Source organism: Manihot esculenta, chromosome 1 (genome assembly GCF_001659605.2).
Source record: "Manihot esculenta cultivar AM560-2 chromosome 1, M.esculenta_v8, whole genome shotgun sequence".
NCBI lineage: Eukaryota > Viridiplantae > Streptophyta > Magnoliopsida > Malpighiales > Euphorbiaceae > Manihot > Manihot esculenta.
The window spans coordinates 19,700,359-19,772,447 of record NC_035161.2 but is presented as its reverse complement, the minus strand read 5'-3'; the positions used below and the strand labels follow the sequence as shown (position 1 = coordinate 19,772,447).

General features: G+C 41.6%; 1 protein-coding gene across 2 annotated transcripts; it reads left to right on the top strand.

Annotated features, from left to right (window-relative positions):
- Nucleotides 1-50,404: 50,404 nt before the first annotated feature.
- Nucleotides 50,405-54,082, top strand: LOC110626550 (metal-nicotianamine transporter YSL1). Of its 2 annotated transcripts, none has more exons than XM_021772533.2 (8): nt 50,405-51,009; nt 51,086-51,453; nt 51,579-51,751; nt 52,077-52,171; nt 52,263-52,397; nt 52,496-52,688; nt 52,789-52,903; nt 52,977-54,082. In XM_021772533.2, the coding sequence occupies exons 2-8, from the start codon at nt 51,090-51,092 to the stop codon at nt 53,900-53,902; spliced, it is 2,001 nt and encodes a 666-aa protein (XP_021628225.1). In that variant the 5' UTR covers nt 50,405-51,009; nt 51,086-51,089; the 3' UTR covers nt 53,903-54,082. The 2 variants fall into 2 exon arrangements, with proteins under 2 accessions (XP_021628225.1, XP_021628217.1); XM_021772525.2 differs by having other exon boundaries at nt 50,406-51,009; nt 51,083-51,453.
- The last annotated feature ends 18,007 nt before the right edge of the window (nt 54,083-72,089 follow it).

Sequence of the window (72,089 nt, the reverse complement as noted above, 5' to 3'; positions counted from 1 at the left end):
GAGAGGCAGAGCAAGTTTCTGCCTTGCTGATGAACCCAGCTTCGGCCGTCGAAGAATGGTTCGGCCGCCGAAGGTGCTGAGGAGGTGGCTTCGGCTGCCCAAGCTTTGCCCCCGAGCTTTAGGACTTTCGGCTCTGGAGGGGAGTTTCGGCCGCCGAAGGTTAGAGACTTTCGTCTCTGGAGTGCCTTTCAGCCCCCGAAACTTGCCCCCGAAAGGGTTCGGCTGCCGAAAGTTGAGCTTCGGCCGCCGAAGGTGCATGAGTTTCGGCTTTGGAGAGGACTTTCGGCCGCCGAACCTGCCGCTAAAAGTGTTCTGTCCAGGCTTCCTTTGCATGCTTTGCATGATTGTTTGAGTGAGTTTAAGGGGATTTTTGGGGAGTTTAATTGAGTTGTTCTTGAGTTAGTGTGGTCCCTCATTTGAGTTTATCTGTGCCTACACAGACCAGAGGAACCAGAGAGAGCAGCAATGAGTACTGCTCTAGAGTGTACAGAGCCTGCAGAGTCATTCCAAAGAGCCAGAGGTGAGTGGAACTAAACTTAATTCTTTTAATTGAGAAATGGAATGTTTTTAGCATATTTCATGCATCATGGTTATGCAGTAGGTTGATTGCATTAGAATCCACGAATATGTTGCATTGCATAGTTATTTGTTGATGTGGGTGAATGTTGAATGATCCAATAGTCACTGAGATAAGTCCAGGAGCCTTTGACTATGCCCTGGCAGGTATAGAAGTCTAGGAGCCTTTGACTACGCCCTGGCAGGTATAGTAAAGTCCAGGAGCCTTTGACTATGCCCTGGCAATGGTAAGTACAGGTGTTATATACACATATACATATATGAGACAGGAAATCCAGGTGCCTTTGACTCCGCCCTGGTATGAGATACTGGGACTATTTGGTGACAGGTTTACCCTTGATGTGGATTGTTTGTGTTATGATGCATTCCATAAGATCATGTTTTAATAATATGTTTTACTGTTCTACTCACTGGGCGATAGAGCTCATCCCACTCCCTTAACCCCAGTCTTGCAGGTTCGGTGTACAGTGTACAGGGGAGATCAGCAGAGTACAGAAAGAGTAAAGAGATTTGTAATAGCTTAGAGTGGACATGTAATATTAAAGAGATGTACTAGTTGTGTATACAGTTAAAGTTGTGCTTGACTTAGTTATTTTGTGTTGTAAATCTTTTGTTATGTACATGTACAGAGTATGTGAAAAACCAGGCTTAACAGGTATGAGTTAACCCATCTAGAGCCAGCTCTAGTCAGGGGTACAGAGTACAGAGTACAGAGTACAGAGTACAAAGTACAGAGATAGTGCATGCACAGGTTAAGCCTTGGTTCAGAACAGAGTTTTTATTTTCACAGAAAATATATGATTATGTATGAGATTTACAGGTACACAGAGAGTATAGCAGGCTTGCTACGGGTTCTGGCGGCCTTAAGCCGATCTGAATCCTAACGCCGGTGACGGTCCATTTTGGGGTCGTTACAGGAATACAGTGACATGTGCCCTTTAATGATAACGTTATGCCGAGGCTCGACTTTGTTAAGGGAGACCGAGCCTTGATGAAGAATCGGGTGTAATGGTGTCCGGGTCTTCCTTTCCTCTGGTGGGACCGGTTACTAGCTTTATCAACTAAAGTTTCACCTAATCTTCAACTAGAACTTTTCTCATATTGAATTTCTTTACTTTAATTATTTGCTTTACTTTGTTGCTTTCAGTATTAGTTTAATTCATCAATTTCAAAACTCTCCTTTTATTTTACTTTCAGGTTGTTTACTTGGTCTTGATAAGGAAAATAGGTAAGTGTCAATTCCCTGTGGATTCGATCCTTTTGCCACTATCTACAGTTGTAAAATTGTTGATAACCAAAAAGGTTATTTTTGACCGGTTTCGACAACCGCACAATAAAAAATTGGCGCCGTTGCCGAGGAAATGATTTAACTAATTTATTTTTCTTTCATGACTAGGGCTAGACGCAAGGAAACTCTGCCCTACGATCCATAAATTAAGCATACAATCAAGCGACTAGGGAAGCAAGCAACCCGACTTTAGGAGCAAGCCACCACCGAATCTGCCCCTAAGGAACCTGCAATCGCAGATTCAGAGTGCAACACTTCTGAACTTGACCAAACAGTCGCAGAGATGGCTGAAAATAATGTACAACTTGCTGCACATGTTGAACCTGCTGTTCAAGATGAATTCATACCAGAAAATCTAGCAATGAGACCACCAATGCCAAGAGAAAGAACATTGAGAGAGTTGGCAGCCCCTATAGGCGACCAAGCACCTCTCTGCATCACCTATCTGCTACTGACCGTCCCTTTTGAGCTCAAAACAGGTTTGATACATCTACTATCTCAATTTAGAGGTTTGGAGAATGAAAATCCACATAAGTACTTGAAAAAATTTCACATAGTGTGTTCATCCATGAGGCCGCAAGGCATATTTGAAGAGCATGTAAAACTGAGAGCATTCCCATTCTCACTTGACGATTATGCCAAAGATTGGTTATTTTACCTACCACCCGGTTCAATCACTTCTTGGGATGGTATGGTTAGAGCTTTTCTGAATAAATATTTCCTAACTTCTAAAGCCATAGGCATAAGAAGAGAGATAAGTGGTATTAAGCAAAAAGAAACTGAAGATTTATATGATTATTGGGAAAGATTTAAGAGATTGTGCACAAGCTGTCCTTAACATGACATTTTAGATAAATCACTCATAGAATTCTTCTATGGAGGTTTGCTACCATCCGAAAGGAAATTCATTGATGTAGCATGTGGAGGTTCAATTGAAGATAGAATACCTCAAGCAATCAGAGAGTTGATTTCAACACTTGCGGCAGCATCTAGACAATATGAAGATGAAAAGTAGCTGTCAAGAGGAGTCAATGAGGTAAGTACATCTGCTCTCACTTCTCAAATTTCTGAACTAACCTCTGCTGTGAAAAGTCTTATGATCATAGGTCAAGCTCAACAAGCTCAACAGTTTCAGCAAATTAGACCATATGGGATATGTGCACATGTAGGACACCCAACTGATCAATGTCCTATACTTCATGAGGATGACCAGCAAGTAAATGCAATTGGAGGATTCAATGGCTAGCTTAGACATGATCCCTACTCTAACACCTACAATCCAGATTGGAGGGACCATCCGAACTTCAGCTATGCTAAGGCTAACAAATACTAAAACTATCAAAGAAATCCAGCTCAAGCAACACCTCCAAGTTCCAATATGCACCTTGAGGAGATGATGAAGTCATTGGCCAATTCTGTCCAAAGCCTCCAACAACAAATGGGTCAAATAGCCACCTCAGTGAGCAAGCTTGAATCTCAAGGGAAGTTATCATCCCAAACAGAGGTCAATCCCAAGCAAAATGTAAGTGCTATCATGTTAAGAAGTGGTAAAGAACTTCAGGATGTCAAGGCTGATGATGGAAGTTCACAAGTGCAAAGACAAGCTACTGAAGAAAAATAACTAGAACACTGTTTGTCCAAACAGACTAGGGAAACAGAACCAGTACACCAGCAGAATACAAACCATCAAGTAAGCTTCAAGATTCTACCTCCCTTTCCAAAAAGGTTTGAAAAATCACAAAAAGAAAAAGAAGAAAGAGAGACCCTTGAAACATTTAGGAAAGTGGAGATCAATATACCATTGCTTGACGTTGTGAAATAAATTCCAAGGTACGCAAAATTCTTGAAAGAGTTGTGCACTAACCGAAGAAAGCTTGCTGAGAAAGAAAAGGTAAGTGTGGGAGAAGTTGTGACAGCTGTCATAAAGAGAAAACTCCCAGCCAAGTGCAAAGATAGAGGAATGTTTACTGTCTCTTGCAAAATTGGCAATGTGGGAATCAAAAAGGCCATGTGTGACTTAGGTGCATCAATTAATGTTATGCCTCTTTCTATTTATAATTTTTTGAATGCAGGTGCACTTAAAGACACTAGAGTGGCCATTCAATTGGCTGATAGATCTGTAGTATATCCAAAAAGAGTTCTAAAAGATGTTATAGTGCAAGTAAATCAACTTGTCTTTCCAGCAGATTTCTATGTGATTGATATGGAGGAAGACAATAACAACACTACTTCAGACATCCTACTTAGATGACCTTTCTTGAGCACAGCCAAAACTGAGATAGATGTGCATGATGGCACATTGACCATAGAATTTGAAGGGAAAGTAATAAAATTTAATGTTTATGATGCTATGAAATATCCCCATGACATGTCCCCTATTTATGGTTTAGATATCATTGATTGTTTGAGCCAAGAAGTTTTTGATATGAATCAAGATGATATGCTAAATAATGACTTTTGCAGGGAGGCTAGCCAAAAAGATGAAGGAAGCCAAAAGGAGCCAAAGCTGAAAGCAACAGTCTGCTGCATTCAGCAGATGGGCTACGACTAAACGCAGATAGGCCATGCACAAAAGGAGCAAGCTGAATCCAGTTCAGCCAGACATCCAACGCAGACAGACACCTGTTCACCCAGATAGCAGATTACAGGTCAAAAAATTTCAGAATCAGATCTGAAGCCTCTTCCTGGCCACTTGAAATATATGTACTTAGGAGCTGAAAAGACACTTCCAGTGATAGTGTCAAATCAATTAAGCCAACATGAAGAAGAAAGCCTCCTAAAAGTACTGAAGAAACACAAGGGAGCCATAGGATGGGCCATAGATGACATAAAAGGCATCTCCCCCACCACATGCATGTATAGAATACACATGGAGGAGGAATGCAAGCCTGTCCGAGATGCCCAAAGAAGACTGAATCCTCCTATGATGAAAGTAGTGAAAAAGGAGATAGTCAAGCTTCTGGACGCAGGAATCATCTACCCTATCTCTGACAGTAAATGGGTAAGTTCTGTACATGTAGTCCCAAAGAAAACTGGGATCACCATTGTATCAAACGCTGAATGAGAACTTTTTCCAACTATAGTTCAGAATAGGTGGAGAGTATGCATGGACTATAGGAAGGTAAATGCAACAACAAGGAAAGATCACTTTCCCTTACCTTTTATTGATCAGATGCTAGAAAGGCTTGCAAGTAAGTCCCACTATTGCTGTCTAGATGATTTTTCAGGATTTTATCAAATACCAGTGGCTCTAGAAGACCAAGAGAAGACCACCTTCACTTACCCTTTTGGTACCTTTGCATTTAGAAGAATGCCATTTGCACTATGCAATGCTCCTGCTACCTTCCAACGCTGTATGATGAGCATATTTTCATATTATATGGAGAAAATCATTGAAGTCTTCATGGATGACTTCACAGTGTACGGTAACTCCTTCGAAGAATGCCTTGCCAATCTGGAAAAGATCCTACAAAGATGCCTTGTGACTTGCTGTTTCGAAGCCAGTCAAAAATAACCTTTTCAGTTATCAATAATATTACTACTGCAGATAGTGGTAAAAGGATCGAATCCACAGGGAATTGAAAACTTAACTATCTTCCTTGTCAAGACCAACAGAATTAACTGAAAGCGAAGAAACTGAAAGCAAAATAAAAATAAAGTGCAAGTAAAGTAAAAAGGGGGGTTTTGAGATTGATTGAATTGATCTAAACGTGAAAGCAATAAAAGAAAGCGAATAATAAAAATAAGAGATTTCAATAATGAGAAAGATCTAGTTGAAGAATTGAATCTGTAATACCCGGCTAGACTCCGGTATCGGAATTCCTACCGTCCGGTGGAATCTCGAATGTCGGAAACCTCTAGAAGGGCAAAGTCATATTTTTATAAAATGTTTTAATGTATTTTAAGGTTTTAAGTAAGAAAGAAATTGAGTTTTAAATGAAAAAGACCATGGAGGAAAATCCAGGTTCGGCCGCCGAACTTACATGAGTTTTGGAGGCACTTTAGGCTTCCGAAGGTGGCTTGGCCAGCCCCTATAAGAAGCCCCATGGCCGAAAATGGGCGAGTTTCTTCCCCATTTTCGGCCAGAGGTGAGTCCATGCCCTCCCGTGGTTGATTTTGATGATTTTTCCTCAAATCTTTCAAGTGTTAACAAGCGTTTACTTGATTTTTGAAGATTTGTGAGCTTAGAACAAGTTTTTGGAGTTTGGAGGCCCAAGGAGCTAGATCTCTCCCACCTCCGAGTTGGATCGCCTCTCATCTCGATCTTCAAGAGGTAAGAGTAGATCCTCACCTCTTTTCATGTTTTGACTAAGTTTCTTGAAGGTTCATGGGGTAGAAATGCATGATTAGGTTAGTTGTTTAGAGTTAAGGCTTATGTGCTTTTATGGTTAATGTATGTTGTATAAGTATGTTTGATGTGTTTGTGTTGGGGTTTAGGTTAGTTTGAGACCCCTATGAGTTTATGTATGTGTGTATGCATGTTTTGGAAGTGTTGGATTTGAATTGAAAGGTTTGGGAGGCAAATGTGCATGATGAGGCTAAGTTCTGCCATTTGGAAGAACTCAGGTTCGGCAGCCGAAGGACTTTCGGCCGCCGAACCTGCCTGTGGAGGCAAGCTTTCGGCTGCCGAAGCCTGCCCCCGAAAGTTGGACTTTCGGCTCTGGAAGGAACCTTCGGCCGCCGAAGGTGCATGACTTTCAGCTCTGGAGGGACTTTCGGCCGCCGAACCTGCCGCCGAAAGTGCCCTGTTCAGCCTTCCTTTGCATGATTTCTATGATTGTTTTAAGGTGTTTTAGGGGGTTTTTTGGGGATTAGTTTAGAGTCATGTTAGTATATGTTTGGTCCCTCATTTGAGTCCACCTGTGTAGGTTCGGACCCGAGGAACCGAGGACCCCAGCAGTGAGATAGCTGCTTCAGTATCTTGTCAGAGCTAGCCTGAGGTGAGTAGAATGGACCTTTATTTCCAAAGCAAATAAATAAAATTGAGTATGTTCATGCATCACGAATGCCATATGATATATTAGGTTGTTTGCATTAGAATTCACGAATATGTTGCATTGCATAATATGGTGATGATGTGGATGAATGTTGGATGACCCTTTAGCCCTCACTATGATGAGATATGATATGATGTGATATGGAAGTCCAGGTGTGGCCTGCACTACGCCCCTGGCACAATGTAAGAGAAAGTCCGGATGTGGCCTGCACTACGCCCTCGGCACGAGTGGATATGTATGATATGATATGTGTAAGAGAAAGACCAGGTGTGGCCTGCACTACGCCCCTGGCATGATTGGATTATTTAGAGGGCTATTGGTGACAAGTTCATCCTTAATGTGATTTGTTTGTGATGTGATGCATTTCATAAAAGCATGAATGTTAAATTTAATGTTTTACTATTCTGCTCACTAGGCTCTAGTAGCTCACTCCATTCCCTTAATCCCCCAGGTTTGCAGGTACGAGGCAGTCCGGGAAGTCAGCTAGAGTAGGAAGTTTTATGTATGTAATAGCTAGTAAGTGGACATGAGAAAGAATATGATGTAATGAATAGTATTGAATAGTCATGTAATGTAATGATGTTTATTGAGGTTTAGAGTTGTACTTGATCCTAGCACGTATGATTAATCCCTTTGCGTATACATGATCTATGTAATGTGTTAATGATATTTATGTAAACCAAGCTTAATGTATGATATGTTACTCCATTGGAGCATTTGATGAGAGCTCCAGTATGGGGTTTAATGTTTATGATTATGAGTTGTGCACGCACAGGTTAAGCTTGGTGAATGAAAGAAAGAAAGTTTAAAGTTTTTATGTAAATGTTGATCATGTATGGGATTAAACAGGTATACAGGATGTATTTTAGGCTTGCTACGGGTCCCGGCGGCCTTAAGTCGATCTGGATCCTAGCGCCGGTAGCGGTCCGATTTCCGAGTCGTTACAGAATCCACTTCAGTTGTTGAGATTGATCATTGACACTTAGTTTCCCTTGATAGATTCAATAGATTAGTTATGGAGATGGAAGACGCTTCTCACCACCATGTCTCTTTTTAATCATAAACCAATTAGGGAATTTCCTCTAATTAATCACTAATCAACAAGTTGCCAAGGAACGTCTTTGGGCCTTAGGCATCAAAACAACTGTCAATTGCATTAAGAAATAGAGAGATCTAATCCTAGCTATCCAAATGCATGGTGACATTGCTAGATTATGCAACTTCCTTAGTTTTTATACCAAGTGTTCTTGTGTTTGAACAATCCAAGCAATTACGGACTCAAAAATATTCAAACTAACAATATATTACCTTGCAATCAAGAATCAAGTGGCGACATTGATCATGATAACAAAGCAATAATGGAATCAAGCATGAAATTGCATAAATATTGAATAACCAAAAGATAAACAACTTATGTTCAGATCTCACAATCCATAAAACAACCAAAGTATCACCTAACCTTCAACTAGAACAAAAGGTTTCAGCCACTCATGGCTGAAACAAAACAAGAAAATAAAGAAAGGAAGAAGAAGAGATGGTACCACTTGCAATCCCGTATGTGTGTCCAAGGGAGAGTAGAAAAAGTATGGGGAGACTCCTTATGTGTCTTTTTATAGTTGAAAGTGTTGCCCTAGGTCCTTACTTGCTGCCCAAGTTGAATTCTTGGCTGCCCAAGTGCTGCCCATGCCGCCCATATCTTGCACATTAATGAGGTGGAGCCTCCTTTTGAATTTTGAATTTTGAATGTGCAAGACTTAAGGTGGCATGTGTGACTTCTTTGGCTTCTTTGACAAGCTGAATTTGAATTTTAAATTTGAATGTGCATCTTCTAAAGATTTGGCTTCTTCAATAAGGAAAATGATTTTTGAAGATCTTGAATTTCAAACTGCTCTACAGACTGCACTTTTCTTATTTGCCACTTTCCTTATTTAGCACTTTCCTTAATGAGCTGAATCTTGATTTTGAATTTTGAATTCTCTTAAGGATTTGAAATTTGAATTTCAAATTACTTTCCTTATTTGGCTCTTTTCAAGTTGCACTTGGCATGCTTGCTCTCCTTTGCTCCATTTTAGGCAGTTTTAGGGGCATTTTCACCAAATTATCTCTTTACACCATTTTCTGCAAAATAAGATTAAAATCACAAAATTAGGCAAAAAAAGTATAAATTAACATCAATAACCTCATGATAAAATGGTCTAAATTATGCTCTACCAAATACCCCCACACCTAGCCTTTTGCTTGTCCTCAAGCAAATAAACATAGTCAAACAAGCTCTCTTTGCTACTTGATCCTTTATTTCCACTTAAGTTCTTACTCTAGATACTTACTTTGAATCATTGCAGTGAAGAATGTATGTATCAAGGTTACTCACCTTCTTTCCTTGTCTCCCTTTACCTACCATGGCTAGTATTTGTTTTCCTCAAGAGAGAGATTACACATGCACATATTATTTATTCAATTAAGACTCTTTCTAGCTTTCAGAGTGATTTGCCCTTACTTTGAAGTACTATATTCAGCCCTTTTACACTTAAATCTTGCTTGAAAAAGTCACCAACCTTTTGATGTGAAAGTATATATTTTCAGTTGGTCACCTGTCCAAGTGGCTACTAGCTCTGTTCATAGTTTTTCAACCATTGGAACAATTTAATTTGTGCGTTTGAAGCCTTTGCCATTGCTGAATTTTCTTTCTCAAAGAATTGGACAAATCAACACCAATTGCTAAAATAAGGCATGTTCAGTTATTCACACATCTTTCAATTCATTCTCTCTAATAAGTAATATATATTTTTCACCATGGCAAGCTCAAAGATTCAATTCAAAAGGAAATTCCCAAACATGAATACAACTCACTGCAATTGATTCAACTTAAGTTTAAAGAGTCATCACATCAATGGGGTCATGTAAAGGAAGCTCATCAAACATAGTCTATGAGTTTGAGTAAAGCAAATCAAAAAGAAAAACTGTGGCTACATGTGTGTGTTATTGAAAGCAAAAATAACAAAAATGAAAAAAAAAATCAAACTGTGGCTATTCAAACTAAAACTTAAAGCAAAAATGACTAAAAATGAAAGTTCAGAGATATGCACCCCCACACCTAATTCATGCATTGTCCTTAATGTATGGAAAAATTAAAGTTCAAAGGAAACTGAGTACTCCCCTGGTATAGTTTGTGTGGTGCGCCCTTGTTTAAGGTCACGGGCTGGACCTTCTCCACTTGATCAAGGCTCAAGTAATTGGGGGAGGAAAAAGGGTCCCAACTGCATTAAGTAAAAAGTGTAGCATGCCTTTTGTTTTGGTCATTAGCCATCCTATTTCTTTCATGTACTCATGAAGTAACATGATTAGCTTCTCCTTTTTTAGGTAAGGTGTGCCTCTCGCCCTTATATTTGCATTTTTGAGATAATTAGGCAGCACTTTGAACTCCAATTTATGTTTCTCCATGGGTAGCTGCAATTTGGTACTAAATTTGGACAAAACAAATTCTACCTTATCCGGAGGTTTGGGCAGGCATTGATCCGCATGCTCCTTTGGTTTGGGCGCTTGGAATTCCATTTGTTCCATATGCGCATGGGCTATTTGCGTTGGCTGGCCGGCTGAACTGGACTCGACTTCCTTCTTCTGTGCAAGACTTGTCTGTGTTGGAAGGCTGGAGGGACTGTTCTGCGATTGGAGCTGCAGAGGTGCGCCTTGTCCATGATCCTTCTGTGACTGATCTTGCAACCCAAGCTGAAAGGATGCAACTGGAGTTCCCTCTTTCTGCGCAAGATTGAAGTCCATCTGTTGGATGCAGCAGACGGTTTGTTTCAGTTTTGGCTCTTTTTGGCTTTCTTCGTCTTTTTGTCTAGCCTCCCTGCAAAAATCATTATTTAGCATATCAACTTGATTCATATAAAAAACATCTATAATCAATGATATCTAAACTATCAACAGGTTCTGTTTGACCAGTTTGTTTGGACAAACAATTTTCTGGTTGTGTTTCTTCATCAGCTTGTTATTGTACTTGTGAGCTTTCATCATCAGCCTTGACATCTTAAAGCTCTTCCTCTCTTCTTAACATGGTTGCATTTAATGAGGTGGCCATTTTTCCTATCTGCTGTTGGAGGCTTTGCACAGAAACTGCCAATGTCTCTATCATCTTCTCAAGGTGCTGGTTGGAACTTGGAGGTGATGGTTGGACTTGATTTCCTTGATAATTTTGGTAGTTGTTAGCTCCAGCATAGCCGTAGTTTGGATGGTCTCCCCAACTTGGATTGTATGTGTTAAGGTAGGGATCATGTCTTGACTGTCCATAGAATCCTCCAAATCCATGTACTTGTTGGTCATTGAATCCTCCAAATGCATGCACTTATTGGTCATCCTCATAATGCATAGGACATTGATTAGTTGGATGTCCTACATATGCGCAAATCCTACATGGTCTGATTTCCTGAAACAGTTGAGCTTGTTGAGCTCGACCTATGACATAACTGTTCACAATAGAGGTTAGTTCAGAAAGTTGGGCAGTGAGAATAGATGTACTTACCTCGGCCATGAATCAGTTTCTGGAGTTCATATCCGGTCATGAAAGAAAAATAAACAAGTTAAATCAATTCCCCGGCAACAGCGCCAATTTTTGACTCGCGGTTGTCGAAGCCGGTCAAAAATAACCTTTTCAGTTATCAATAATATTACTACTACAGATAGTGGTGAAAGGATCGAATCCACAGGAAATTGAAAATTTACCTATCTTCCTTGTCAAGACCAACATAATTAATTGAAAGCGAAGAAACTGAAAGCAAAATAAAAATAAAGTGCAAGTAAAGTAAAAAGGGGGGTTTTGAGATTGATTGAATTGATCTAAATGTGAAAGCAATAAAAGAAAGCGAATAATAAAAATAAGAGATTTCAATAATGAGAAAGATCTAGTTGAAGAATTGGATCCACTTCAGTTGTTGGGATTTATCATTGACACTTAGTTTCCCTTGATAGATTCAATAGATTAGTTATGGAGATGGAAAACGCTTCTCACCACCATGTCTCTCCTTAATCATAAACCAATTAGGGAACGTCCTCTAATTAATCACTAATCAACAAGTTGCCAAGGAATGTCCTTGGGCCTTAGGCATCAAAACAACTGTCAATTGCATTAAGAAATAGAGAGATCTAATCCTAGCTATCCAAACGCATGGTGACATTGCTAGATTATGCAACTTCCTTAGTTTTTACATCAAGTATTCTTGTGTTTGAATAATGCAAGCAATTACGAAACTCAAAATTATTCAAACTAACAATATATTACCTTGCAATCAAGAATCAAGTGGCCACATTGATTATGATAACAAACCAATAATGGAATCAAGCATGAAATTGCACAAATATTGAATAACCAAAAGATAAACAACTTATGTTCAGATCTCACAATCCATAAAACAACCAAAGTATCACCTAACCTTTAACTAGAACAAAAGGTTTCAGCTACTTATGGCTGAAACAAAACAAGAAAATAAAGAAAGGAAGAAGAAGAGATGGTGCCACTTGCAATCCCGTATGTGTGTCCAAGGGAGAGTAGAAAAAGTATGGGGAGGCTCCTTATGTGTTTTTTTATATTTGAAAGTGTTGCCCTAGGTCCTTACTTACTGTCCAAGTTGAATTCTTGGCTGCCCATGCCACCCATATCTTGCACATTAATGAGGTGGAGCCTCCTTTTGAATTTTGAATTTTGAATGTGCAAGACTTGAGGTGGCATGTGTGACTTCTTTGGCTTCTTTGACAAGCTGAATTTGAATTTCAAATTTAAATGTGCATCTTCTAAAGATTTGGCTTCTTCAATAAGGAAAAGAATTCTTGAAGATCTTGAATTTCAAACTGCTCTGCAGACTGCACTTTTCTTATTTGCCACTTTTCTTATTTAGCACTTTCCTTAATGAGCTGAATCTTGCTTTTGAATTTTGAATTCTCTTAAGGATTTGAAATTTGAATTTCAAATTACTTTCCTTATTTGGCTCTTTTTAAGTTGCACTTGGCATCTTGCTCTCCTTTGCTCCATTTTAGGCAGTTTTAGGGGCATTTTCACCAAAATGTCTCTTTACACTATTTTCTGCAAAATAAGATTAAAATCACAAAATTAGGCAGAAAAATTGTAAATTAACATCAATAACCTCATGATAAAATAGTCTAAATTATGCTCTATCACCTTGAATAAAATCTTGTACTTAACTATGAGAAATGCCACTTCATGGTTAACCAAGGTTTGATCTTAGGCCATGTTATTTCAACCAAAGGAATTGAAGTGGAGAAAGCCAAGGTGGATACCATAAAAAATCTGCCTTATCCCACAAACGTTAGAGAAATCCGCTCTTTCCTTGGCCATGCAGGATTCTACATAAGATTCATAAAAGATTTCTCTAAAATCACACAGCCATTATGCAGATTGCTCCAACAAGATATAACATTTGATTTTGATGCAGGTTGCAAGACAACATTTGATCTGATAAAGGAATTACTTGTGACTGCCCTAATCATTCAGGCACCTGACTGGAACTTGCCCTTTGAAATTATGTGCGATGCAAGCAACCATGCTGTGGGGGCAGTCTTGGGACAACGTGTAAGGAACTCACCTCACGTGATTCACTATACATCTCGCACATTGGACGCTGCCCAAAGCAACTATTCAACAATAGAAAAGGAGCTTTTGGCTGTTGTATTTGCTTTAGAGAAATTTAAACCATACCTCATGGGACTAAAGTCATAATTTACTCAGATTTGGCTGTTGTATTTGCTTTAGAGAAATTTAAACCATACCTCATGGGACTAAAGTCATAATTTACTCAGACGATGCAACCTTGTGATACTTGATCAAGAAAAAGGAGGCAAAACAGAGACTCATTCTGTGGATTCTGCTATTACAAGAGTTCGATATGGAGATATGAGACAAGAAAGGGAAGGAGAATCTAGTGGCTGATCACCTAAGCCGACTTCCTACTAGTTCCGCACCATGTCCAATCAATGAAGACTTTCTAGATGAACATCTGTTCGTCTCTCAGCTTGCTTAGTGGATCACACCACACAAACCACACTAGGGGAGTACTCAGTTTCCTTTGAACTTTAATATTTCCAATACATTGAGGATAATGTATGAATTAGGTGTAGGGGTGCACATATCTTTAAATTTTTATTTTAAGTCCATTTTAGCTTTAATTTTTAGTTAGCACACATTAGGTGAATTTTTTTCATTTTTGTTATTTTTGCCTTTAATTCACATACATGTAGCCACAGTTTTTTTTCTTTTTTCTGTTTTGGTATGCTTTACTCAAATACATAGGCTATGTTGAATGAGTTTTCTTTCCATGACCCCATTGATGTGATGACTCTTTAAACCTAAGTTGAATCAATTGCAGTGAGTTGTATTCATTGTTGGAAATTACCTTTTGAATTGAATCTTTGAGCTTGCCATGGTGAAAAATATATGACATTACTCATTAGAGAGAATAATAAATTGAAAGATGTGTGAATAATGAAATATGACTTATTTTAGCAATTGATGTTGATTTGCCCAATTCATTGAGAAAGAAAAATTCAACAATGGCAAAGACTTCAAAAGCACAAATTAAAAACTGTTCCAATGGTCAAAAGACTATGAACAGAGCTAGTAGCCACTTGGATAGGTGACCAACTGAGTAACTGGGGTTGGGTATCACAAATATGTACCTTCACGTCAAAAGGTTGGTGACTTTTTCCAGCAAGAATTAAGTGCAAAAGGCTGAATAAAGTGCTTCAAGTAAAGGCAAATCACCCCGAGAGCTAGGAAAAGTCTTAACTGAACAAGAATATGTGCATGTATAATTTCTCTCTTGAGGAAAACAAATACTAGCCATGGTAGGTAAAGGGAGACAAGGAAAGAAGGAAAGTAACCTTGGTGCATACACTCTTCATTGCAATGCTTCAAAGTAGGGGCCTAGAGTAGGAGCCTAAGTGGAAATAAAGGATCAAGTAGCAAATAGAGCTTATTTGATTAAGTTTATTTGCTTGAGGATAAGCAAAAGGCTAGGTGTGGGGGTATTTGATCAATCCAAATTTAGACCATTTTATCATGTTGTTATTAATGTTAATTTACACTTTTTCTGCCTAATTCTATGGTTTTGATCTTATTTTGTAGAAAATGGTGTAAAGAGGTAATTTGATGAAAATGCTCTTAAAACTGCCTAAAAGAGGATAAAGGAGAACAAGCATGTTTGCACAAGCCAAGTTGCAGCTGAAGGATGGAGAAAGGCATGCGATTAATAAAAAAACAAGCAGTGGATATAGCATCAGCCAAAAAATATTTAGGTACTTTCATTTGGAATAAGAGGGCTCTGGCTACATCAAGAAGATGTTGATTTTTTCTTTCGGCAACTCCATTTTATGAAGGAGTGTCAACACAAGAGGACTGATGGAGAATCCCTTTTTGTAACAAATAAGATTGAAATTCCCCAGAGAGATACTCTTTAGCATTATCACTTTGCAATATACGAATGGGAACATTGAATTGGGTTTGGATTTCAGCATAAAATGCATAAAAGATAGAAAATAATTCTGAACGACTCTTCATTAAAAATAACCAAGTAGTACGAGAGAAGTCATCAACAAAAGTAACAAAGTACTTAAAGCCAGACTTAGATACAGTAGGACAAGGACCCCAAACATCTGAATGTACTAACTCAAAGGGGGACGAAGCCCGTTTATTAACTCGAGATACTGAAGGCAAACGATGATGTTTGGCAAATTGACAAGACTCACAATCTAAAACAGACAAAGACTGAAACTGTGGATATAACTTCTTCAAAGCTGAGAGAGAAGGATGCCCCAAACGACAATGAACATCAAAAGGTGTTAAACGCGTGGAACATGCAAGTGATCTAGGTGGTTGCGGATCCAAGACGTAGAGACCCTCTGACTCACGCCCTCTACCAATAATCTGCTTCGTCGAAAGATCCTAAAAAATACAGTGATCAGGAAAGAATGAGACACAACAATTCAATGCATGAGTGAGTTTACTAACAGAAAGCAAATTAAATGCGAATTTAGGGAGACATAACATAGAGGATACAGAAAGAGAAGGGGTTAAGTTGACATGATCAGAACCCATGAAAAAAGATTTAGTACCATCAGTAAGAGTAACATAAGAAGTCGATGCATGAGACTCAAGATTGGACAAAAGGGTAGAATTACTTGACATATGATCGGTAGCACCAGAATCAATAACCCATTTGGATGATGAAGACACAAGACATGCAGTAGAGTTACCTGACTCGACAATTGCAGTGATAGAGGAGGAATTAGAGGATTTCAGAGATGCCTGGTATTGGGTGAATTGTGCATACTCATGTTCAGATATCAAAATCTCCTGATCTGAAGGGGCCTCAACTGCCATATGTGCCATTTGTGTGCGCTGATTCTTATTCTGTAGTTTTTGACATGTCTTCTTAGTATGTCCTGGTTCGCGGCAATAATAACAAATAATTCCTCCTGAGTCAGAAGTAGAACCTGTTTCCCCAAAACGCTGAGATCTTTTACCAGCATTAAAACCTCCCCTTTGCACACCTCTATTATTCTGTCTGCCACTGTCATTGCGGCTAACAAAGGCACTAGTGGGGTGTGAAGGAATTGGAGATTCTGTATGCAATACCCTAGTGAACACTTCATGTAACGATGATATTTCAGAGTCAGAAAGAATCTGAGATTTAGCTGTCTCAAATTCTGGAGGGAGACCTGCAAGAAAACTCATAACAGCCATTTGCTCTCGTTGAGCTTGTTTTCATAAACTCTTTTAAAATCCATAAAATAGGATGTCAAAGTTCTATCATTTTTCTGGGCTCGGTAAAACACCTTACACACATCATAAATACGGGAAATATTCCCTTTGCCAGAATTCAAAAATTCCAAATATTCCATTAGTTCTTTAACAAATTCACAGTGATTAATAAGACTAATCACCTCACTATTGTAATACCCGGCAGATTCAGACATCGGAATTTCTACCGTCCGGTGGAATTCGAGGATGTCAGAGGTTTCTAAAAGGGTAAGAGAAAGGTTTTCTAAAATATGTTCACGTATTTTAAAGGTTTCGAAAGGTTTCGAGTGAAAATGATTGAGTTTTGAAGAGAAAAGGCCAAGGAGGCAGAATGCAGGTTCGGCCCCCGAAAGTTAAAGTTCGGCCGCCGAAAGTCCCCTAGTTTCGGCCCCCGAAGGCAATGTTGGGCCGCCGAACGTTGCATGGTTTCGCATGCAGGTTTGGCCGCCGAACCTGAGGCGGTTGCTCATCTATAAGGGCACCGAGTGGCAGAAAAAGGGGGAGACTTCTTCTCTCCTTCTGGCCTAGGTAAGTTCTTGATCTCCTTGAAGTGTTTTCATGGTTTTTTCTTCAACTCTTTCAAGGTTTTAATGAGTTTTACCCTTGTTTTGAAAAGCGATGAGCTTTAACCAAGGTTTTGGAGTTTGATGCTTGTGAAGCTTCGTTTCTCCATATCTTTGCGTTTGAATCATACTAGCCTTTGTTCTTCAAAAGGTAAGTGTTGATCCATGGTTTTTATGATGTTTTATATGAGGGAAAAGGGAGCTAGGCATGAGTTTGCATGAGATGGGCATATAGGGTTGATGAATCCTTTATGTTTGCTGTGTGCCTTGTGCCTTGTGAGCTTGTTTTGTTGGAGTTTAAGTTGTTTTAAGCTCCTTTATGCTTGTTAAAGTGTTTATGCATGTTTTAGCGGGGTTAAATGCATGTATTGAGGGTTGAGCAGGTGATAGAGGGACTGGCAGGCGTCCTTGTGCACGAAACTGAATTCTGGATGAACTCAGGTTCGGCCGCCGAAAGTCCAAGTTAGGCCGCCGAACATGCCTGACTTTCGTCTCTGGAGGAGACATTCGGCCGCCGAAGGTGTTGCCGAAGGTGCCCTGTCCAGCCTTCCTTTGCTTGTTTTGCATGCATGTTTTGAGGTGTTTTAGAGGGGTTTTGGGAAGGTGTATAAGAGATGTTTATCAGTTGTATAGAGTATGTTTGGTACCTCATTTAAGTCCTCCATTGTAGGATTGGACCCGAGAAAACGAGGTGTTTAGCAGTCTTCAGAGTTAGAGTTGGTCCAGAGCTAGTTAGCCCAAAGTTAGCCAAGCAGAGGCTACAGGTGAGTGGAACTAAACTAAATAATTTATCTTGAAAAATGACACAATTCTAGCATGATTCATGCATCATAAAATGCCATGTTATGTATTAGGTTGTGCTGCATTAGCATTCACGAATATGACGCATTGCATAAGATGATATTTGTGCGGATGAATGTTGGATGATCCTTAGCACTTGATAGAGCACAGAGTACAGATATAGAGTTATGGCATGAGGTAGCCATACCAGGTCGCCCCTGGATAGTCCAGGTCGCTCCTGGTACTATGAGATAGACAGTTTGACCTGACTCAGATAGAGAAGTCCAGGTGAGGCCTAATCGCCCCTGGCACAGTTGGCCTTGTGATAGAGCCAGGGAAGAGAAGTCCAGGTGAGGCCTAATCGCCCCTGGCAAGTTGGACATAATGTTATATGTATACACTGAAGGGCTATTGGTGACAAGTTCATCCTTTTGATGATATGTTGTGATGTGATGCATTTTATTAATGAACTGTTTTGCCTGTTCCGTCTCACTGGGCTGTAGTAGCTCATCCCACTCCCTTAACCCCAGTTTTGCAGGTTCTGAGATAGCTATGGGAAGTCAAAGTCAGCAAGAGTACAGAGAACAGTGATGCATGAATGTATGTTTGTAATAGCATAGTGGACATGATGTAATTAAAAGATTAGTTGTCATGTAATGTATCGATATGTACTATCAGTTACTGGATAGACTTGTGCTTTCCCTAGTGTCACTGTTATAGTGTGATGTATGATTCATCCCTTGTACACACTCCTGTTTTACGTTTCTTGCTGAGAAATGTGTGAGTTAGGCTTAATGTATGGCTTCGATGAGATACCAGTGGGATGTGTTACAGATTGTGTTAATCCCTGGACCATAGCAGATAGTAGTCCCTGGTATAGGCCCTGAGGGCCATTTCAGATTGACATATCTGAGTAGCAGCAGTTAAGCCTACAGAGTTTTACAGGATTGTTGAGTCGTTTTGTATCATGTATGGGATTTATCAGGTACACAGAGAGTATAGTTGGCTGACTACGGGTCCCGGCGGCCTTAAGCCGATCTGGATCCTAGTGCCAGTGATGGTTCGGACCGTTACTAAGGGGTACCGGTTTTCGGGTCGTTACAGATTGGTATCAGAGCATAGGGCCTCTAGAGTACGATGTGCTGAGTCAGTATACTCAGGGATCAGAGCTATCTCACATCGGAAAGAGGTTAAGATGTCAGACGTGTAGCTCTTCGAGTACGGTGTGTTGAGCGAAGATGCTCAAGGATCAGATTCCCACATCGGAAAGAGGTGTTGTCTTATATAGGAGGGAAAGCACAATAGGTACAATCATGTCCACTAGGGTTGGATGTGGAGTCCTGTCTTGCATGATGATGTGAAATGCCATGATGAGCTGCATGTGCATTATTGGTCTACTTGATATGTGTTAAGGAGTCATGTGTTTTCACATGGATTATTTGATGATATGTTTGTGTGATGTTGTGCTTTTCCGCGGTAGGATGAGAGGAACTCGTCGATCTGCTAGATTGACTGGAGCTCCGTCGGAGGATGAGGACATGGATGCTCATCTCCCAGGTCTGCAAAAGGCAACATCAGATAGTTTAAGCAGAGAAGGTACATCAAGGGACCCTAGAAGGTCTAGTGATGAGAGTAGAAGGGGAGTTGTGCAGAGTGGTATGTCAGGGTTTAGGAGAGTCCTAGAGGAGGATGTGCAGAGCAGAGATGGTAGCTTTGGCAGGAGCAGGTTAGGAGGAGATATGGGTGAGTCTCAAGGAGGCACTCAGGCCTCGAGATTTGTTCCACCTCAGTATCCGCCCTACCAGTGGAGGGCAGAGTACCCGATGAGAGGTACATCAGAGTTTCCTAGTTATCCCCCATATCCCACCTTTATGCCCTATCCTTCCTTTTCTCCGCCATATCCACTGCCACATCCACAGTATACCATGTTTCCACCCTTCTTTGGTTATCCAAGTTTAGCAAACCCTACCTCAGGGAATGTGGCACCTCCTCCACCACCAATAGAACCAGTAGCCCCAGTTGTCCAAATACCTAAGCCTAGTTCACCTGGAGGAAGTAGGGGACAGATGACAGACTATTTGCGGTTAGATGTTCCCAAGTTTGAGACTGGTGATGACCCCTTTGAGTATCTCAGAATGGTCAAGATGATAACTGATGAGTTGGGAGCCAGTGAGCGTAGAGCCATTCAGATGGCAGGGGTCACATTGAAATGTGAAAAGGCAAGGGAATGGTTCAACCAGTATGTGAACCCGAGGGTAGAAAGCTTATCCTGGGAGCAGTTTGCAACAGAGTTTGCCGAAGGGGCTTTTCCAGATAGCACAAGGAAGAGGTTCCATGATATAGTAGATATGGCACAGAAGAGAGAAGCTAGTGCCAAACTTGCAGGGACAAGTGATGTGAATCTCTCCCCTCTGCACGAGGCTGGTATAGAAAGGAAAAAGGGAGGTAGAGGCCTCAGACGATCAAAGAAGAACAAGTTCTGGAAGCAGATCAAGTCTGGTCTGGGAATAGGTGAGGGATCGAGCTCTGGTTTGAACAACTCCAAATGTCCGAGGTGCGGTAGGCCGCACAAGGGAGTCTGTTTAGTGGGGACAACAACATGTTTCAGGTGCGGACAGGAGGGGCACATAGCACGTGAGTGTTCCACCGCGACTTTGATAACACAGTCCCAGCAGACAGCCTCAGACAGAGTGACTCAGCCAGGAGCTTTAGCCTTGGCGTTGGGCAGAGGCAGAGGGAGCGAGATCACTCCTTCTTCCATAGGTTCCCCAGGTGAAGGTCCATCAGTACCAGCACGGATCTTCGCTTTGACGCAACAGGAGGCTGACACATCGGACATGGCGGTAACAGGTACTTTTCACTTCCATATGTTTTGATGTGGGGATTAGACTGTCCTCTTTAGGTCAATAGACCCAAGTGTGATCCATCAGCGGCAGAGGTAGTCTGCCAGTTGAGTTCAGTGCTAGTTCAGTGTTAGTTGTGAGTAGGTGCCGTCCAACTGACCTAGTGGTTTTAGAGTGATTGCTTGACATCATTCTAGGGGTGGATGGGCTAGCTACTCAGAGTCTTGCTTGAGATAGCAGAGACAGAGTCGTCAGGCTTAGAGATCAGGGTGGCTCACAAGTGGTATGTTGAGGGGACAGTGTAGAGATGCCTGAAATGTAATATCAGCCCTCTAAGCTCGTAAACTAGTTAAGAGAGGTTATCAGAGGTTTCGTGCTTCTGTCAGAAAGTATAGCAGTTCGTCAGATTAGGAGGGGAACCAGGTTGAGTGCCCGCAGCCAGAGAAAAGTTTTAGATGTTGTTCCAAACAAGCCGTCAGGTTTACCACCTGCTAAGAGACTAGAATGGGATATAGGACTGATGTCTAAACCCAGAACCATTCTTCGTCTTCTCTACAGGATGACACCAGTAGAGTGAGGGAGATAGAAAAAGCCAAACGAGTAAGTAACTAGAGTTAGTAAGCCTGGAAAGCTGCTTGAGAGTGTTGCTATGAGATGCTCTGGCCTTGGATTTTATCCAGGTATAGGGAGAATGATCTCTCATCTCCGAGTGCAGCCCTCAAGGATAATCAATAAGTCAGAGAACAAAATAAGAAATAAGAGAGTAAGAACAGCATAACAGGAAGTGAAAGAGAGCAGATGAAGGAAAAGAGAAGAGTAAGTAAACTAGAAGAGAACAGAAAAAGAAAAGAGGAAGAATACGTGTCAGTTTAGGAGGAGCTTTCAGTTTAATCTGGGATTAGGTAGTAGGTGAGGCAGAGAAAAGAGTCAGTCTTTTCTTCAGTAGATTCCTGAGGGAAGATTTGTTAGCTTTCGCTTGGATCTTCATCCTGACTCAGTAGGAGGCTCACACATCGAACACGGTGACGTCAGATACGTTCACGTGAGGGTGTTCAGATGTGTAGGTTACCGTGGACCCTGATGTTTCTTTCCCTGTTGTCTTGAGAGCCTTAGATAGAGGGGGGTTTGATGACTTCTGGGCTTCGAGTGTTTTCTCTGGGTTGATCCATCTGAAGCAGCGTCAGTCAGTTCAGCTTAGAGTTTGTGGTGAGTAGATGCAATCCAGCTGACCGTATGGTTCTAGAGTTGACTGGTGATGTCAATCTAGGGCGGATTGGCTAACTACTCATAGTACTACCTGTGTCTGCAGAGACAAGGTAGGAGAGTTCAGAGGTCAGAGGCTAAGATGGATCAGAGGCAGTCCGTTAGAGGGACAGTATAGGGGTGCCTAGAAGTTAATGTCAGCCCATTAGGCTCATCGTTTACACAGGAAAGGTTGTCAAAGGGTTCTCGCTCTTGTGCGCATGTGTAGTAGTCAGGTCAAGGAATCAGTCTCCATGCCCGTTGTGAATGAGTTCTAGATGTTTGTACCCAGACAAGCTGTCAGGTTTACCATCTGTCAGGGAGTCAGAGTGTGGAATAGAAATGGTGTCTGGACGCGGACCTATTTCTTTCCTTCTACCCTACAGGATGGCACCTGCAGAGAGAGCATAGTCAGAGTAGTATAGAAAAGCGTGGTAGATCAAGATTCTATCCGACCTAGTACCTCACCCTGAAATGTTCCAGTGTTGGTGTGAGAAACGAAGGATGAAACCTTGAGATTTTGTAACGACTGTGAGCAGTTGATGCAAAATCACTACCAAGGACAGGTGTTCTGATGTCGAATTGATGATGATAGATCTGAGATTCGGACACTATGTGCTGAGAGGTAGAGAAAAGCAATTGAATAGAGCTGAGATCAAAGTTGTAGTAAAGAGTCTATACCAGAAGTAAAGGGTACAATAAACTGCTCAGCGACTCTGAGTATACAAGACAGATATTACTGAGTGAGGCAGATGAGATGTTAGCTGCCCTCAGTCAGAAGTCGTTTATCAGTTTATCCTATAGAAACAGATAGCTCGAAAGTTAGAGCTAGAGAGCTAGAGTGAGTCCAGTATAGTTAGCAGGGATCAAAAGAGAAAAAGAGAAGCATGCCCATGATCTACGACGTAGTGTAGAATTTACGCGAACACGGCATCGAGGCCAAGTTCTATCAGACGAGTTCGGTTTTGAGGCATGTCTGTTTGAATCTAAAATAGATAGACAGGTAAAGCTAGAGGCAAGGACAGAAGAGTATGAAGACAGCGAAGAAGAATCAAAGAGAAAGAAACGTTACCAAGCAGTGTAAAGTGTGAACACAGATTAAGCAGTGAAGGGTCAACAGAGTTAGGAAGTATAGAGAACCCGAGAGGGTTTCCGTCAGTAATCTCTGTATCTCTTTGCAGAGGAAGGTGTTAGGCTTTCCTTACTTTCTTTTGCATGTGTGTTTATTGTGTGACCATTCGAGGACGAATGTTCTTAAAGGGGGGAAGAATGTAATACCCGGCAGATTCAGACATCGGAATTTCTACCGTCCGGTGGAATTCGAGGATGTCAGAGGTTTCTAAAAGGGTAAGAGAAAGGTTTTCTAAAATATGTTCACGTATTTTAAAGGTTTCGAAAGGTTTCGAGTGAAAATGATTGAGTTTTGAAGAGAAAAGGCCAAGGAGGCAGAATGCAGGTTCGGCCCCCGAAAGTTAAAGTTCGGCCGCCGAAAGTCCCCTAGTTTTGGCCCCCGAAGGCAATGTTGGGCCGCCGAACGTTGCATGGTTTCGCATGCAGGTTTGGCCGCCGAACCTGAGGCGGTTGCTCATCTATAAGGGCACCGAGTGGCAGAAAAAGGGGGAGACTTCTTCTCTCCTTCTGGCCTAGGTAAGTTCTTGATCTCCTTGAAGTGTTTTCATGGTTTTTTCTTCAACTCTTTCAAGGTTTTAATGAGTTTTACCCTTGTTTTGAAAAGCGATGAGCTTTAACCAAGGTTTTGGAGTTTGATGCTTGTGAAGCTTCGTTTCTCCATATCTTTGCGTTTGAATCATACTAGCCTTTGTTCTTCAAGAGGTAAGTGTTGATCCATGGTTTTTATGATGTTTTATATGAGGGAAAAGGGAGCTAGGCATGAGTTTGCATGAGATGGGCATATAGGGTTGATGAATCCTTTATGTTTGCTGTGTGCCTTGTGCCTTGTGAGCTTGTTTTGTTGGAGTTTAAGTTGTTTTAAGCTCCTTTATGCTTGTTAAAGTGTTTATGCATGTTTTAGCGGGGTTAAATGCATGTATTGAGGGTTGAGCAGGTGATAGAGGGACTAGCAGGCGTCCTTGTGCACGAAACTGAATTCTGGATGAACTCAGGTTCGGCCGCCGAAAGTCCAAGTTAGGCCGCCGAACATGCCTAACTTTCGTCTCTGGAGGAGACATTCGGCCGCCGAAGGTGCTGCCGAAGGTGCCCTGTCCAGCCTTCCTTTGCTTGTTTTGCATGCATGTTTTGAGGTGTTTTAGAGGGGTTTTGGGAAGGTGTATAAGAGATGTTTATCAGTTGTATAGAGTATGTTTGGTACCTCATTTAAGTCCTCCATTGTAGGATTGGACCCGAGAAAACGAGGTGTTTAGCAGTCTTCAGAGTTAGAGTTGGTCCAGAGCTAGTTAGCCCAAAGTTAGCCAAGCAGAGGCTACAGGTGAGTGGAACTAAACTAAATAATTTATCTTGAAAAATGACACAATTCTAGCATGATTCATGCATCATAAAATGCCATGTTATGTATTAGGTTGTGCTGCATTAGCATTCACGAATATGACGCATTGCATAAGATGATATTTGTGCGGATGAATGTTGGATGATCCTTAGCCCTTGATAGAGCACAGAGTACAGATATAGAGTTATGGCATGAGGTAGCCATACCAGGTCGCCCCTGGATAGTCCAGGTCGCTCCTGGTACTATGAGATAGACAGTTTGACCTGACTCAGATAGAGAAGTCCAGGTGAGGCCTAATCGCCCCTGGCACAGTTGGCCTTGTGATAGAGCCAGGGAAGAGAAGTCCAGGTGAGGCCTAATCGCCCCTGGCAAGTTGGACATAATGTTATATGTATACACTGAAGGGCTATTGGTGACAAGTTCATCCTTTTGATGATATGTTGTGATGTGATGCATTTTATTAATGAACTGTTTTGCCTGTTCCGTCTCACTGGGCTGTAGTAGCTCATCCCACTCCCTTAACCCCAGTTTTGCAGGTTCTGAGATAGCTATGGGAAGTCAAAGTCAGCAAGAGTACAGAGAACAGTGATGCATGAATGTATGTTTGTAATAGCATAGTGGACATGATGTAATTAAAAGATTAGTTGTCATGTAATGTATCGATATGTACTATCAGTTACTGGATAGACTTGTGCTTTCCCTAGTGTCACTGTTATAGTGTGATGTATGATTCATCCCTTGTACACACTCCTGTTTTACGTTTCTTGCTGAGAAATGTGTGAGTTAGGCTTAATGTATGGCTTCGATGAGATACCAGTGGGATGTGTTACAGATTGTGTTAATCCCTGGACCATAGCAGATAGTAGTCCCTGGTATAGGCCCTGAGGGCCATTTCAGATTGACATATCTGAGTAGCAGCAGTTAAGCCTACAGAGTTTTACAGGATTGTTGAGTCGTTTTGTATCATGTATGGGATTTATCAGGTACACAGAGAGTATAGTTGGCTGACTACGGGTCCCGGCGGCCTTAAGCCGATCTGGATCCTAGTGCCAGTGATGGTTCGGACCGTTACTAAGGGGTACCGGTTTCCGGGTCGTTACAACTATGAATAGAATTTTGAATCTGCAGAAACAAACGAGCATCATCCCTCATCCAATCTCTACGAGTTTCATCAGTTGGAGGATTCTTGGTAAGATGATCATCCATTGCAATACTTCATAAATAAATACGGATAGTCTTACTCCAATCTAAAAAATTAGATCCATTTAATTTGTGTTCCGTGATTTTAGTCATCACAGGAATCACATCAGTTACGGTGGTTTTAACTTCAGCCATCAAAACAACCAATCCAAAACAATCAAAATAGCAAAGGATCAGAAGAACAGTATCGATGAACAGTACCCGTGAACAGTGCCGATGAACAGTACCGTGAACAGTACCTATGAACAGTGCCGATGAACAGTACCAAATAAAAACCTCCACCCAATACTCGAACAACAAACAAACCTCAGATCTGACAAGGGGTCGGTGTGGCGACTCCAGTGATGGTGAGATCCAAATGTTACCCTTTATGGATAACCCAAATGAACGGAGCCCTAAGTCTCCAAAAAAATTTTAAAACTTTACGAGAGAGAAAAGAGAAAAAAATCTCTACGAGAATGACTCTGATACTATGTAGAAAGATAATATTTATTGTATATCACAATAGAGATTACAACCTATTTATACATGAGAGACAGTATCTAAACAAGAAGGAAAATCAAGCCTATGATTATGCAATCCCTAAGATTAAGTAACTAACCCATCTATCAATATTTACTTCCTATATTAACATATTTACTTCCTATAACCTATAACACTTTTGAAAAGTACTTATCACATAGATATATTAGTATTTGTGATATTGTGATAGTTGGTTATGAATACAACTCTTTTACGAAAAGAAGTGTCAAAAATCAAAAAGACTGAGAGAAAATGAGTGATCATAAAACACCTTTTTGAGAAAAAAGATTGTTTTTTAGTGATCATTTTTCTGGGTTGCAGATTGGAGAGCACATAGCTAATCTATCCATTGAGAGAGCTAGCAATTCAGACAGAAACGTTCGTATGGATACCATTGAGAATGTTCATTTCAGAAGCAGCACCATCTGTAACGATTCGAAAACCGGACCGCTACCGGCGCTAGGATCCAGATCAACTTAAGGTTGCCGGGACCCGTAGCAAGCCTACTATACATCCTGTCATACCTGATAAATCCTATACATGATCATACATTTCCATAAAAACTTAAACTTTTTCATACACCAAGCTTGACCTGTGCATGCACCATAACTGTAAACATAAAAACCCCACACTAGATGTAACGACCCCAAAATGGACCGTCACCGGCGCTAGGATTCAGGTCGGCTTAAGGCCGCCAGTACCCGTAGCAAGCCTGCTATACTCTCTGTGTACCTGTAAACCTCATACATGATCATACATTTTATGTGAAAATAAAACTCTTTTCTGAACCAAGGCTTAACCTGTGCATGCACTATCTTTGTACTCTGTACTCATGTACTCTGTACTCTGTATCCCTGACTAGAACTTGCTCTAGATGGGTTAACTCATACCTGTTAAGCCTGGTTTTCATATACAGGAAAACATATATACATATACAGATCATGTACACAACATACATCACTAGGTCAAGCAACAACTATTACATCTCTTTAATATTACATGTCCACTCTACGCTATTACAGATTTCTTTACTCTTCCTGTACTCTGCTGGACTGTCCCTGTACACTGTACACTGAACCTGCAAAACTGGGGTTAAGGGAGTGGGATGAGCTCTATAGCCCAGTGAGTAGAACAGTAAAACATCTCAGTAAAATATGATCTCATGGAATGCACCATATCACAGACAAGCCACATCAAGAGTAAACCTGTCACCACATAGTCCCAGTAACTCTGTGCCAGGGCGTAGAATCGAGCACCTGGTCTTCCTGTCATATATATATATATGTGTATATAACACCTCTGTACTTACCATTGCCAGGGCGTAGTCAAAGGCTCCTGGACTTTGCTATACCTGCCAGGGCGTAGTCAAAGGCTCCTGGACTTGCTATACGTGCCAGGGCGTAGTCAAAGGCTCCTGGACTTCCTGTCTGAGACTATTGGATCATTCAGCATTCACTCACATCACCAAATAACAATGCAATGCAACATATTCATGTATACTAATGCAAACAACCTATGGCATAATCATGATGCATGAGATATGCTAAAAGCAGTTTGTAGTTCAATTAAAAATCATCAGTCTTAAGTTTAGTTCCACTCACCTCTGGTTGTCTGGACTGACTGACTCTGCAGGTTCTGAACCTCTGGAGCAGTACTCACTGCTGCTCTCTCTGGTTCCTCTGGTCTGTATAAGCACATAAAGACTCAAATGAGGGACCAAACAAGCTTATGACCAACTCTATTAAACTCCCCAAGAATCCCCTTACACTCACTCTAATAGTCATGCAAAGCAAGCAAAGGAAAGCTGGACAGAACACCTTCGGCGGCAGGTTCGGCGGCCGAATGTCCTCTCCAGAGACGAAACTCAAGCACCTTCGGCGGCCGAATCTCTATGTTCGGCGGCCGAACCCTTTCGGGGGCAAGTTTCGGAGGCCACAAGGCACTCCAGAGACGAAAGTCTCTAACCTTCGGCGGCACCTTCGGCGGCCGAATCCCCCAAACAGAGCCGAACATGCACAACTCGCGAGGGCAAGCTATGGCAGCCTAAGCCACCATGCAAGAGGTTCGGCGGCCGAATGAACCTTCGGCTGCCGAACCTGAGTTCATCCAGAACTCAGCTTCAATGGCAAACCATCTCCTTCTTCCCTTCAACACTTTCTAACATGCATCCTTCACGTAGTCAACACACATATACTCAAGTATATGTTCACAGGGGTCCAAAACTAGCTAATAACCCCAAACAACAAAACAAACATAACACATCAACATGTCTACATACATAAATCATCAAAAACTACCATGAATAACCTAAGCATGCTTCTCCTTCCTTTAACCCTTCAGAAAAACATATAAACAGGGTCTAAAACTGCCCTTACCTCTGGAAACAGGAAGATACACACACTGAACAAAGGAAAAACAGATCAACCTCTCTTCAAACTCTCAAAATCTCAAAAGCGTAACTTTTGTTTCTCTCAACTCTCTCAACTCTTAACACCTTTGCAAGCACCTCAAACTGCTGTAAGAACAACCAAAAACATGTACAGATGAGTCATAAGAAACATGGTCATTCCATGGCAAGAATCTGAGGCCAACACTTGTCAAAAAAACACATGACTCAGCTCACTAGCCAACTCAGCTTCGGCTGCCCAATCACATACAAGACCATGCAACGTTCGGGGGCCGAACTTGCACTTTGGAAGCCGAACATTGAGCACTTTCGGCGGCCGAACTTATCTTCGGCGGCCGAACTTGGCTCCTCTGCCTTGGTTCATTTCAACTCAAAACTATCACACTGTAAACCCAGAAAACACATCATAACACGTAGAAAACATAATTCCTACCCTTATATAGAATTCCAACACCCCGGATTCCATCAGACAATAGGAATTCCGGTGCCGGACTCTAGCCGGGTATTACATTCTCCCCTCCTTAAGAACATTCGTCCTCGGATGTTCCTAAAATAACAAAACAAAATACAAGGAGGAAACTAACCTTAAAATAAATATGGATACTGCTGGAGCATAGACTCCCGCGTCTCCCATGTGCATTCTTCTAGGTTATGGTGGTTCCATAAAACTTTCACCATCGGAATCTCCTTGTTTCTTAGCTGTCTGATCTGCGTGTCCAGAATCCGTACTGGCTGCTCTATATAGGTGAGATCTGTATGAATCTCCACCTCAGGCTCACTCAGAACCTGATTCGGATCTGACACAAACTGTCGTAGCATAGAAACATGAAATACCGGGTGAATCCTCTCCATAGAAGTAGGTAAATCCAGCTTATACGACACATTTCCGATCCTCTGCAACACCTCAAAGGGTCCAATGTACCGTGGAGCCAATTTACCTTTCTTTCCAAAACGAACCACTCCTTTCATTGGAGAAACTTTCAGCAATACCCAATTACCCTCCTGAAACTCTAACTGTTTTCTGCGAACGTCTGCATAACTTTTCTGTCTACTCTGAGCTGTTCTAATTCTCTCTCTGATCATGGGCACCATTCTACTGGTAATGTCTACTAACTCTGGCCCTGCAAGAGCCTTCTCTCCTACCTCTTCCCAACAAACAGGGGATCTGCACTTCCTCCCATATAATGCTTCATAAGGAGCCATCCCGATGCTAGCATGATGACTGTTATTGTAGGCAAACTCCACCAAAGGTAGATGCTACCTCCAAGAACCGCCAAAGTCTAACACACATAGGCGAAGCATATCCTCTATGGTCTGGATGGTCCTTTCTGACTGTCCATCAGTCTGTGGGTGGAAAGCAGTACTAAAATCCAACCTCGTGCCCATCGCACTTTGCAGACTCCGCCAAAAGCGGGAGGTAAACTGTGGTCCTCTGTCTGAAACTATAGACACTAGGACTCCATGTAATCTCACTATCTCATCCAGATAGACCTGTGCCAACTTATCCACAGAATAGTTACTCCGTATTGGAAGAAAATGAGCAGATTTCGTGAGTCTGTCCACAATCACCCATATCGAGTCTATCCTGTTGGACGCTACTGGTAAACCCACTACAAAATCCATGGCTATGTTCTCCCATTTCCACTCTGGAATCGGTAATGGGTTAAGCATTCCGGCTGGTTTCTGATGTTCTAATTTCACCCTTTGACAAACCTCAGAGGCTGTCACGAATTGCGCCACTTCTTTCTTCATGGCTGGCCACCAATAGACCCTTTTCAGATCCTGATACATCTTGGTAGCTCCTGGGTGAACACTGTACCTCGCATTATGAGCTTCCCTCATAATGTCTTCCTTCACACTGCCCCTATCTGGTACACAAAGTCGACTCCCATAGCGAAGGATCCCTTTGCTGTCAAATCTAAACTCTGCATTGTTGCCTGACTGAACAGTCCTGGCAATTTTCATCAACTCAGGGTCCTCGTGCTGTTTCTGAGCTATCTGCTCCAGAAACACAGGTGTCACTCTCATATGTGCTATCAACGCACCTGTACCAGACAACTCTAACTGTAATCCCTCGTCAAAGAGCTTATAAAGCTCCATCACAACCGGTCTCCGCTCTGCTGCTATATGGGATAAACTGCCTAGTGACTTCCGGCTTAGGGCGTCTGCGACAACATTCGCCTTACCCGGATGATACTGGATTTTACAATCATAATCACTGAGCAATTCTACCCATCTCCGCTGCCTCAAATTCAGCTCTCTTTGACTTAAGATGTACTGTAAACTCTTGTGATCGGTGAAGATCTCGCATTTAACCCCGTAGAGGTAATGCCGCCACATCTTAAGTGCAAAGATAACTGCTGCCATCTCTAGGTCATGGGTAGGGTAATTCAACTCGTGCTTCTTCAACTGTCTAGAAGCATAAGCTATTACTCTATCATTCTGCATCAATACACAACCCAATCCCACTCGAGATGCATCACAGAACACTGTGAACTCTGCATTACTGACAGGCAGAGCTAACACTGGTGCTGTTGTCAATCTCCTCTTGAGCTCCTCAAAGCTCTCTTCACACTGGTCTGACCAGATAAACTTCTGGTTCTTCTGAGTCAATTTGGTCATAGGAGCTGCTATCTTTGAGAAGTTCTGAACGAACCTTCTGTAATAACCTGCCAGTCCCAGAAAGCTTTTAATCTCAGTCACTGTCGTGGGTCTGGGCCAGTTAGTTACAGCCTCTATCTTCTTGGGATCTACCTCAATACCCTCTGCTGATACCACATGTCCCAAGAAGGCAATGCTCCGTAACCAAAACTCACACTTCGAGAACTTGGCATACAAACCATGCTCTCTCAGTGTCTGCAAAACAATCCTCAGATGCTGGGCATGCTCCTCTGCATCTCTGGAATACACTAAGATATCATCGATAAACACAATGACAAAGTGATCCAGAAACTCACTGAATACCCTGTTCATGAGATCCATAAATGCTGCAGGGGCGTTAGTCAATCCGAACGGCATCACTAAGAACTCATAATGCCCATATCTGGTCCGGAAAGCTGTCTTAGGCACATCTGCCTCTCTGACTCTCAACTGATGATACCCGGATCTCATATCTATTTTCGAGAAACAACCTGCTCCAGCTAGCTGGTCAAATAGATCATCAATCCGAGGTAAGGGATACCTATTCTTGATAGTGACCTTGTTCAACTGTCTGTAGTCGATACAAAGTCTAAGGGATCCATCCTTCTTTCTGACAAAGAGCACTGGAGCACCCCAAGGTGAGGTACTAGGGCGGATGAAACCCTTATCTACCAAGTCCTACAACTGTGCTTTCAACTCTGTTAACTCAGCTGGCGCCATCCTGTAGGGAGGTATAGAGATAGGTCTGGTACCTGGCAATAATTCAATATCAAACCCTATTTCCCTATCAGGTGGTAGTCCTGGCAAATCGTCTGGGAACACATCGAGAAACTCTCGGACTACTGGTACTGTGGCTGGTTCCCTAACCTGACTATCTAGCTCTCTCACATGAGCTAGAAACCCCTGACAACCCCTCCTAAGCAAACGACGAGCCTGAAGGGCTGAAATCATACCTCTGGGTGTACCTCTCCTGTCTCCTCTGAAGACACACTCTGACCCATCCTGGTCTCTGAGACTCACTAGCTTCTCTCGACAGTCCAACGTAGCACTGTATGCAGATAGCCAATCCATCCCTAGAATGACATCAAAATCTGTCAAATCTAGAACCACAAGGTCAGCTGGAAGGCATCTACCCTCTATAAACACTGGACTGAAACGACAGACTGACACTGCCACTGATGGGTCACATCTAGGTCCACTGACCCAGAGAGGATACTCTAACTCAGAACTGATCAAACCCAACCTCTCTATGGCTCTCGAAGCAATAAAGGAATGAGAAGCACCGGGGTCCATCAAAGCATACACATCTGAACACCCAATGATGAGATTACCTGACACCACTGTGTTCGACGTGTTAGCCTCCTCCTGTGTCACTGTGAAAATCCGTGCTGGGGCTACCGGATTTCCACCTCGGGAACCTGCTGCTGAAGTAGAGGCTACCCCTCTCCCTCTACCTCTGCCACTAGTCTGAGGCATGACTGGAGCTGCTGGCCGTACAACTGGCTGTACCACACTGTCTGAACTCATCTGCTGGGATGGTACAAAAGTCATCTGCGGACAATCCCGAGCAATATGCCCTTCCTGTCCACATCGAAAACAAGCTGTAGATCCCAACCGACAAACTCCTCCATGTGGTTTTCCGCATCGTCTGCAGACTGGAGCTGTGCCAGAGCTTGAGCCACTACCTATTCCCAGACCTGACTTGACTTTATTCCAGAACTTACTCTTTGTTCCTTTTGCTCTATCCCATCTTTTACTGCTTGGTGTGGGGGCTTTAGAACCCGAAGCCTGTGCCTGTGACTGTTTCTGAATATTGGCACTAGCTTCCATTTTCCTGGCTGCATCTATAATAGAGTGAAAACTCTCCTTTTCTGCTGGAAGGATCAAAGAAGAATACCTGGGATGAAGTCTCATGGTATATCTCCTTGCTTTCTTCTGATCAGTATCATAGGCTTGACCCACGTACTGAAGCAAATCCAGGAACTTATCTGTGAATTCATCAACACTTATCTCATCTGTCTGTCGCAACTGTTCAAATTCAATTACTTTCATCTCCCTCGAACTGTCAGGAAAAGCCCACCCTGCAAACTCATTGGCGAACTCTTCCCATGACATGCTGTCCATTCTAGGCTCCACATAATGCTTAAACCACTCTCTGGCTTTCCTGCACTTTATTGTGAAACCTGCCATCTCAATGGCTCTCCTATCATCTGCTCCCAATTCACTGGTGATCATCCTAACTGCTCTGAGGTAATCAAATGGATCATCTCCCGTATTGTATTTAGGAGCATCCAATTTCAAGTACTCCGTCATTTGGACTTTACCTCCAGATGAGCTAGGTTCATGTCTGTCAACAACAGGGGCTACTGGTTCTGGTGGTGGTACTGGGTCATTTGGCTCTAGGTGTGCTGCACTTGGATGGGTAGGGGAAGATGGATACATAGGATATGGTGGATAGTAGTGAGGATATGGCATATATGGCATGTATGTAGGATATGGGTCAAAACGAGAGTATTCCGACATACCCTCCATCGGATACTCTGACTCCTGAAACAAGGATGGATAGCCATAACCTGAGGCCTGAACGCCTCCCTCGGAATCGCCCATACCTTCATCCATAGACGGATCAGTCTCCATAGCCTCCCTCTCTTCCTCTGATCTTCCTCCCCTAGCTGTACCTCTTCTGCTCTCGTCTACAGACCTTCTAGGGTCTATTGACATGCCTTCCCTGCTAGATCTCTGAGACCTTGCCCTTGGCAATGCAGGAGGACGAGTAGCTAGTCTTTCACTCTCTGGTGGGACTCCAGTCAATCGAGCTGATCGACGAGTTCCTCGCATCTTTACTCTGGAAACACAACATATAACATACCATTTTAGCACATAAACATCACATAGCAATCATACACTCATGGCATATCATAACAGATAGGACTCAAGACCCTATCCTAGTGGACATGATTTCCTATTGTGCTTGACCACTTCTAACCTATCTGAGCCCAACACTGTCTCTATAGGTCCGATCATGTGAACCTAGGGCTCTGATACCAATCTGTAACGACCCCAAAATGGACCGTCACCGGCGCTAGGATTCAGGTCGGCTTAAGGCCGCCAGTACCCGTAGCAAGCCTGCTATACTCTCTGTGTACCTGTAAACCTCATACATGATCATACATTTTATGTGAAAATAAAACTCTTTTCTGAACCAAGGCTTAACCTGTGCATGCACTATCTCTGTACTCTGTACTCATGTACTCTGTACTCTGTATCCCTGACTAGAGCTTGCTCTAGATGGGTTAACTCATACCTGTTAAGCCTGGTTTTCACATACAGGAAAACATATATACATATACAGATCATGTACACAACATACATCACTAGGTCAAGCAACAACTATTACATCTCTTTAATATTACATGTCCACTCTACGCTATTACAGATTTCTTTACTCTTCCTGTACTCTGCTGGACTGTCCCTGTACACTGTACACTGAACCTGCAAAACTGGGGTTAAGGGAGTGGGATGAGCTCTATAGCCCAGTGAGTAGAACAGTAAAACATCTCAGTAAAATATGATCTCATGGAATGCACCATATCACAGACAAGCCACATCAAGAGTAAACCTGTCACCACATAGTCCCAGTAACTCTGTGCCAGGGCGTAGAATCGAGCACCTGGTCTTCCTGTCATATATATATATATGTGTATATAACACCTCTGTACTTACCATTGCCAGGGCGTAGTCAAAGGCTCCTGGACTTTGCTATACCTGCCAGGGCGTAGTCAAAGGCTCCTGGACTTGCTATACGTGCCAGGGCGTAGTCAAAGGCTCCTGGACTTCCTGTCTGAGACTATTGGATCATTCAGCATTCACTCACATCACCAAATAACAATGCAATGCAACATATTCGTGTATACTAATGCAAACAACCTATGGCATAATCATGATGCATGAGATATGCTAAAAGCAGTTTGTAGTTCAATTAAAAATCATCAGTCTTAAGTTTAGTTCCACTCACCTCTGGCTGTCTGGACTGACTGACTCTGCAGGTTCTGAACCTCTGGAGCAGTACTCACTGCTGCTCTCTCTGGTTCCTCTGGTCTGTATAAGCACATAAAGACTCAAATGAGGGACCAAACAAGCTTATGACCAACTCTATTAAACTCCCCAAGAATCCCCTTACACTCACTCTAATAGTCATGCAAAGCAAGCAAAGGAAAGCTGGACAGAACACCTTCGGCGGCAGGTTCGGCGGCCGAATGTCCTCTCCAGAGACGAAACTCAAGCACCTTCGGCGGCCGAATCTCTATGTTCGGCGGCCGAACCCTTTCGGGGGCAAGTTTCGGAGGCCACAAGGCACTCCAGAGACGAAAGTCTCTAACCTTCGGCGGCACCTTCGGCGGCCGAATCCCCCAAACAGAGCCGAACATGCACAACTCGCGGGGGCAAGCTATGGCAGCCTAAGCCACCATGCAAGAGGTTCGGCGGCCGAATGAACCTTTGGCTGCCGAACCTGAGTTCATCCAGAACTCAGCTTCAATGGCAAACCATCTCCTTCTTCCCTTCAACACTTTCTAACATGCATCCTTCACGTAGTCAACACACATATACTCAAGTATATGTTCACAGGGGTCCAAAACTAGCTAATAACCCCAAACAACAAAACAAACATAACACATCAACATGTCTACATACATAAATCATCAAAAACTACCATGAATAACCTAAGCATGCTTCTCCTTCCTTTAACCCTTCAGAAAAACATATAAACAGGGTCTAAAACTGCCCTTACCTCTGGAAACAGGAAGATACACACACTGAACAAAGGAAAAACAGATCAACCTCTCTTCAAACTCTCAAAATCTCAAAAGCGTAACTTTTGTTTCTCTCAACTCTCTCAACTCTTAACACCTTTGCAAGCACCTCAAACTGCTGTAAGAACAACCAAAAACATGTACAGATGAGTCATAAGAAACATGGTCATTCCATGGCAAGAATCTGAGGCCAACACTTGTCAAAAAAACACATGACTCAGCTCACTAGCCAACTCAGCTTCGGCTGCCCAATCACATACAAGACCATGCAACGTTCGGGGGCCGAACTTGCACTTTGGAAGCCGAACATTGAGCACTTTCGGCGGCCGAACTTATCTTCGGCGGCCGAACTTGGCTCCTCTGCCTTGGTTCATTTCAACTCAAAACTATCACACTGTAAACCCAGAAAACACATCATAACACGTAGAAAACATAATTCCTACCCTTATATAGAATTCCAACACCCCGGATTCCATCAGACAACAGGAATTCCGGTGCCGGACTCTAGCCGGGTATTACACTAGAGCCCTCATCAAATGCTCTAGCGGGGTAGCATATCATATGTCAAGCCTGGTTCAACATAACTCATCATTAAAACATTAACATAAGATCATGTACAAAAAGGGGGATTAACCATACATTAGGGCCAAGCACAACATTAATCCTCTTTACATTACTTTAGAACACTTTACATAACATTACATTATTTTACTTATCATGTCCACTACTAATCTATTACATAGACATAGCTTTTACCCTTGACGACTTCCCGGTCTATCTTGACCTGCAAACCTAGGGGTTAGGGAAAAGGGTGAGCTACAAGAGCCTAGTGAGCAGAACAACAAAACTGTTTATAAACACATACCATCATGAAATGCATCACATCACAAACAATTCTCATCACGGATGGATTTGTCACCAATAACCCTCTACATAATCCAATCGTGCCAGGGGTGTAGTGCAGGCCACACCTGGTCTTTCTCTTATATATACATATCATAACATTATCCAACCATGCCGGGGGCGTAGTGCAGGCCACACCCGGACTTTCTCTTACATAGTGCCAGGGGCGTAGTGTAGGCCACACCTGGTCTTCCATATCATAGCATAACATATCATATCGAGGGCTAATGGATCATCCAATATCCATCCACATCAACAGCAAATCATGCAATGCATCATATTCGTGATTTCTAATGCAACAACCTATAAACATGGCAATCGTGATGCATGAACATGCTTAGGAGTTTAATCACTTTTAAAATAGAAAGTAGTTTTATTCTACTCACCTCTGGCTGACTCTGAACTAACTTTGAAGCAGCTAACACTGCTGGCCTCCTCGGTTCCTCTGGTCCGAACCTACACAGGTGGACTCAAATGAGGGACCAAACAAACTCTAAACAACTCCCCAAAAACCCCTTAAAACATCACCAAAACATGCATAGAAAACATGTAAAGGAAGGCTGGACAGGGCATTTTTGGCGGCAGGTTTGGCGGCCGAAAGTCCCTCCAGAGCCGAAAGTCAAGCACTTTCAGGGGCAGGGTTTGGCGGTCGAAAGTCCTTCCAGAGCCGAAAGTCACCCACTTTCGGGGGCAGGTTCGGCGGCCGAAACTCCCCTCCAGAGCCGAAAGTCCAAACTTTCGGGGGCGAGTTTAGGCGGCCAAACTGCCTCCACAAGCAGGTTCGGCGGCCGAAACTGGCTTCGGCGGCCGAACCTGGGCTCTCCCAAAAGGCAGAACCCGATTCTGCCTTGCAAATCCAGCCACCCACAACAATCCAACAAGCATCAAAACTATACTAAAACATGCATAAACACATACTCAAGCATATAGGGGCATAAAACTAGCCTATACCCCAACAAACATCACAATAAGCAAGCATTTAACATAAAGGGTACATAAACCCTAACACTAAACAACTAGCCTAAACATACATTAAAACCCTTAACCCCTTCTCAAAACTTACTTAAAACATGAAAGAAGAGAAGGATCTACACTTACCTCTTGAAGATCGAGAGGAGGGTGATCCAAACTTGGAGATTTAGAGAAATCGAGCTCCGGGGATCTCCAAGCTTTCAAAACTTGATCTTAACTTAAAAAATCTTCAAAACAAAGTAAAAACTCATCAAAACTTGAAGAGATTGAAGGAAAACACAAAATCAACCAAAGGAAGGTGAAATCTCACCTATGCCCGAAAATAGAGAGAGAAAACTCGCCCATTTTCGGACAATGGGCCTTTTATAGGTGGCTGGCCAGACCACCTTTGGGGGGCCAAAGGTGCTTTCGCAAACTCCCCATGTTCGGCGGCTGAACTTGAGGTTCGACGGCCGAACCTGGGTTTTCTTCCTTGGTCTTTTTCTTTCAAAACTCAATTTCTTTCTTTATTAAAACCATAAAAACACATGAAAACACTTTAGAAAACTATATTCTACCCTTCTAGAGGGTTCTGACATCCGAGATTCCGCCGAAAAGTGGGAATTCCGATGCTGGGGTCTAGCCGGGTATTACACCATCAGTCCGGAACAGTTTCTTTTCGTCAAGTCTAAAAGGTTAGTCTCTTTATCCTTCCTTTCAAATTAAATGAAGCACTCGAATCTTGAAAGGGGAAACAAAGATTTTTTTTTCCGCTGCGTAATTTTGGATTGCAATAATCTATGGGTTTCCTTACACTTCTAAGCTTGGTTTATGGGACCAACGCCCGAATAGTCTAGTAAGAACCGTCTTGCAACCTGGCCTTGCAAAGATTTGCCTTGTGGCCTTGATTCGTAGGACCAACGCCCGAGTGGTCTGCCGGAACCACTTTGCAACCTAGCTTGGCGAAGATTTGCCTTGTGGCATTGATTCGTGGGATCAACGCCCGAGTGGTCTAGTAGGAACCGCCTTGCGACCGAAGAACATACCATGTAAAAACACTTCATTGGCTTTATTAAAAGAATATCCTTCATTTACATACGAGGGTAAAACTAAATTGCAATTAAAATGTGAACAATACCAAAATTGATACTTTTGAATGGATGACCCTCATGGGCGAATGTTTTTCCAAGGCCTATAAAGGTCCCTTCCTTTTCGGTGATCTAGTTTGCAATTTGTCTATGCCTCATCGGGTCCTTTTGTTATCACATATATGACTCCTACGAGTTCTTTCTTAGGAGTTGTTTCTGTAATGACCCGGAAACCGGTACCCCTCTGTAACGGCCCGAACCATCACTGGCACTAGGATCCAGATCGGCTTAAGGCCGCCGGGACCCGTAGTAAGCCAACTATACTCTCTGTGTACCTGATACATCCCATACATGATATAAAACGACTCAACAATCCTGTAAAACTCTGTAGGCTTAACTACTGCTCCTCAGATATGTCAATCTGAAAGGGCCCTCAGGGCCTATACCAGGGACTACCATCTCTGTGGTTCAAGGGATTGAAACCCTTTTTAATCTATAACACATCCCATTGGTCTCTCATCAAAGCCATACGTTAAGCCCAACTCACACATTTCTCATCAAGAAACGTAAAACAGGATTCATGTACAAAGGGATTAATCATACATTACACTATAGCAGTGACACTAGGGAAAGCACAAGTCTATCCAGTATATGACAGTACATATCAATACATTACACTTAATCTTTTAATTACATCATGTCCACTATTCTATTACAAACATACATTCATGCATATCCTTCCTCTTTACTCTTGCTGACTTTGACTTCTCACAGCTAATCTCAGAACCTGCAAAACTGGGGTTAAGGGAGTGGGATGAGCTACTACAGCCCAGTGAGGAGGAACAATAAAACAATTCATTCATTACATGCTCTCATGGAATGCATCACATCACAAACATATCATCTCAAGGATGAACTTGTCACCAATAGCCCTCTACTACATGTCATAATATGTCCTGCTGTGCCAAGGAGACTAGGTCATCACCTGGACTTCTCTTGTTTCTCTCATATCATAACATGTCCCACTGTGCCAAGGAGACTACGTCATCACCTGGACTTCTCTTATCTGATCTGACAGCCCAGCTGTCTAACTCATAGTACCAGGAGCGACCTGGACTATCCAGGGGCGACCTGGTATGGCTATCTCATGCCATATCTCATATGCTCTCATGGTGTCTCAACTGATATCAAGGGCTATGAATCATTCAACATTCATCCACACAAATATCATCTTATGCAATGCAGCATATTCGTGGATTCTAATGCAACACAACCTAACACATAACATGGCATTTTATGATGCATGGATCATGCTAAAATCGTGTCATTTCTCAAAATAACATATTCAGTTTAGTTCCACTCACCTCTGCTCTTCTGGCAGATACTGTACTGACTCTGATATCTCTAACTCTGATGACCTCCTCGAACTCTCGGGTCCAATCCTACACAAATGGACTCGAATGAGGTGTCACACATACTTTGAATAACTCTTAAACAAATCCCCATAATCCCCTCTAACCTCTGAAAATAATCACATAACTCATGCAAAAGAAGGCTGGACAGAACACATTCGGCAGCAGGTTCGGCGGCCGAATGTCCTCTCCAGAGCCGAAACTCATGCATGTTCGGCGGCACCTTCGGCGACCGAATGTGCATGACAGATCCGAAAGTCCATTCTTTCGGAGGCAACCTTAGGCAGCCGAAACTACCTCCACAAGGGGTTCGGCGGCCGAATCCTCCCTTCGGCGGCCGAAGCTGGGTTCTCCAGAAGGCAGAACCTTGCTTCCTCTCATGCACAACGTCTCCAACACACTCTAACATGCATAACTCAGCATCTTCACTCACATATACTCTGGTATATGCACAAAGGGGTCCCAAACTACCTATTAACCCCAACAAAACAACTAACACAACACATAATCATGCTTTCACCATTAACATATCAAAAACTAAACTCTAAAACCTAAACATGCAACTCTACCCTTAACCTCTAAAAGTTGTTAAAAAAAAACATTAAAACAAACTTAAAGACTTCCCTTACCTCCTGAAATCAGAAGAGGAACAACCAAACTCAGCAACTCCTCCTCCAAAGCTTCAAACCCTCACAACTCTTCTTTTCTCTCAAAAACGTTCAAAACCTTTTGTAAATGATCAACCCTCTGCATGAGCTGCTTAAAAGCTTGCAGATGAGTCAAGGGAGACGTGGCCTAACCTCTGGTCATGAACTGGAGGTGAACACCTGGCCAAGTCACGGACTGAGGAGCGTGCACAACTAACCGACCACCTCAGCTTCGGCTGCTGAAACTGCATGCAAAACCATGCAACTTTCGGGGGCCGAACTTAACCTTCGGGGGCCGAACATTGGGCACTTTCGGCGGCCGAACTTAACCTTCGGGGGCCGAACATGACAGAAACTCCTTTGGCCAATTCTCCACAAAACTCAACTCGTTTTCTACCTTGAAAACACTTGAACACATTTGAGAAAACTTTCTCGTACCCTTCCAGAGACCTCTGACATCCTCAAATTCCACCGGACGGTAGGAATTCCGATGTCTGAATCTAGCCGGGTATTACATTCTTCCCCCCTTAAGAACATTCGTCCTCGAATGTTCACACAATAACCACACATGTAAAGAAGCAAGTAAGGAAAGCCTAACACCTTCCTCTGCAATGAGGCACAGAGATGACTGACGGGAACCCTCTCGGGTTATCTATACTTCCTACCTCTGTTGACCCTTAACTGCTTAATCTGTGTTCATACTCTACACTGATTACTGATCACTTCTGTCTGTACACAGTCCATTTGCCGCTCTTTGCTACCTACTGACTTTCCTTTCTTTTTACCTTTTCTTAGCGCTATTGCTTCTTTTTACTCAACCCGGTCAGAGGAGCAATAATTCTAAGGAAATGCTACATGCCTTACCTATCGCCTTAACTCTCTACTTACTGTAGAAATCGTCTTGTGACACTTCACAATTCATACAGACATGCCCCGAAATCGAACTCATATTACAGAACTTGGCCTCTATGCCGTGTTCTCTTATCTACCACACTTAGTAGATACTGGGCATGCTTCTCTATGTTTCTGAACTATTCTACGCTTTTGCTGCACACTCTGATCCTTGCCCGTTTTTCTTCTTCTTTACTATCCTGGCTTCTTCTCTTTTGATCCCTTTTTAACTACACTGGACTATCTCTAGCGCTCTAGCTCTCTAGCTATTTGTTTCTGTAGGATAACTTGAAAAGCAACTTCTGACTGAGGGCAGCTAACATCTCATCTGCCTCACCTAGGACATACTATCTTGTATACTCAGAGTCGCTGAGCAGTTTTACCCCTTACCTCTGGTTTAGACTCTTCACTATCATAAAGATCTCACCTCTACGCAACTGCTAAATTGACTTTTCTCTAACTGACCTTGGCCATATAGTTCTCAACTCTTAGATCTATTATGGCAAACAACCAGCTTCTACTAGCTGGTCCTATAGATCATCCATTCTGCATGGGAACACCTGTCCTTGGTAGTGATTTTGTGCAACTAGTCACAGTTGTAACAAAATCTCAAGGTTTCATCCTTCGTTTCTCACAACGATACTGGAACACTCCAGGGTGTAGTACTAAGTCGGATAGAAACCTTATCTACCAAGTTCACAACTGCTTTACTATCTCTTACGTGCTATAGGTACCATTTCAAAAGAAGAGATGAAGATGAATCTCGTCTCCATCCTCACTTACCGACTCTATATTGTTTTACCAATGGTAACCCTGTTAGCTTATCTGGGATAACACAGATAACTCTCTTTCTCTTTTCCTGTCTATGAATACTGAGGCTGGTTCCCTGACCTGGCTATGCGCTCAAACAAGAGCAAGAAAACTCCTGACTAACTTCCCTAACGAATGCACGAGCCTGTAGGGTTGATATCAAACTTCTGGGTATGCTATGTTGTCCCCTCTAAGGACTAACTCTGACCCATCCGAGCCTCTAAACTCTGAACTCTCCTACCTTGTCTTTGCAGACTGAGGTAGTACCTCGAGTAGCTAGCCAATCCGCCCTAGATTGACATCACTAGTCAACTCTAGAACCATAAGGTCAGCTGGATTGCATCCACTACTCGCACCAAACTCTGACCTGAATCAACAGACTGACTCTGCCACAGATGGATCACACTCGGGTTTATCAACCCAAAGAAACTGTCTAAGCCCAGAAGTTATCAACCCCTCTCTATCTACGGCTCTCAAGACAACAGGGAAAGAAACATCAGGGTCCACGATAACCTACACATCTGAACACTCAAGTGAACGTATCTGACGTCACCGTGTTCGATGTGTTAGCCTCCTACTGAGTCAGGATGAAGATCCAAACTAAAGCTACTGAATCTTCCCTCGGGAACCGACCAAAGAAAAGTAGAACTCTCTTCTCCTGCCTCACCCACTGTCTTGAAATATGGCTAGAGCTATAGGCTGAGTGACACTACTAGAAGTCATCTGCTGGGACTGTGCCAATCAGGGCCGCAGTAGGACACTCACATAACATGAGTCCTTCCTGCTCGCATCTATACATGCCGTAGTCCCATACTAACAGACCACTTTCGTGTAAACTCCACGCCTCACGGATCCAGAACTATCTGAACTAGAGCTCAATCGCCATCTAATCCCAGACTAAACTGAAATCTCTTTCTAACCTTTCTTACTTTACATTTATTCTATTCTATTCTTTCTTTGCTCTATCTTTCTCATATTCTCATTTACTCTTTTCTTTGCTTACTTTTCTCTTCCTTACTTTTTTTTTTTCTTACTCTTCACTTTCTTACGCTATTCTCTACCTTATTTCTTTACTTGAGGTCTACACTCAAAGATGAGAGATCTCTCTCTACCTGGATTTCAAATCCACGGCTATAGCTTTCGAGTTTTTCCTGGCTGACTAACCTTTCACGACTCACTGACCTTTTATCTCTGCACATCTAACTCTATTCCACTTTACTATTCTCACATCAACTGCTATTCTAGTAAGATCCAGAAAACCATACACATCAGAACACGCAAAAGTGAGTTTACCTGGCACCACTGTGTTCCGTGTGTCTGTCTCTGGCTGATCCTGGGTGAAAATCCGAGCCGAAACTAATGGACTTCCACTTAAGGAACCTCCTGAAGAAAGAACTACCTCTCTTTTTCTATCTCTGGTTGGAGCTTCTGGTGGAATGATATGGTCTGAGGATGTCTGTGGGCACTGTGCTGACACGCTGATAGTGGGACATTCTCGTGCCATGTGCCCCTCCTGTCCGCACCTGAAACATGCTGTTGTCCCAGCCCGACAGACTCCTTTGTGCCTCCTACCGCACCTCGTACAGCTAGAACTACCCCAACCAGAACTCGAACCCTCGCGACAACCTATGCCAAACTGTACCCTATTCCAGAACTCTCTTTTCTTTGATCCTTTCAGGCCTCTCACTTTCTTTTTCTTCGTTGCAGCAGCCTTACCCAAAGGGAAACGATCACTATTCTCTGGGTCATTTTCTATACTCATGTTTTCTGTCTGCCCTGGCTGCTCACAGTCACTCTCTTTATGCTCCCTTGAGCTATCTGAACAAACTCATCCTGCAAACTCTATAGCAAACTGTTCCCAGGATAAGCTTTCTACCCTCGGGTTCACATACTGGGTGAACCATGCCCTTGTCTTCTCACATTTCACTGTGACCCCTGCCATCTGAATGGCTCTACTCTCACTGGCTCCCAACTCATCAGTTATCATCTTGACCATTCTAAGATACTCCAACGGGTCATCACCTGTCTCAAAGTTGGGAACATCCAACCTCAAATAATCTGTCATCTTTCCCTCACTTCCTCCAGGTGCACTAGGCTTAGGTGTTTGAACAATTGGGGCTACTGGTTCTCCTGGTAGTGGAGGAGGTGCAACATTCCCTGAGGTAGGGTTTACTAAACTTGGATAACCAAAGAAGGGTGGAAACATGGTATACTGTGGATGTGGCGGTAGATATGGCGGATAAAAGGAAGGATAGGGCATAAAGGTGGGATATGGGTTATACCTAGGAAACTCTGATGTACCTCTCATCGGGTACTCTGCCCCCCACTGGTAGGGTGGATACTGAGGTGGAACAAATCTCGAGGCCTGAGTGCCTCCTTGGGACTCACCCAAATCTCCTCCTGACCTGCTCATGCCAAAGCTACCCTCTCTACTCTGCTCATTCTCCTCTATTTCTCTCATAAACCCTGACATACCACTCTGGACAACTCCCCTTCGACTCTCATCAACAGACCTTCTAGGGTCCCTTGATGTACCTTCTCTGCTTATACTATCTGATGTTGCCCTTTGCAGAACGGGGAGATGAGCATCCATGTCCTCATCCTCCGGCGGAGCTCCATTCAATCTCATAGATTGACGAGTTCCTCTCATCCTGCCTCTCTGAAAAGCACAACATCACACAAAAATATCATCAAATGATCCATGTGAAAACACATGAATCCTTAACACATATCAAACATATCAATAAGGCACATGCAACTCATCATGGCATTTCACATCAGCATGCAAGACAGGACTCCACATCCTATCCTAGTGGACATGATTTTACTTATTGTGCTTCCCTTCCTATAACAAACAACACCTCTTTCCGATATGGGATATCTCTAATCCTTGAGCATCTTTGCTCAACACATCGTACTCTGGAGGCCCTATGCTCTGATACCAATCTATAATGACCCGGAAACCGGTACCCCTCTGTAACGGCCCGAACCATCACTGGCACTAGGATCCAGATCGGCTTAAGGCCGCCGGGACCCGTAGTAAGCCAACTATACTCTCTGTGTACCTGATACATCCCATACATGATATAAAACGACTCAACAATCCTGTAAAACTCTGTAGGCTTAACTACTGCTCCTCAGATATGTCAATCTGAAAGGGCCCTCAGGGCCTATACCAGGGACTACCATCTCTGTGGTTCAAGGGATTGAAACCCTTTTTAATCTATAACACATCCCATTGGTCTCTCATCAAAGCCATACGTTAAGCCCAACTCACACATTTCTCATCAAGAAACGTAAAACAGGATTCATGTACAAAGGGATTAATCATACATTACACTATAGCAGTGACACTAGGGAAAGCACAAGTCTATCCAGTATATGACAGTACATATCAATACATTACACTTAATCTTTTAATTACATCATGTCCACTATTCTATTACAAACATACATTCATGCATATCCTTCCTCTTTACTCTTGCTGACTTTGACTTCTCACAGCTAATCTCAGAACCTGCAAAACTGGGGTTAAGGGAGTGGGATGAGCTACTACAGCCCAGTGAGGAGGAACAATAAAACAATTCATTCATTACATGCTCTCATGGAATGCATCACATCACAAACATATCATCTCAAGGATGAACTTGTCACCAATAGCCCTCTACTACATGTCATAATATGTCCTGCTGTGCCAAGGAGACTAGGTCATCACCTGGACTTCTCTTGTTTCTCTCATATCATAACATGTCCCACTGTGCCAAGGAGACTACGTCATCACCTGGACTTCTCTTATCTGATCTGACAGCCCAGCTGTCTAACTCATAGTACCAGGAGCGACCTGGACTAACCAGGGGCGACCTAGTATGGCTATCTCATGCCATATCTCATATGCTCTCATGGTGTCTCAACTGATATCAAGGGCTATGGATCATTCAACATTCATCCACACAAATATCATCTTATGCAATGCAGCATATTCGTGGATTCTAATGCAACACAACCTAACACATAACATGGCATTTTATGATGCATGGATCATGCTAAAATCGTGTCATTTCTCAAAATAACATATTCAGTTTAGTTCCACTCACCTCTGCTCTTCTGGCAGATACTGTACTGACTCTGATATCTCTAACTCTGATGACCTCCTCGAACTCTCGGGTCCAATCCTACACAAATGGACTCGAATGAGGTGTCACACATACTTTGAATAACTCTTAAACAAATCCCCATAATCCCCTCTAACCTCTGAAAATAATCACATAACTCATGCAAAAGAAGGCTGGACAGAACACATTCGGCAGCAGGTTCGGCGGCCGAATGTCCTCTCCAGAGCCGAAACTCATGCATGTTCGGCGGCACCTTCGGCGACCGAATGTGCATGACAGATCCGAAAGTCCATTCTTTCGGAGGCAACCTTAGGCAGCCGAAACTACCTCCACAAGGGGTTCGGCGGCCGAATCCTCCCTTCGGCGGCCGAAGCTGGGTTCTCCAGAAGGCAGAACCTTGCTTCCTCTCATGCACAACGTCTCCAACACACTCTAACATGCATAACTCAGCATCTTCACTCACATATACTCTGGTATATGCACAAAGGGGTCCCAAACTACCTATTAACCCCAACAAAACAACTAACACAACACATAATCATGCTTTCACCATTAACATATCAAAAACTAAACTCTAAAACCTAAACATGCAACTCTACCCTTAACCTCTAAAAGTTGTTAAAAAAAAAACATTAAAACAAACTTAAAGACTTCCCTTACCTCCTGAAATCAGAAGAGGAACAACCAAACTCAGCAACTCCTCCTCCAAAGCTTCAAACCCTCACAACTCTTCTTTTCTCTCAAAAACGTTCAAAACCTTTTGTAAATGATCAACCCTCTGCATGAGCTGCTTAAAAGCTTGCAGATGAGTCAAGGGAGACGTGGCCTAACCTCTGGTCATGAACTGGAGGTGAACACCTGGCCAAGTCACGGACTGAGGAGCGTGCACAACTAACCGACCACCTCAGCTTCGGCTGCCGAAACTGCATGCAAAACCATGCAACTTTCGGGGGCCGAACTTAACCTTCGGGGGCCGAACATTGGGCACTTTCGGCGGCCGAACTTAACCTTCGGGGGCCGAACATGACAGAAACTCCTTTGGCCAATTCTCCACAAAACTCAACTCGTTTTCTACCTTGAAAACACTTGAACACATTTGAGAAAACTTTCTCGTACCCTTCCAGAGACCTCTGACATCCTCAAATTCCACCGGACGGTAGGAATTCCGATGTCTGAATCTAGCCGGGTATTACAGTTTCGGGGTTTGTTTCCTCAGGCTCATATGTTTGCCCTTCTTTTCCTTTTCTCATGAATTTTAGAAGGGTAACATCCCTTATGAGTCTCTCGATCTCGTCCTTTAATTGTTGACATTATTCCGTTGTGTGGTCATAATCTTCATGAAAGCGATAGTACTTAGTCCTATCCCATTTGTCTGCCTTTTTGGGATTAAGCTTGGGAAGCCACTTGATTTTTTTATCATTCTTCATGATCCACATCAAGATATGAGTTTGTAAACCACTTAATGGGGTGTAATTCTTATACTTACTCTATTTATCTTTCTTTCACAAGATGGGGTAGCTCCTATGATCCCTTTCATAGGCTCATCTCTCAGACTTTTGGCTTAGCTTTTGACTTGCCTTCTTGTCTTCCTTTAGTGTATGAATCTCATCATCCAACCTAATATACTTCTAGGCCTTATCTATCAATTGTTGGTATGTCGCGGTTGGATTTTTCGTTAAGGAATCCATAAACTTGATGTTACAGGTCCTTTCTTCAATGCCTCATTCGCTATCTCATGATTCAACTCTTCCACCTGTATGACTTCAGCATTGAAATGGAAAATAAAACTCCTTAAAGACTCGCCCTCTCCCTGCTGAATCTTCCGTAGGTCCAAGGAAAGCATTTTAGAGGTAAGCAAGTGATAAATCTGAATTTGAACATCGTAGCAAACTGTGTAAAGTTTTGGATTAGACCTAAACTTAAGTGTTGATACCACTTCTGAGCCAAACCCGTGAGTGTTGATAGGAACACTCAGCATAATATTAGAGAGAATATAATGGACTACTTAGAGTTTAAGTAGTCTTAGAGATAGTTTATCTTTATCTCTGCGATTGCTCCCCTTTTATACAATAAGGAGATGGAGATAAACATAGCATTTTCTGATAATCCGGCGATGATGTGGCCGACTCCTCGATAAGAGATATCACCCGTTAAAAAGTTGATAATCCTGCGATCTCGAGCGAAATGGAATTGTGCCTGATAGCAGTGACTCTGTGTCAAGACTCGGCCTATCGAAGGAATAGACGAGTCTTGACGGTGACCCGATTGTTAAAGTGTCTGGGTTTACCTTTTCTCAAATGAGACTGCATTTTCTACTTGTCAGATCTATGTCACGTGGCCCCTATCTTGTTGTAAGAGCTCATATCTTATTTTGAGCAAATGTTATGTAATATCAAATATCAAGGTTCAGAAAATAATTTTTTTATTAAAAAATATATTTTTTCTAAAATAATTTTTTTTAGTCAGAAAAATATTTTTTATTAACTAAATTTTTGAATGCTTCAAACGTCATAAAATATGAAAATTATTTTTAAAAAAATATTTTACATTAAAAAAATGGAGCCTAATTACAATAACAAAATACTCATCAATAATGAAATATTTATTAATAAAATATATATTAAATATGGATATATTAAAAAAATTATAAGTTAACTATGATTACAAATTGAGAGGAATGGGAAAAAAGATATAAAACAATGGAAATAAAAAATTTTTGTCAATCAAGTACTTTATTTTTATACTAATTAAATAAATAATTTTACTTTTATTAACTACTTGAATATAAACTAAATGAAAGGGCATTTTTATTAATAAGATAAAACTTTAAAAATTTTAATTGTTTTATATTGAAAATAGAGTCAAAGTCATTTTAGTTATTTCTATTGCAATTAATAGTAAATTAAATGGAAATTAAGCAGAGAAAATAATTTATCAGAGAAAATTTTTAAGTTAAAAAAATTTTAAATTCTTTTATTTCAAACAAAAATTTAAAAAAAAAATTAATTAAATTAAATTTTTATAAAATTTTTATTTCTAAATGGTGAGTAAATAAAAAAGTTGAAGCATTACAAATATATATTCTACGAACTATATTTATACTATTTATATAGAAACAATTTAAATAATAATTTTTCTGCAGATTTAGTTTAATGGTATGTGCATCTTAATAAATTTAAGAGATTTCAATTTTACTCTTCCAATTATCGGTTAAAAAAAATTTTTTTTTCTATGAATTATTAGGGAAAAAAAATGAGTATGGATTTTTTTCCCTAACGATTGTTTCCATTCGTTGCATATGTCCCACATACCAACACCACATGGTATAGGTTTGCGAATGGGTGAAGTTAAAAGTTGAGCACTTGACTCACTTGGTGGGAGCAAAGAATCTTTCCCTAATGACAAACACTATCATAACAACCTCAATGGCGGAGAAATAAAGAGCCACATCTCAATCATAACTGATAAGCTCATCCCTCCAATCTTTATCTATTAAAGCGACTCTCCTTTTCCTCTATTTCTGTACCTGCTGTTTTCTATATTGCAATGCCACTCTTCCCCTTTTATCCAAAGTTGCTGCTTTCTTCTTCCCCTTCACAGATGTTAGCTAAGCATATAAAGCTTTATTCTTTATAGAACACCACTTTCGAAAGTGCTTGATTAATATTAGATTATATTATAATCATTACAAAGTGATTTTCATTTTTGTACTGTTGGTGAGATTTGTCAGTGATTTTAATGAGTGACAGGTCGAGTTATCGAGTGCATTGACGAAAAGTAATACTATACCACCCTGTTATTAGTTCATTGAAGGTCTCTGTGCCAAAGGACTGAAGACAGTCAATAAATATCCATAAAGGGTCACTGGTCTCTCTGCACTCTGCAGAAGTCCAAATCACTTGAAACGTATTTTCCTACTTATTATTATCTTTTGTACGAAGACAAAGATCCGTATACAACTTGTTCAAGTTTATATAGTTGTCCACTCTATTCAGTAACTAAGCAAGGAAGCAAGGAAGCAAGGAGAGCACAAGCACATATTTTCAGAAGCAAGGTGAGTTTGCTTTACCATTTGGGATATGAATTTGTTCTCGAGTCTTTTATGATAATTATATGTACCTTCTCAGAAGAGAGATGAGCATGGCAGAAGCAAAAGAAAAGAAAGAGATTGAGAATGAGGTCGACATGGAAGAGCCACAGGATGAAGAAACAGAGAAACAAGGGAGAGCTCAACCATGGACAAAGCAAATTACTTTAAGAGGAGTATTAGTGAGTGTTGTGATTGGGGCCATCTATAGTGTGATAGCCATGAAGCTGAACCTCACAACTGGGCTGGTTCCTAATCTAAATGTTTCTGCAGCACTTCTTGCTTTTGTGTTTGTAAGAACATGGACAAAAATGCTTCACAAGGCAGGATATGTAGCCAAACCCTTTACCCGGCAGGAGAATACTATGATTCAAACTTGTGCAGTTGCTTGTTATAGTATAGCTGTGGGAGGTTAGCTTTCATCTCTAGCAATTAGAACTTAGCATGAATTAACGTTGTTTTTCTTGTTGGTTGGCTTAGTTATGAACTTTTTTTTAACATTTCCTTTACTTTGGGCAATGGGTTTTCTCTTGCAGGTGGTTTTGCTTCTTACCTTTTGGGATTAAACAGGAAGACATATGAGTTATCAGGAGAACACACTGCAGGGAACTCTCCAAGAGCTATAAAGGATCCTGGATTTGGGTGGATGACTGGCTTCCTTTTTCTAGTTTGCTTTGTTGGCCTTTTCGTCTTAATTCCACTTAGAAAGGTATATACACAAGGCCACTCTCTTGCATCTTCTTCCTTTAAAAGACTACAAAAAGTGCTGTTACTTTTTTTAAAAAATAATTTCAAAGTGTTAATGGGTTAAAGACCTTAGGGACCCAAGTAGCATGATGGAGTCATAAATCCCTTCTTATTTTACATAAATTACCCAAATTAAAAAAAAAAAAAAAGGGTTAAGTTTTGGGCTTTTTGTGTTGTAAAATTAAGTTCTGCTTTTGAGTTTATTATCTCACAGAAACAGGGTTTTTGATTCCATCTTCAAATGGGTTATTACAAACTATTAATTTTGAGGAGTTTTTGTAATCCAGATCATGATAGTAGACCTCAAGCTGACTTATCCAAGCGGCTTAGCAACCGCAGTTCTCATCAATGGCTTCCATACCCAGGGAGATAAGATGGCCAAGTACACTCCAAAATTAGCAGTTTCATTTCTTTCTTTATTTATTTTTTAGTCTAATATTAAATATTGAGGTATATCTGTACTGTTATTGCAGGAAACAAGTTCGGGGGTTCACTAAGTATTTTTCGATCAGTTTCTTGTGGGCATTTTTCAAGTGGTTTTTCTCAGGGAAACAAGCATGTGGATTCGGACAGTTCCCTACTTTTGGGATGCAAGCTTGGAAGCAAACGTATGTAATATATGTTCCTCTAATCATTGTTCACTCTAAAGTTCTGTTTCTTTCACATGAGATACTGATTATTTCTCTGTTGATGTATTTTTCTTCAGATTTTTCTTTGATTTTAGTGCTACTTTCGTGGGAGCAGGGATGATCGTTTCCCACCTAGTGAACTTGTCTTTGCTTCTTGGGGCAGTCCTTTCATATGGGATTATGTGGCCACTGATTAATAAGCTCAAGGGAGATTGGTTCCCTGAGAATTTAGAAAGTGAAGCAGACATGAAAGGCTTGTATGGTTACAAGGTCTACCTCTTTCTTGTCAAACTAACTTCTGTTCATACTTCTCTAGAACTTGTAATAAATTTATTGTTTTCTTGCTGTCTGTGTCATATAAATTTGGCAGGTTTTCATATCAGTTGCTCTGATCCTTGGAGATGGGCTCTACAATTTCCTCAAGATAATGAGCTGTACCATCATGAATATCCATGGCAGATTAAAGAGCAGCAACCTTGATACAGGTTCATTGAATTCAACAACATTATTAGAAAAATCCAGTTGTCTCATTCTTGTCTCACAATGTTGCTTTCCCAGATGCTGTGGATGACCAGCACAATTCACTTGATCTAAAACAAAATGAACTCTTCATCAGAGAGAAGATACCCATGTGGATAGGAGTCGTCGGATATGTCTTCTTCTCCATTATATCCACAATCGCTGTCCCAATGATATTCCCTCAGCTTAAATGGTACTATGTTGTAGTTTCTTACATTCTTGCTCCATCTCTGGCATTTTGCAATGCTTATGGAGCTGGTCTTACCGACATGAACATGGCTTATAATTATGGCAAAGTTGCTCTCTTTGTACTAGCTGCACTGTCTGGGAAAGAGAACGGTGTCGTTGCAGCTCTTGCCGGGTGTGGCCTTATAAAATCTGTTGTCTCTGTTGCTTGCATCCTTATGCAGGATTTTAAGACAGCCCATCTTACTCGCACATCTCCAAGAGCTATGTTCATGAGCCAGGTTATTGGAACTGCAGTTGGCTGTGTGATGGCTCCTCTCAGCTTCTTCCTCTTCTACAAAGCATTTGATGTTGGAAATCCAAAGGAAGAGTTTAAGGCTCCTTATGCACTAATCTATAGAAACATGGCAATCCTTGGAGTTCAGGGATTCTCAGCTCTGCCTCAACATTGTTTACAGCTTTGTTATGGCTTTTTTGGTTTTGCAGTAGCAGTTAACCTCGTGAGAGATCTCTCGCCGCAGAAACTTGGTCAATGGATGCCACTTCCAATGGTTATGGCAGTTCCCTTCCTTGTGGGTGCTTACTTCGCCATTGATATGTGTGTTGGAAGTTTAATTGTTTTCACATGGCAAAAAATCAGTACAAAGAAGGCAGAGCTTATGGTACCAGCAGTTGCTTCAGGATTGATCTGTGGAGAAGGGCTATGGACTCTTCCTGCTGCTGTGCTTGCTCTGGCCAAAATAAACCCACCAATCTGCATGAAATTTCTACCTTCCTAGCGCTGCAGAAACCTCTTGAAATCCCTTGATCTGAAATGAGACGGTTATCTCATGTATAGATAGTTGAATTTGATACCGCCTACACATTTGTAATTGATATGGGTGTACTCGCATTTATGGAATTAGGTGTTCAGTATTTGTTATCATGAATAAACATCTTACTGTTCTTGATAAAGAAAATTCCTTATCAATACAGAATTAGAGTCCAAGACTTGCACTCCACTAACATTGTCTTTTGAGTTGCAAGTTAAAACGGTCAGCATAAATTACCAGAATGCATATAAATATTGGGTAATTTACAAAATCAAAATATAAATATACGAGTCAATCCATATAAAAATTAAATGAATTACCTATATTTATACATTGAATTTGCACATAAATTTTTTCCAAAAATAAATTACTTTTTTTTTCCCTTCTCTAACTAGATACCTGCAATTATTTTATTTTAATTTTGTTTCCTTTAAAATAACTTGAAAAAGAAGTTTTTTTTTTTATTTACCAAAATTAAAATATCATTAGAAAAGATGATTATATGTAGGTTTAGGTAGGGTGTATTCAAATCCAAATCCATTTATATTTATAATATTTGAATCCGGCTCAAACCCTTTTAGAAATTAAATTCCATTACCCATTTTCATTGCAAAACGGATTACCCAAATCCAAACGAACCAGATTAAATTTAAATAATTGCGGTGAAATGTTAATTAATTAAAATAACTTTTCCGGTTAAATACCCGAATCGGTACCCACACAAGTCAAATGCCTTCCACCACAAACATGAAACGCACAAATCTCAGAAATCTAATTTTAATAAATAAATTCCATAAATCTTAGAATTTAACGAACACATTCCAAATTTCCAGAAATACAAATCAATATGAGAAATATGAACACACAAATCTCATAAATCAATCTTCAAAATAAATTGTTTTAAATCATAGTACATTGTTATTTCAAATTTCTTATAGTATTCTAACTAACACTGTATAATACACAGATCTGCAGTTGAAGGCATTAATTCAATACCTCACCGGGCGGCTAGAGGGAAGCATCACAAAGAGTAGCAACGTGGCTGAGGACGAGGACCAGCGGCGTGACTGATGACAAGGACTAGCAGCAAGGAAGGTGAGCAGCAAGACGAGAAGTAGCACCGAGGACAAGTGCAGTGGGCTTATGGACAAAATGCCTGAGTAAGGATCGCATTAACAACGAGTGATGGGAGAAACAACGCGCGGAGAGAGAAATGCCGTTGGGTGTTGGTATGGCTGTCGTTGCGGAGGGAGAAACGACTTGTTAGGTGTTGCTAGGCTGTATTTCCGTGCTGGTACAACCGCAACTCGAGTAAGGAGAAGTTGAGGGAGAAGATGAGAAGTGGGCGGCGTTGAAAGAAAATGTGTTTAGGGCAAGGATAAGAATAACTTAGGTTTACAGGTTATGTTTGGATTATTTAAAACTCTTTTTAATAAAATTTTTTAGTATTAAATTAAATGTTTAATTTAGTTTTTTTTTTAAAAAAAAAAAGCAAATGTTTAATTTATTTGTATAGAAAATGCTTAAATTATTTAACTAGTCACTTTTCCTAAAATATGGACATGGCAATAACTACTTTAGTTAAATTTAATAGTTAATTTGATTAATAAGATTAATAATTACAATTTAAGTGTTAAAAATATATAGTATGAAGCAATATAACTATATATATAATATTATGATAACTATTGATAAATTAAAATTAATTAATAAAAATATTATTAAACTTGATAAATATATAAAATAAAAATAGTTAATAAAAATATTAGTTTATAACTTAAACAAATAATAATGTAGTAATATGTATAAATTTAAGACAATATATAGGTAGTTGTAATGAATTCAACAGCAACATAAAAGTATAATAGTAATGCATGAAATAAAGAGAGGGAGAAGGGATGAAATAAAGAGAGGGAGAAGGGATATAGAGGGAAAAAAAATAACAGAGAAAATATGTATATATATACAATGAGAAAAGTAGAAAAATGAAAAATGTGTATAGAAAGATAATAATTGGATATTAATATTGAATGATAATCGCTGAAAGTAAGTTATGTGCTGACATTTGAAGACAAATTATATGACAAATGTTTGATTAGATAATACTCAACTCCATTAGGGAAAAGAAGACGCGACCCCATCAAGGGAAAAGAAGACCTGTATGCTTCAGATATCAGTTTTTCGTCAATACACGCCCTCTTAATTATGGAGCGAGGTTTCATAGGAAGTTACTGTTATTGAAATACAATTTAGTAGATTTTCATTACGCTTGTAATCGCAGAATCTTCTATCAATTAGTTGGTACCAACCGAATTTTCAGGAGAATCGATAATTAACTTTATCTTTTTATAGTATAAAAGTTAATGATCGCAGAGATCAAGATATGGATTCTTATATAACTACTATTGAGTTATAAGCAATTCCTTATATTCACTCTTTTCTTCTGTTTATTGACTTGAGCGTCGGAGTGATTGTCATAGACACCAACCACCTCATATTCTCTTTCTAGCAGAGTGACCAATCGCGGCATAGCTTTGTTTTAGTCGCATCATTTGGTTCAGTTGCCGAAAACTTCTATTGGATTTTCTCTGTTCAATTGAATTAGAATCCAATCTTTCATTTTCTCTTAAAAAACAATACTTTCCCTCTTATATACTCTAAAATGGCTGACAATTCATGAGCTATTACTAAAACTGCTGCTAATAAGGGCATAATCATTTCCCCGTACTCCTGGTAGTGGACAAAACACCCCATCAATACCCAATGAAGCTTATTTAAGCAATCTAAATAATGAGTAGATACTGCAGTACATAAAAAGACTATATGCCACTCTCGAGCAGTATAAAGCTCGGGAGAAGGCCTCCTTCATGGCTTCCAAGATAAAGGAGGAGGCCTCCATCGACACTCCAAGCACTCAGACAGAGACAATCCAAACACAGTCCAAGGCTAAGGCCAAGCTAGAGGATGAAGAATCGTCGGACGAGACTTCGAAGCACGTAGATTGGAAGTTGATACGAGCATGCAAAGGTACCAGAAGGAGTAGGAGGGACATTATGGGCTAAACAATGCCTCGCCCCTATCAGAAGAGATATTGGCAGGGACATTTCTCGCTAAGTTCAACCTCCCAAATTTTGACAAATATGACGGAACAATAGACCTAGGAATCACCTGACGATCTTTAGAATAACAATGCAACTCGAAGATGTCAATGACTTTGTGTTGTACCGAGTGTTTCCGTCAACATTCATAGGTTTGGCTCAAAAATAGTACTAACATCTTAGCTCAGGTTCAATTTAGAACTTTACACAATTTGCTATGTTATTTAAATATAGGTTTATTACTTGTATACCTCCTAAAAAGCTCTCCCCTAACTTGCGAAAGATTCGCCAAGGAGAGAGCGAGTCTTTAAGGAGTTTTACCTTACGTTTCAATGCAGAGGCATTACAGGTTGAATAATTAAATAATGAGATAGCATATGAAGCATTAAAGAAAGGAATATGCAGCATCAAGTTCAGGGATTCCCTAATAAAAAACTTAGTTGTTATGTACCAACAACTAATGGACAAAGTCCAGAAGTACATCATGCTAGATGATGAAGTCTAAGTGTTGAGAGAGGACAAAAGGACGAGTCAAAAGCAAAACCAAAAGCTAGAGAGGCGAGGATATCTAGAGACAAGAAAAAGACCGCAAGACAGATATCCATCAGGCCACCTAATCTTGGTGTTAATCCCGCTAAATAATGCATCTTATGCCAGGCTACAAGGCAGTTATCTGCTAGGCTATCTAATCTGGGTGTTAGTCCAGCTAAACAAGGCATATTATGCCAGGCCACCTAATCCAGGTATTAGTCCCGCTAAACAAGGCATCCTATGCCAGGCCATAAGATGGTTATCCGCCAGGCCACCTAATTCGGGTGTTAATCTCGCTAAATAAGGTATCTTATGCCATGTCATAAGGTGGGTATCCACCAGGTCATCTAATCTAGGTGTTAGTCTCGCTAAATAGGGCATCTTATGCAAAATCACAAGGCGGGTTTTACAAGGCCACCTAATCTGGGTATTAGTCTAGCTAAACAAGGCATCTTATGCCAGGCCATAAGGTGGGTATCCGCCAGGCCACATGACCAGGTATTATTCCCGCTTTATAAAAAGTTTCTAAAATATTTTATACTAGGCCACAAGGCAGGTATCCTCCAGGCCACATGACCATGTATTAGTCCTGCTTCACAAAAAGTTTCTAAGGTATTGTATGCCAAGGCCACAAAGCGGGTATTCGTCAGGCTATGCGACCGGATGTTAGTCTCATTTACAAAAAGTTTCTAATGCAATTTATGTCCACGCCACAAGGCATGTATGAGTCAGGCCACATGACTGGATGTTAGTCTCATTTCACAAAAAGTTTCTAAGGCAAGTTTCTGCCAAAAGCGCTACAAGGCGGGTAACCGCTAGGCGAATTTTTGGGCATTAGTCCCAAATGACAAAGGAAACTTTCTGTCGAAGAGCACCACAAGGCAGATAACGTTAGGCAAGTCTTCGGATATTAGTCCTAAAAGACAAATGCAAGTTTCTATCAAAAAGGGCAATGAGACGGTGACTCGCGGTTGTCGAAGCCTATCAAAAATAACATTTCTGGTTATCAACAATATTACTACTGTAGATAGTGGTAAAGGATCGAATCCACAGAGAATTGAAAACTCACCTATCTTCCTTATCAAGATCAAGAAAATTAACTGAAACAAAAGTAAACTGAAAGAGAAATAAATTGAAACGAGATAAATTGAAAGCAAATAAACTGAAAGTAAAATGAGGGGTTTTGAGATTGATTGATTGAGCAACTACTAAAAGCAATTAAATAAGCAAAATTTGAAAATAAAATGGAAATCTAATATGAGAAAGGTCTAGTTGAAGAGTTAGATCCACTTCAGTTGTTTGGATTGATCATTGAAACTTATGTTCTTTAGATTGGTTCAATAGATTAGTTATGGAGATGGAAAACGCTTCTCACCACCATGTCTCTCCTTATGATTAAACCAATTAGAAAACGTCCTCTAATTAATTACTAATTAACAAATTGCCAAGGAACGTCCTTGGGTCTTAGGCATTAAAACAATTGTTAATTGCATGAAGAAAAAGAGAGATCCAATCCTAGCTACTCAAACGTATGAGATGTTGCTAGATCATACAATTTCTTAGTTGTTACACCAAGTGTTCTTATGTTTGAATAATTCAAGCAATTACAGACTTAAAATTATCCAAACTAACAATTAATTACTTTGCAATCAAGAATCAAGTGGCCAATTTGATCAAAACAACAAAGCAATAATAGATTCAAGCACTAAATTGTATGAATATTGAACAAACCAAAGACAAACAGTTTATGTTCAGATCTCACAATTCATTAATCAACTTTAGTTTCAACCAATCTTCAACTAGAATAAAAGGTTTCAGCCTCTCATGGCTGAAACAAAAATCAAAAACAAGAAGAGAAGATGGAAAAGGGGAACCGAATTGAGAGGAGAAGCCTTGGTGCACCTTCCTTGCTTGGCCGAATGGTGAAGATGTTATCTCCCTTTGTGGCTGGCCTTTAGAAGAGTTTATATATGTCTTGAGGTGCTGTCTTGGGGTTTCAAGAGGCTGCCCACGTTTTTAAGAGGCTGTCCACATTGCCCTTGGTCTTCAAGTGTTGCCGCCCATGCACATGTGTGAAGGAGGGAGGCGTGTGGCATGTGTGGCTCTTGCAAGAGTGGGTCTTTTGGTCTTTGTTTGCTGCCTAAGTGTCTTCAAGATGCTGCCCAAGGTGCCCAAGACTTGCCTTCACACTCTCCTTGCCACCCATGCACTAATAAGGAAGGTGGAGCCTCCTTTGCAATTTGAATTTTGAATGTGCAAGGCATGAGGTGGCAAGCATGTGATCTTTGGATTTGGCTTCCTTGATAAGCTGGATTTTGAAATTCAAAATTTGAATATGAATCTTGAAGATTTGAAATTCAAAATACTTTCCTCATTTGGTTCTTCATTTATGGCAACTTGAGACTTGGCTTCTTGAATAAGGAAAGGGCTACTTGGAGATTTGAAATTTGAATTTCAAATTGCTTTGGCTGAATGTTCTTTCCATATTTGCCACTTTCCTTATTTAGAACTTTCCTTATTTAGAACTTTCCTTATTTAGAACTTTCCTTATTTAGCTTGACTTGATTCCAACTTGGCAAGCTTGCTCTCCTTTGCTCCATTTAAGGCAGTTTTAAGGATATTTTCTCCAAAATGTCCTTTTTCACCATTTTCTGCAAAATAATGTCAAGAGCACTAAATTAAGCAGAAATCATGTAAATAATCATCAATAATATCAAGATAAAATGGACTAAAATATGTTCTATCAGACAAATATCTTTCAGGCCACATGACCGGGTGTTAATCCTATTTTACAAAAAGTCTAAGGCACTTTATGCCTAGGCCACAAGGCGAGTATTTGCCAGGCACATATTCGGGTGTTGATCCTGCTTTACAAAATTTTTCAAGTTATTCATTTTATGGTCATTAGCTAGGCCACGCAACCAAGTGTTAGCCCTATTTCATAAAAATTTCTAAGGTATTTTATGCCTAGGCCACAAGGCGGGTATCCGCCAAACCATATGTTTGGGTGTTGATCCTATTGTATAAATTTTCTAAGTTATTTATTTTATGACCATTAGTTAGGCCAGTAACCAGGTGTTATAGTCAGGTGTTAACCCCTTAGCAATGTTTTAAAAGAGACTATTTAAGTCTTATTGACGATAGTTGGATGAGAGTTATGGTTGAGTACCAAGCATATAAACACTTATAAAAAATAATGACAAAGAGTATAGAAGGAAAGATTTCTCATTAAAAATGAAAAATAGGGCAATCGTCATTTATAGGTAGGAGCAGGGAAAGTAATGCGAGCATAAAAGGCCAATCTAAACAGGCCACATGCCCGAGATCGTGAAGACAATTGTCACCTTCGAATCTAAAGAATCGAACACCAGCGGGGGAACTTCTAATATAACACAATAATCACCTAAAGTAAGCCATGTGCTGGCACTCAAAGACAGGACCATGTGACAAGGGTCTGATCAGATAATACTCGATTCCATCAAGGAAAAATAAGATCAGATGCTTTAGGTCTTAACTCTTCGTCAAAACTCACTTTCTCAACTACGGGGCGAGACTCCATGGGAAGTTACCGTTAGAGAATGTAATCTAACATTGTAATACCCGACTAGATTCCGATGTCGGAATTCCAACTTTCCGACGGAATCCCCGTTGGAATCCGGGAATCTCGAATACCGGAACCTCTTAGAAGGGTAAAATATGTTTTTACAAAATGTTTTTCATGATTTTATTAATTAGTTTTGAGTTAAGGTTTTAAAATGAAAGAAAAATATTTTTGAGGGATAAGCCCAGGTTCGGTCGCCGAACATGGTGCTGCCGCAGGAGCTCTCTTTCGGCCCCCGAAGGTGGTCTGGTCAGCCACCTATAAGAGGCCTCCAGTCCGAAAATGGGGGAGTTTCTCTCTCCATTTTCGGGCAAAGGTGAGTTCTTGCCCTTCCTTTAATGATTTTATATTTTTCCTTCAAATTTTCATGAGTTTTTGTTTATTTTTGAAGTTTTAAGCTTGGATCAAAGATTTTAAAGTTTAGGAGACCGTTTCTCCTCAGCTCCAAGTTTGGGTCACATCTACCTTCGATCTTCAAGAGGTAAGTGTAGATCCTCACTTTTGTTTATGTTTTAAGCAAGTTTTAAAAAGGGTTAAGGGTTAAAATTATATGATATGGCTATATCTAAGGTTATAGGCTTTGAGTTGGGTTGTTGATGAATGTATGCTTTCTTGATGAGTTTTGTGGTTGTTGTTGGGGTTTAGGCTAGTTTTTATACCCCTTATGCATGTTGGAGTGAGTATGCATGTTGTAGGAAGTTGGGTATGAGTCTGGTGAGTTTTGGTGGCTGAGTGTTGAGGCAGAATCGGGTTCTACCATCCTGCAGAACCCAGATTCGGCCGCCGAAGCAAGGTTCGACCGCCGAACCTGCCTGTGGAGGCAGCCTTTGGCCGCCAAACCTGCCCATAAAAGGGAGGACTTTTGGATTTGTGAAGGGGTTAGGCTGCCGAACCTGCCCCCGAAAATGCCTGACTTTCGGATCTGTGGAGACCTTTGGCCGCCGAAACTGCCTCTGAAAGTGCCTGACTTTCGGATCTGTAGGGACCTTCGGCCACTGAACCCGCCGCCGAAAGTCCCCTGCCCAGCCTTCCTTTGCCTGTTTTGAATGCATGTTTTATCATGTTTTAGGGGGTTTTTGGAGAGATATTTAGAGTCTTGTTAGAGATGTGTTTGGTCCCTCATTTGAGTCCACCTGTGTAGGATCAGACCAGGGAGACCATAGAGGCCTTCAGTGAGCCAGCTACGTCTTTGACAGTCGAGCGTCAACTAGAGGTGAGTAGAACTAAACCAATCTATTGTTTTTAAAGTAATCAAACTTTTAAGCATATTCATGCATCATGAATGCCATGTTATGTAATAGGTTGTTGCATTAGAATTCACGAATATGATGCATTGCATAATTTACTGTTGATGTGGATGGATATTGGATGACCCACTAGCCCTCGATATGATATGATATGATATGATATGGAAGTCCAGGTTAAGGCCCATTCTACGCCCCTGGCACGATGTAAGAGAAAGTCTAGGTCGAGGCCCATTCTACGCCCCTGGCACAGTTGGACATGTTATGTTATGTTTAAGAGGAAGTCCTAAGGAGCTCCGTCGAGGGCCGGGTATTATTTGGATATGTAGAGGGTTACTAGTGACAAGTCCATCTTGATGTGTATTGTTTGTGTTGTGATGCATTTCATGAGAGCATATGTTTAATAAATTGTTTTTACGTTCTGCTCACTAGGCTCTTGTAGCTTATCTCTTTCCTCTAACCCTAGGTTTGCAGGGTCAAGAATAGCTCGGAAAGTCGGCTAGAGGCTGATATAAGCTTATGTAATAGTTTAGTAGTGGACATGTACTATGTAATGGATTAGATTTGTGCTTTGCCCTAGTTTATGTTTTGTATATTCCCGTTTATCATGATCTTTATGTAAAAGTTTTAATTATAAGTTATGTTGGACCAAGCTTGAGGCATGTGATGTTTACCATACTAGAGCATTTGATGAGGGCTCTAGTGTGAGTTTTATATATATAGTTTATGGTGCATGCACAGGTTGAGCTTGGTATATGAAAAGTTTAAATTTTTTATGAAAATGTATGATCATGTATGGAATTTTACCAGGTACACAGGATGTATAGTAGGCTTGCTACGGGTTCCAGCGACCTTAAGTTGATCTGAATCCTAACGCCGATAGCTGTCTGATTTTCAGATCATTACAGAGTGGTATCAGAGCCCTAGATTCATATGGTCGGACCTAGCATGTCGGGCTCATAGATGTTATAGAAGGGCAAGCACATTAGGAAAAATCATGTCCACTAGGATAGGATGTAGAGTCCTGTCTTGATGATGAGGTGAAATGCCATGATATTATGCAAGTGCATTAATGATATGTATGAATGTGATATAGGTTCATGTGTGTCCACATGAACCATATGATGCTAATGTTTATGTGAGGTATGTCATTTTTTCAGAAATCAGAATGCGAGGTACTCTTTGATCTGCGAGATTGACTGGAATTCCACCTGTGAATGAGGGCATGGATGCCCTACCCCCTTCTCTGCCAAGAGCAACGTCTAGTAGAACCAGTAGAGGAGAAACATCAAGGGACCCTAGAAGGTCTTTTGATGTAAATAGGAGGAGAACCGATCCGGGTAGGATTTCTGCGGATGTGAGGGATACAGTAGATGATGATCAAATGAGGGATGGCAGTTTGAGTGTGAGCATGTCAGAAGAGGGTATGGAAGAATCACAAGGAGGCGCTCAAGCCTCGGGTTTTGCTTACCCACCACAGTACCAACCCTACCCATAGGGATCGGGGTATCCGATGGGAGGCACATTGGATTTCTCTAGTTACAACCCATATCCCTCATTTATGCCTTATCCTCCCTACTACCCTCCATATCCATCCTACCCAATGTTTTCACCCCCACCTTTATATTAGAACCCAGCAAACCCTAACCCAAGGAATGTTGCACTGCCTCCTCCTCCTCCCCTAGTAGAACCAGGGGTTCCTAAAACCCAATCATCGAGACCCAACCCATCAGAAGGGAGCAAGGTAAAAATGACAGACTATCTAAAGTTGGATGCTCCCAAGTTCAAAATAGGTGATGATCTGTTTGAGTATCTCAAGACGGTGAAAATGATAACTGATGAGTTGGGGGCTAGTGATAGCAGAGCCATTCAAATGGCGGGGTTCACCCTTAAATGTAAGAAGGCGAAAGAATGGTTTAAAAATTATGTGGACCCGAGACTGGACAGCCTATCATGGGAGCAGTTTGCTAATGAGTTTGCAGAATGGGCTTTTCCAGATAGTTCAAGGGAATTGAAGGTAATTGAGTTTGAGTAGCTGAGACAAACTGAAGACATGAGTGTAGATGAGTACACAGACAAATTCCTGGAGTTGCTTCAGTTTGTGGGACAGGCATATGATACAGATCAGAAGAAAGCCAGAAGGTATACCATGAGACTCCACTCAAGGTATTTCTCCCTGATCTTAGAGGCAGAGAGGGAGAGCTTTCACACCATAGTAGATGCAGCCAGAAAAATGGAGGTTAGTGCCATTATTCAGGGGACAGTAAAGCAGCAGGTGGCACAGTCCTCGGGTTCCAAAACTCTGAGTTCAGGAAATTTTGATCTCTCCTCTCTAGGTGAAGCTGCCATGAAGGGTAAGAAGTGGAACAAATCCAAGCCTAAGAAGAACAAGTTCTGGAACAGGTTAAAGTCTGGTCTGGGAATGGGTAGTGGTTCGAGCTCTGGTTCGGATAGCTCCAAATGTATGGGTACGGTAAGCCGCACAAAGGGGTTTATCAGTTTGGGACTACAGCATGTTTCAGATGTGGACAGGAGGGGCACATGGCCCGTGAGTGTCCCAATGCAATTATGATGGCTCAGTCCCAGCAGACAGCTTCTGGCAGCGTAGCTCAGCCAGCAGCTCCAACCATGTCACATGGCAGAGGTCGAGGTAGAGGGAGAGGGATAACCTCTTCTTCAGCAAGTTTCCACGGAGAAGTTCCATCAGCTCCAGCACAAATCTTCACCATGACTCAGCAGGAGGCTAACACATCGAACACGGTGGTGTCAGGTAATCTCACTATTGGATGTTCTGATGTGTATGCTCTTATGGACCCTGGTGCTTTTCATTCTTTTGTTGCTTCGAGAGCCATAGACAGAGTGGGTTTAATAGCTTCTGGGCTAGAGTGTCCTCTTTGGGTCAGTGGGCCCAAGTGTGATCCATCTGTGGCAGAGTCAGTCTGCCGATACAATCCAATTTTTGTTGAGGGTAGATGCCTTCCAGCTAACCTTGTGGTTCTAGATTTGACTGATTTTGACGTCATTCTAGGGATGGATTGGCTCTCTACTCATGGTGCTACCTTGGATTGCAGAGACAAGGTAGTCAGGCTCAGAGATCAAGATGGATAAGAGGTAGTCTTCAGAGGAGACAAAGTAGGGATGTCTACAGGTTTGATATCAGCCCTTCAGGCTAGTAGGTTGCTTAGGAGGGGTTGTCAGGGGTTTCTTGCTCATGTCAGAGAGCTTAACAGTCAGGTCAAGGAACCAACTTCAGTGCCCATAGTCAGAGAGTTTCTAGATGTCTTCCTAGATGAGCTGCCAAGTTTACTACCTACTAGGGAGATAGAGTTTGAAATTGAAGTGATGCTAGGAACCAGACCCATCTCTATCCCTCCCTACAGGATGGCGCCTATAGATTTAAAGGAGTTAAAGGAGCAGTTGCAGGAGTTGGTAGATAAGGGTTTCATCCAACATAGTACCTCACCTTGGAGTGCTTCGGTCCTGTTTGTGAAAAAGAAGGATGGATCCCTAAGACTTTGTATCGACTACAGACAGTTGAACAAGATCACTACCAAGAACAAATATCCACTACCCAGGATTGATGATCTATTCGACCAGCTATCAAGAGTCGATTGTTTCTCGAAAATAGATTTGAGATTCGGGTACTACCAGTTGAGGGTCAGAGAAGAAGTTGTGCCAAAGACAGCTTTCAGGACCATATATGGGTATTTTGAGTTCCTAGTGATGTCGTTCAGGCTGACCAATGCCCCTGCAGCATTCATGGACCTCATGAACAGAGTTTTTAGCTAGTTTCTAGATTACTTTGTTATTGTTTTCATTGACGATATCTTAGTGTATTCCAGAAATGTAGAGGAGCATGCCCATCATTTGAGGACAGTGTTGCAGACCCTGAGAGAACACGACTTGTATGCCAAGTTCTCTAAGTGTGAGTTCTGGTTGAGGAGAATTTCTTTCTTGGGGCATGTAGTGTCAAAAAAGGGAGTTGAGGTAGATCCCAAGAAAGTTGAAGTTGTAGCAAACTGGCCTAGACCCACTACAGTGACAGAGATTAAGAGCTTCTTGGGTTTGGCGGGTTACTACAGGAGGTTTGTCCAGGGCTTCTCCAAAATTGCCGCTCCTATGACCAGGTTGACCAAAAAGAATCAGAGGTTCGTTTGGTCAGAATAGTGTGAAGAAAGTTTTGAAGAGCTGAAGAGGAGACTGAAGTCAGCACCGGTGTTAGCTCTGCCTACCAGTAATGAAGACTTCACAGTGTTTTGTGATGCGTCCCGAGTGGGACTAGGTTGTGTGTTGATGCAGAATGAAAGGGTGATTGTTTATGCTTCTAGACAGTTGAAGAAGCATGAGTTGAATTATCTTACACACGACCTAGAGATGGCAGCTGTAATCTTTGCACTCAAGATGTGCATTACCTGTATGGGGTAAGATGTGAGATCTTTACAGATCATAAGATTTTACAGTACATCTTGAGTCAGAAAGAGTTGAACCTGAGGCAGAGAAGATGGGTGGAGCTGCTTAGTGACTATGATTATAAGATCCAGTATCATCCGAGTAAGGCAAATGTAGTAGCATGTAATATCCGGCTAGACTCTGGTATCAGAATTCCTACCGTCCGATGGAATCTCGGATGTCGGAAACCTCTAGAAGGGTAAAAATATGTTTTTATAAAATGTTTTCATGTATTTTATGGTTTTAAGTAAGAAAGAAATTGAGTTTTGAATGAAAAAGACCATAAAGGGAAATCCAGGTTCGGCCGCCGAACCTCATGTTCTGCCGCCGAACATGCATGAGTTTTGGAGTCATCTTCGGCTTCCGAAGGTGGCCTGGCCAGCCACCTATAAGAGGCCCCATGGCCGAAAATGGGCGAGCTTTCTCCCCTATTTTCGGTCAACGGTGAGTCCATGCCCTCCCATGGTCAGTTTCAATGATTTCCTTTAAATCTTTCAAGTTTTGACAAGCTTTCATCTTGTTTTGAAGATTTTTGAGTTAAAAACGGAGTTTTGGAACTTGGAGATCCAAAGAGCTTGATTTCTTCCATCTACAAGTTAGGGATCACCTCCCCTCTCGGTCTTCAAGAGGTAAGCTCGGATCCTACCTTTCTTGTATGTTTTGTAAAAGTTTTGAGAGGTTTTAAGAGGGTTGATGCATGTTTTAGAGTATATGCCTAATGTTAGGGTTTATGTTGAGTTTATGGATAATGTATGTTGTTTGAGTTGCTATATGTGTTTGTGTTGGGGTTTAGGATAGTTTGAGACCCCTATATGCTTGGTGGTATGTGTATGCATGTTGTAGAATAGCTAAATGCATGTTTGGAAAGTTTGGGAGGCATAAATGCATTGTAGAGGCTGAGTTCTGCCACTTTGGAAGAACTCAGGTTCGGCAGCCGAAGGCACTTTCGGCCGCCGAACCTGCCTGTGGTGGCATGCTTTGGCTGCCGAACCCTGCCCCCGAAAGTTGGACTTTCGGCTCTAGATGGGAGTTTTGGCCGCCGAACATGCATGAGTTTCGGATCTGGAGAGAACTTTCGGCCTCCGAAGGTGCCGCCGAAAGTGCATGACTTTTGGATCTGGAGGAGGGTTCGGCTGCCGAAGGTGCCCTATTCAGCCTTCCTTTGCATGTTTTCTATGATTGTTTTAAGGTATTTTGGGGGGTTTTTGGGGAATAGTTTAGAGTCATGTTCATGTATGTTTAGTCCCTCATTTGAGTCCACCTGTGTAGGTTCGAACCCGAGGAACCGAGGACCCCAGCAGTGAGATAGCTGCTTCAGTGTCTTTTCAAAGCTAGCTTGAGGTGAGTAGAATGAATCTTTATGTTTCAAAGCAAATAAATCAATTTTGAGCATATTCATGCATCACGAATGCCATGAGATACATTAGGTTGTTTGCATTAGAATTCACGAATATGTTGCATTACATTATATGATGTTGTTGTGGATGAACATTGGATGATCCATTAGCCCTCGTATGAAATGATATGGTATGATATGATGATGATACGGTACGGAAGTCCAGGAAGACCCATTCTACGTCCCTGGCACTATGTAAGAGAAAGTCCAGAAAGACCCATTCTACGTCCCTGGCACCTTGGAATGTTATGATATGTTATGTAAGAGAAAGACCAAGACCCATTGCACGTTCTAGCACTATTGGAAATGTAGAGGGCTATTGGTGACAAGTTCATCTTTAATGTGAATTGTTTGTGATGTGATGCATTTCATGAAAGCATGAATTTTAATATAATATTTTATTATTCTGCTCTCTGGGCTCTAGTAGCTCACCCAATTCCCTTAACCCCCAGGTTTGCAGGTACGGGCTAGATCAGGAAGTCAGCAAGAGTAAAGAAGTCATGTTGTATGTAATAGTTAGATGTGGACATGTAATGTAAAGTATAGTAATGTAATGTAATGTAATGATGTATATTGAGGTTTAGAGTTGTGCTTGACCCTAGTATGTAAAGTTAATCCCTTTTGCACATGATCTATGAAATGTTTTAATGATGATTTATGTAAACCAAGCTTAATGTATGATATGTTACCCCATTGGAGCATTTGATGAGGGCTCCAGTGTGGGGTTTTATGGTTATGAGTTTGTGCATGCATAGGTTAAGCTTGGTAAATGAAAGAAAAAGTTTAAAGTTTTTATGTATATGTTTGATCATGTATGGGATTTAACAGGTCTACAGGATGTATGTTAGGCTTGCTACGGATCCCGGCGACCTTAAGTCGATCTGGATCCTAGCGTCGGTAGGGGTCCGGTTTCTGGGTCATTACATAGCAGATGCTCTCAGCCGGAAATCACTTGGCAGTTTATCCCATATTACAGCAGAGAGGAGACCGGTGGTGAGGGAGTTTTACAAGCTCATTAATGAAAGTTTACAGTTAGAGTTGTCTGGTACAGGTGCACTAGTGGCTCAGATGAGAGTGACATCCGTGTTTCTGGAACAAGTGGCACAGAAACAGCATGAGGACCCCGAGTTGGTGAAAATTTCCAGGATTGTTCAGCCAGGCAAAAATGAGGAGTTTAGATTCAACAACAAAGGGATCCTCCATTATGGGAATAGATTATGTGTACCAGATGATGTGAGTTTGAAGGGAGACATTATGAGGGACGCTCATAATGCGAGGTACAGCGTTCACTCTGGAGCCACCAAAATGTATCAAGACCTGAAGAGAGTTTATTGGTGGCCAGCTATGAAGAAGGAAGTGGAGCAGTTTGTGTCAGCTTGTGAGATCTGTCAGAGGGTGAAGTTGGAACATTAGAAGCCAGCTGGGATGCTCAACCCACTACCGATTCCAGAGTGGAAATGGGAAAACGTAGCTATGGATTTCGTGGTGGGATTACCAGCAATGTCCAACAGATTAGACTCTATATGGGTAATAGTGGACAGATTGACCAAGTCTGCTCACTTTATCCCTATCAGGAGTGGCTACTTTGTGGACAAACTGGCACAAGTATATGTTGAAGTGATTGTCAGGCTACATGGGGCTCCAGTGTCTATAGTGTCACATAGGGGACCCCAGTTTACCTCCAGATTTTGGCGGAGTCTGTAGAACGCAATGGGCACAAGGTTGGACTTTAGCACTGCTTTCCATCCACAAACTGACAGACAGTCAGAGAGGATCATCCAAACGATAGAAGACATGTTGAGAATGTGTGTGCTAGATTTTGGCGGTTCTTGGAGGCAGCATCTACCACTGGTGGAGTTTGCCTACAATAACAATTATCATTGTAACAGCCCGCTTACCGGACCATCACCGGCACTAGGATCCAGATCGGCTTAAGGCCGCCGGGACCCGTAGTAAGCCTACTGTTAACTCTGTGTACCTGATAAATCCCATACATGATCACACTTAAGCTTAAAACTGTTACTTACTTTTTTTTTTTTCTTTGCTTGACTATCTTTTCTTTCTGTATAACTTTCACTAAGCCTGGACTATGCATGCTCTGTCTGTATGCACTCGAAGAGTGATACCTGCTATGGTACCATACAGTAACTACAGAGATAGAAAAACTACCATGCACCAAGCTTAGCATCATATATATCATAAAAGGATCATGTGCAGAGGGATAACAAGCACTAGGGCCAAGCACAATACTATAACTCACTATATAACTTACTATTACATCATTTCTATACATTACATAAACTCTGTACTATACATCATTATCATGTCCACCATTCTATACTATTACATATGCCTTTTACCCTTGCTATCTCTTTCTCTTTCTCTTCTCTGAGGCCCTGAAAAATGGGGTTAGGGAGAGGGATGAGCTGCTAAAGCCCAGTGAGCGGAATCTATAAAAAATCACATTTAAAACATGCTATCATATGATGCATCACTGCACAAACATTTCACATCTCGGATTGGACATGATCCCAAAACTCCCTCTGTCAGTGCCCGGCCCCCAAAGGAGCTCACACAGGTCTTTCACTAACTACTCATGGTGCCCGACCCTATAAGGGCTCTCACAGGACTCATCCAAGGTAAATGCCCGGCCCCCAAAGGAGCTCACACAGGACATACAATAATGACAGACTTATGGGCTATTGAGATCGCCTCGGTCCAATCCACATATACAAGTAATAATGCAATGCATCAACTTGGTGAATACTAATGCAAAGCATCCTACATAAACATGGCATTAATGATGCATGAATCATGCTAAAACAGTTCTTAACTTTTAAAATAAAGTTCTGTTCCACTCACCTCTGTCAACTGCTGGGCAGTCTCTGTAACTCTAACTCTGTGGGCCTCCTTGGTCTCTCGGGTCCGCACCTACACAGGTGGACTCAAATGAGGACCAAACTTACGTAAACATAACTCTTAATATCTCCCCAAAACCCCTCTAAAACATCATAGGCATGCATGGAAAAATGGGCAAAAGAAGGCTGGACTGGGCACTTTCGGCGGCTGGTTCGGCGGCCGAAACCTCCCTCCAGAGACGAAACTCATGCATGTTTGGCGGCACCTTCGGCGGCCGAAAGTCTCGTCCAGAGACGAAACTCATGCACTTTCGGCGGCCGAACTCCCTCTTTCGGCGGCCGAAAGCCTCTTTCTCACCCAAAAGCCTAGCTTTCGGGGGCAAGGTTTGGCAGCCGAAACTGCCTCCACAAGGGGTTCGGCGGCCGAACCTTGCTTCGGCGGCCGAACCTGGATTCTCCAGAAAGGCAGAATCCGAGCACAACTCATGCTCTCAGCCTCCAAAATCCTATCAAACACCCATAACATGCATACCAACACTTCTCAACTCACAAAGAACATAACTCATGCATATAGAGGCCTAAAAACTAGCTCAAGCCTCAAAAACAACAACAAAACTCATACTAACTCATATGATTAACATATGCTCAAACTCATGCTTATACCCCAAAACATGCCATAAACCTCTCCAAAACTTCGAAAACTTGCTTTAAACATAAGGGGAGGTGAGGATCCATGCTTACCTCTTGAAGAACTAGAGGATTGATGATCCAAGCTTGGAGATAGGGAAAAACTCACTCAAAATCTCCAAGTGCTCAACTTTGCTTCCTTTTGCTCAAAACTCTAAAACAAAACTCAAATCAAGTTAAAACATGCAAGATTTGAGGAAAACATGAGAAATCACACCAAGGAGAGCTTGAACCTACCTTTGACCCAAAAACAGAGTGTTTAACACTCAAGTCTCGGGCAAAGGGGCTTT

What these genes read in the sequence shown, in the direction of transcription:
- LOC110626550 (XM_021772533.2), top strand. Translation starts at nt 51,090, where the DNA reads ATGAGCATGGCAGAAGCAAAAGAAAAGAAAGAGATTGAGAATGAGGTC. An exon ending in CAGGGAGATAAGATGGCCAA is followed by an intron (nt 52,172 to 52,262) that starts GTACACTCCAAA and finishes CTGTTATTGCAG; the next exon opens with GAAACAAGTTCGGGGGTTCA. An exon ending in GAGCAGCAACCTTGATACAG is followed by an intron (nt 52,904 to 52,976) that starts GTTCATTGAATT and finishes TTGCTTTCCCAG; the next exon opens with ATGCTGTGGATGACCAGCAC.